The sequence below is a fragment of the Rhamphochromis longiceps genome, linkage group LG6 (genome assembly GCF_057381845.1).
Source record: "Rhamphochromis longiceps isolate RC_006_pf linkage group LG6, R_longiceps_female_GT1.1, whole genome shotgun sequence".
In the NCBI taxonomy this organism is placed as follows: Eukaryota; Metazoa; Chordata; class Actinopteri; order Cichliformes; family Cichlidae; genus Rhamphochromis; species Rhamphochromis longiceps.
The window spans coordinates 42,278,377-42,332,409 of NC_140562.1; the positions used below are offsets into that span (position 1 = coordinate 42,278,377).

Genomic DNA, 54,033 nt, shown 5'->3' on the forward strand with positions numbered 1-54,033 from the left:
CGCTGCCTGCTCCTGCATCACCTGGTCCTGCCTCTGCCAAGCCCCGTACATTGCCCCCAGCACCTGCAAAACTGCCCAACGGTCTGCAGGTCTGGGCCTGCCGCTGCATCCCACGCGGTTGGCATTTGGACCTGCTTTGCCGTCACCGCTGGTTACATGGTCGGCCCCCTGAACTGTCTAGCCTGCATTGTCGATCTCTAGGTCAACCCCCTGAACCTATATTAGACCTGTAGCATGTCTGATTCCTCTGCCCCCGCTTTGTGAAAAAGAGCATCTCTAATCCTTTGAACATATTTCTCAGTAGAAATATGGGGGCGGCTGTTGTAAAGGCTCACCTTTCAGCACATTCACTTCACCAGATGCACCTTGTTTCTTTTCCTCACCTTTGATTGGGTGTGGTGCTTGGCCTTAATTGCACTCACCTGTCACTCGTTATATAAGGACTGCACTCACCTACCCCTCACTCTTTCTTCACTCCCACATGGGGCGGCAGCTGAGGTGAGTTTCTCTTTGAGTCTCCTGAGTTCATGTATCATTTTGAGTTACTTAAATCGTACTTTATGTCCTTTTTAGAGAGCAGTCCATGTGTCTTTCTTTCCTTCCTTCTTTGCCTTATTGATTTGGAGAATAAAAGGAAAACCCTGAGAATAATTAGATGACTGCTTATTCTTATTCTAACCGGATGAGCCCATGATGCTGATTGCTTAAGCCCTGAACCTTCCTTCCTTCAAAACACTTGATAGTAAAAATCATGTTAGTTTGTCCAGTTATCACAGAGCCTCTAAAAATGGGTTTATTGTACAAAAATAGGTCTAATTCCTAAACAGTTAATACCATTTTTAAACCTTTGCACTAAAGCTGAAACTCTGACAGAACAGAAATCAAGAAACATGGTGACCTGGAAACAGCAGTGAACACTTAGACACAAGGAGCACGCACAGCCAGGGAGACAACGACGTGACACAGCTGGATCTGAGTAACAGAACCTTTGACTAACCCGCAAAATAAAACAGGAAGTAACACGCACATCGAGACCCAGAAAAGGACACATAAGCTTGACATTAGGAAAGGGGACTAACAGACATGGAAGCAAGTGACAGACTGGGGAGACGAGGGATGAGACGCGAAGGAAATGGAAACTGGTAAGGCAGACCGAAGACAGACATGACGGAGACACAGAGAGGGGGGGAGTGAGGGACAAAACATGGGGACGAGACAAAGCCATGAAAGAAACCTAATAGCAAAACAAAACACCATGAAGTAAAAAATCTCAGAGACCCTCAAAAGACCAGACTGTACAAAGCTAAAACTCAAATCATCTTCCTAATGCAAAAGAAAGAATAATGAATTTACACAAAACTCAAAACCCCTTTGCTTCAATCTTTATTCACACTATTTGTTTATTTATTATTTGACATGTTTCTATTATATAGCGAGGCGCAATCATAAGCATTTTAAAGAGTTTTATTGGAAAAGAAGTCAAATTTAAACAACACAGTATTTATAGTGTTACACGTGCACTGACCATACGATAAAACATCCTCGTGACTTCATAGATCTGGAAGCAATTTGGTGATGACCAGTGCATGATGGGTCACTGTGTCATAAGTGGTTCAAAGTGATCAAATCACTATTTTGGATTCAACACCAGATCTTAATCTGATGCAGAATCGATGACCAGTGCTTAAGAAGCAGGAGATTTTGACCAATATTAGCACATTACTACATGTTTTGCATGTGATCTGTAAGGTTTCATGGTTTTCCACTGATAGAGTTAATGGAGCCAACAAATGTGCCAGCCAAGACCTGCACCTGGATAAACAGTGAATAAGAACGCTGTCCGGTAACAATGGATATAAATTATGCGCAAAGCAGTTAATATTTTGTGGGCGATTGTGGCTCCAGAGTTGGGAGTTCGTCTTGTAATCGGAAGGTTGCCGGTTCGAGCCCCGGCTTAGACAGCCTCTGTCGTTGCGTCCTTGGGCAAGACACTTCACCCGTTGCCTACTGGTGGTGGTCAGAGGGCCCGGTGGCGCCAGTGTCCGGTAGCCTCGCCTCTGTCTGTGCGCCCCAGGGTGGCTGTGGCTACAATGTAGCTGCCATCACCAGTGTGTGAATGTGTGGATGACTGAATGTGTAAAGCGCTTTGGGGTCCTTAGGGACTAGTAAAGCGCTATACAAATACAGGCCATTTACCAGGCCTTTTTTTTTTTTTTTTTTTTTTTTTGATAAACTGGATTATTAAAATAAATTACTTTTTGTTTTTACTTCAGGAGGAAATATGGCTACAATAGCTTTTGGTTGCTTAGTAAACTGAAAACTGAAACACCATAGGACACCTTTAATTATAGCAACAATCGCACCATCTGACTGTGTATGGTATTCATTGTTGCATTTTGCAAAAGGTAATGGAGGAGCCATTTGAGAAAATCCAGAAGGCTGGATAGATGGCCTCTAAAAAGGCAGGGTAAGGGAACTTGATAGTGTGGAAGGGATACGCCCTCTCTGCCACGCGATAGAACGTAGCGGTGCCGGCCTCACAATCCAACAGCACGCCGACACGCTTTGGATTTGGATTAGCAAGCACGGTCTCGCTGCTGTTATGCCAGACTGACAGGCCGACATCAAGCCACTCGACACACCAGGACTGGACGTTGCGGCCCAGTCGACTGGTGGGGCCTTCGCGGTCGATGCTGCTGTAAGCCAAGCCTATGCCAATGAAGTTAATGTTGGTCAGTCGCACTTCCCAGTAATGGCGTCCCGTAGAGAAACCCTTGGAGGCGAGCACCTGGGAGCAGACAGCAAAGCGTCCGGGGCAGTCGGGGTAGTTTATGTGCTCGTCTGACACGGAGGCCTTAGTGAAGTTCTCGGTCAGCGCGATGCGTTTATGGGCGGTGCTTAGATCGAAAGTGAGTTCTGTGGCGTCTGAAAGGGATAAAAGGAAAGACCATTTTATTTTAAAAAAACAAACAGACACGGCTGCTGTTGCTGCATGAGCGGATGATGCCTGCTACACTTACATTTCAGAAGTTCACCTCTCTTTTCAGCTGTGCTTATGTCTGGGGGAATATCTGGAGCTTCTACAATTAAAGACAAAAAAGTAAATCATTTGTGTTGCCATATTGGAAAATGGACATGGTTACTGTAAAACTGGAATTGTAGCTTGTGCCAAGTTGGGGTGTATTTACATGGTGATAGTGATGATTTTGTTTGCTTTCCACACAGCTGTCAGAGTTGCAATAAGTGAAATAAAGACATAGACCAAGTTTGTCATCAAGCTCAGAGATAACAGAAGATGAATGGCACCTGTTCTAAAGTCTGTTTGTGGTGCTGGGACTACATTAGCAACTCAGCATACAGTGCTCAAATCTGATGTCTGTCTACCTGGTTTCTGATTAGGTTCAGCTGCAGGAGAACAGTCTCTGGGTTCCTCTTTCACTCCATACTCCAGCAGGTTTTCCATTGAACGGGCGTTTTTCTTAATTCCCATAATGCCAGTGGACTCATTAGGCTTTGTTTTGGTTTCTAGAAAGTAGAGAAAGGCAGTGAAGTATTTATAACACTGAATATGCATAAATCAGATCTAAACACTGGCAGGGAAGACCCGACATTCTCCATATTTATTATATAGGTTCATTATTACATCTTCATCAGGACTGTGTGTGGAAAAACAGAGTTCATTACCAGTAAGAATTGACACAGATGTGACACAGGAAAAGATATGGCACTGAAACAATTCTTCACATCGTCACTGAACAGAGTCATAACAGATGTTTGCGCACAATGTTTGGGTTTATGCAGTTTTTATGTCCTGATGACATTAAAATTACAATAATGGATCTCTCCCAGTTTATTTTGTGCAGGGCTTTAAAATAGACTTGCTTCTAGAACCGACCACCACCAAAACGTTTGACTTGGATTCTGTATATGGTGTCATCCTCTATTAGAAGTCCTGGAAACAAACTGTCGAGGGACTGTGTGCTATCTATTGGTTCATTAAAAAAAATAAAAATCACATGTTCCTTACTTCGAGTTCTTTTCTTTTTGGCTGTTTGGGCTTGAGGACTTGGACTGTTGGACTCGCGGAGTCTGGGCTGAGCAGGAGAGCACTCCACTTCTGAAAAAGCATTAAAAAAAGAAAAGAAAAAAAGATTAGAAGCATTTTATTCTTTAATTTTTTTAATTTTTTATTTGTTGCATGTGTTGCATTTAAATGACTTTCTTTCCTGAGAAGAACATACCCAACTCTGGCTGAGCTCCGGTACTTTCAGGTCTTGCTGGTCCTGAGACAGGAGCTGCAGTTTGACCTGTGGAGGGTAAACGGTTGCATTTAAACAGCACTTTACTACTTGTTCGTGGGACTAGTGTACCCTGCCCAGTGTATGGTTACTGGGGCCCCACCTGGGAGGCAGCCCTGAGAGGGAGCTTGACAGAGAGTGGCTGCTGGCTGGGCCATTGGGCCTTTCCAGGTGCAGCCCAAAAAGCTACATGGGCCCACCCTCCTGAACCTGAGTGGTGTTCTGTTATTGGACCTCTTTGCAAATCAGTTTGTCCATAACGAACACCATGTTTGAAAATATGGATGTCCTGAATGGACCATGTTTTGCACCTCCATAGTATTTGGCAAGGATGCCTGTTGGGTGAGGTGTTTTGGGCATGTCCCAGCAGAGGGAGGCCCCGGGGCAGACCCAGGACATGCTGAGGAGATTACATCTCTTGGCTGGCCTGGGAATGTCTGTGTCACCTGGATTAGCTGGAGGAGGTGACTGAGGAGAGGGAGGACTAGATTTCGGATCCTTGAAGAAAAAAAATCATAACCCTTTATCACAAAGTCTTCAATCTTTCCTTTGATTGCCAACATATTAAACATGACACAAACTCACCAAATTGCACCAGTGCTAGTGTTAATTTCTGCAACAAAATTTGAACAAAACCTGCTAATGCATGCCTGCACACAGACCTGCTTTAAATAATAGTAATCTGGCCTCAGTGGGCTGTTTAAGCATCTCCATCAGAGTCTCCCTCAGGGCTGCCGCAAAGCTCTGCATCGCTATCATCTTCTTGGAGTCCAGATTGATTGGAGGCACTTTAGGCTCAATCTTTACAACTTTGGGCAATTCAAATGAAGCCTGTGAGGAACAAGAGACAGGGAACGCTGTTTATTGTGACATGATTTTTAATCCCTAATTATTTATCTAGTACCATAAATGCTCTGTCTTGTTCTTCAGTTTAAGTTTTCCACCCTTTTCTTCTTTCCTGCTTCACATTCCTGTGATAATGTTTGACTCACCTGCAGAAAAGCCATAGACTGGGATTGACTCAGCAGCCTGTTGATATCTTCTCTGGCTTTCCCCATCTTATTACAGTTTTCATCTAGCTTCTTCATGAGATCCCGAAGTTTCATCTGACCGAGCTCCAGCTCACGGTCCACCTCATTTTGGGCCTCACGTTCATCTTGAGTCAAGATGTCCCTCATCTGCTGATAGACAGCTGCGAGCGCCGTCTTTCTTTTGTTTGCTCCATCCTGGAGCAGAATAAATACAGACACAATAAAATATGAAAATAATGAGGTTTTATCAGTGCATTTACACATGTGTCGCTGATTAAATTATATGACAAGTAATCTATGGAAATTACCTTCAGCTTGCTCTGCATGGTATTTATTTGAAACACAACAGTTTCAGTCTTCTCCATTTTCTCATTCAGCAAACCCAACTTGTCTCTGAGGTCAGACTATAAGAACAGACACAGAACAGCTTCAGCGCACAAATTTCATACAGACACTGCTCAGTGGGCCTGCAGAAGATTGCAAGTAACACTTACATACTTGTTAAACTTCATTTACAATGAGATCAGTGTTATCTGTAGAAAGTGACGCCTTGAATAAAGACGTGTGTTTAGATGCTGAGGGGAAAAAAGATCCATTACCCTAAACTAGGAGTGTCAATAATACAACCTGAGGACTGAACTAGGCTTCAAAGAATCTGTTAAAAAGCTCTCCTGTCAGCCCACGCCTTACCTGCATGGGAGGAGCATGATCCCCACAGGGTCCAATAGAAATGATCCAGCAGTCAATCAGTATTCACCTATAGTATGGAGGGTGTTGAGTGCCAAAATAATTTAATTAAATACATCATTAAGTGATTCATTGTTTCATTAACTAATTAATATTGGAAATAAATAATTTAGTAAATATTTTAAATGAAATGAACATTGAATTAATTACGTACATATTTAATTAATTATTTCCTATTTTAATTCATTAATGACACAATTAATTAATTTTGAAATCCATTAGGGGATAATATGCACCTGTCGATCACTGTGTTTAACATTTGCTCTCCTGGACTTAACTCGAAAAACCTGGAAGGACTCTGTTCTCATATATTGCTATGTCCATTCCAAATAAAGATATAATTTTAAAAAAATAATTTTGGTACTTGAGACCCTCCATAATGCTGGTTTGTGTGATAGCATTGCTTCACATGCTACATTTCTATGAATAAGCTGATTGTTGTTATTGTGTAAAGTTAGTGATTGCAAGAAAGTCTTATCTGTTGTAATTTAGTGTGATAACATGTGCACCTGTGCTGACAAGCTTTATGTTTCAGAGCGGCACTTGAGTGAATTCCTGGGTCCACTAGGGCCGTGCTGATCCACAAACAAGAGATTTAATACAAGTTAGCTCTGATTCTGTGTCTATCCTGCTCTTATCTGCTTCTATCCCATGGTTAACATTACATTTTATTGTGGTTTAACTGTAATACTTCATCTGAAAGATGCTGAATTATTGAAAGAGATGTTTATATTATTTCCTACTTGCATCAGTTTCAGAAGCACATTTCTACTCACCAGCAAGGTTGTGTGCTTAATGTGTGGCAGCGATAAATAAAGTTCTGCGATACAGTGACATCATCTCATGTCTCTGATCGGACATTAATACACGGGGACAGGATTGAACCACATTCCAGAGATAGTGGGCTATCGTGTCTGCTGTAACAGGATCCATTCTGACTGGTGGATGGATTTACAAAGTGTAAAAGCTACTGAGAAGTAAAAAAAAAAAAACTTGTTCTTTTTACTGTTTTCTCAGCAGGGAGCCCTTTGCTTATACCATCCCATGTCATAAGAGTCATTGCTTAAACTCTCAATCTTAGCCAGAAGTCTAAATTATGGTCAGTTTTGCAGCTATCTTACTGATAAAGACCCATGGCTTGCAATACTACACTAAGAGAAAACAATAAACCCAAGCAGCCGTGCCAAGATATGCTTGAAGATGCAAGGACAATGAAGATAAGGAGATAATGAAGGTAGATGAGGTTAAATACCTGGGATCAACCATCCAATGCAATAGACCGTGCACAAGTGAGGTGAAGAAGTGAGTGCATGAATGGTGGTTGAAGAGGAGAGTCAGGAGAGAATTTGTGATAAAAGGCAGTGAGACCTGCTATGATGTATTTAGAGAAGGTTTGAACTGACAAGAAGGCAAGAAGGCTGAGCTGGAGGCTGCAGACTTGGAGATAAAGAGTTTTATGTTGTTTTCATATTTTCCTGCATCATTGTTATGCATTTTATTTATTTTAGTGGCATTTTACATTGTTAAGCACTTTGTGCAGCATGGACTGTTGGTAATGTGCTACATGAATAAACTTGACCTTGACCTTGACAAACAGTGCTGCAAGGATGAATTTAGAATTTACTATAATAAGCTTGTCCTAGTTTGAAAACAGTTGCACAGCCAATCACTACAGGCTTGAACCTGTTTAATGTATAAAAACTGCTCTTGTGTGAGGAGCGGTGTGTGAAAGTGACATTTTCTTCTATTATGTCAAATTACAGACAGGTGAAGCACATGACTGAGCACCACCTTAAGCTGACAACCAACAAGAGCAAATGGAAAGAGGAACAGCGCTCTACTCCACTGAACACACAGGGAGGGGTGCTACTGTCATAGAGCCCTGCTCGCACTTTGAACGCGTTGTCTGCTAAAAGCTGACAACGCAGTAGGGTGTGATCAACTGACTTACCCGTGGGGATTATGCAACAACTAAATGATTCATTCTGATTCATATGCAAGATTGTCATATTTTGACCATAAATAATAATAATAATAATAACCGTTTCCCATCATAAATGTGTAAACCAGTATCATTGTAAAGTGTGTCCATTTCACTCTTTGGAGAGCTAATAAAATGTAAAAGGTGGACCGGTATGTCTACTGTACGCTTTGACCTTATATCAGGCGGCTTATATCAGGAAGGATACTAAAACGTCGTACAAGGTAATTTCTGGCATTGGAATGTTGATTAGAGGAGCCATTGATTATGACCTGAGAAGGGGAAAGCTAAAGACAGGCCCCTCCTTTAATATGAAGTACAAGTCTAACCTAAATTTACTGGCTGCTAGCATTTGGACACATTTTAGAATTAACCATTAAGTTCCGATTTTCATTCATTGTGACCACAAACTGTACATAAAACTCTAATATTATCCTGAATATAAGGAACTGCCAGGTGAATACTAACAGACACACCTCTTTCAGGTTCCTCTGCTCCTCCGGACTTATGAAGGAGCATCCTTTGTGGACCTGTTGAAGGCAAAAGCTGCAGATCAGACGGTCATGCTGGCTGCAGAAGAACTCCTTCAGCTTGTGGTGGTCGGAGCAGATGCGCTCCAACAGGTCCCCGACAGGCTCGCTCAGCTGGTGGGGACGGAAAATGGGGTTTTCCCGGTGAGGGCGCAGGTGCTCCTCACAGTAAGACGCCATGCAGGTGAGGCAGGTCTTCGACGCCTCTGTTTCCATGCAGGTATCACAGCGAATGATCTCCTTTTTCTTCACTTGGCTCTCCTCTGCAGTCAGGTTGTCTTCGCTCTTGCTCGATCTCACTTTAAAGGTCTCCACGACGGCGGTGAGGACCGTGTTTTTCTTCAGCTCGGGTCTGGTGGCGAACAGGGTCCGACACTGAGGGCAGCTGTACGACTCCTTCCATGTGGCGAGCAGGCAGTCCTGGCAGAAGTTGTGTCCGCAGGGGATGGTCACCGGACAGTCAAAGGTGCTCAGACAGATGCTGCAGGTCAGCTCATCCTCCAGACTCATGATAGAAAACTGAGACTCGTCCACTTCGGCCATGATGGGACTGACGCGAATGAAGCTGCGAGGCACAAACGAAACTTATCATTACATCAGATAATCAACGAAGGCCAACCCCTCTGGAAGTTAAACAACGGCAAACGCACTCGCACCAAAACTCAGAACTACGGAAGAGGATTAGGGCCACTGGAAAAAAAAAATCTGACTTTTTTCTCAGAATTCTGACTTTTTTCTCAGAATTCAGAGAAAAAAGTCAGAATTTTTTTTTTCCAGTGGCCCTAATCCTCTTCTGTACTACGAGAACAGTCATTTTACTGCAGTAAAGTTCATGACGTTGCACATAAATAACCATAAATAACAATACTTGTTGTATTGTTTACAATGTGTGCAATCCGTGCTTATTGTGCCTTGGGGTTTACCGTAGTGGCAGTGGGGGGCGTGTGTATTACGGAATTATTATGGAAGTGGACGTGTGTCATTATTATGTTTACGGTAACAGGATTTATGACAAAGTCACCACAACATCTGCCTGAATATTTATTTTTTCATAAACACAGATTCAACCTGAACAATGAATAAATGAATAGACAGATATATTAACTTATTTGATATCCTGTTTTAGGGCGCTGTCAAAGAAATCAAGCATTAGGAAAGAAAATGAAAGATCTTTATGTTTAATCATTTTTAACATTTGATTGTTAATTACATTACTTAATTTAATATATAAATGCAAGGAACAGGCTATGAATGCATACAGGGGTGGGGAACTCGAGGCCTCCAGGGCCTGTTTCCTGCAGGTTTTAGTTAACACCCTGGGTCAACACACCTGAATCAAGTGATTAGCTCATTACCAGGCCTCTGGAGAACTTTAAGACACGTTGAGAAGATCATTTAAATCAGCTGTGTTGGATCAAGGACACATCTAAAACCTACAGGACACTGGCCCTGCATCACACGCTGAAAGACAGCCAGCTGAGTTTTAACTGATGACTTCTCCAGCTCTTTTATATCTTTATTTATGCAGTTTTTTTTGCTTACATATTTAAGATCTTCCAGAATACTGCTGTGATAATAACCCCATTAGCTGAAAAAGCTTTAATGTTTAAATGACTAAAGAGATCATTAGTTATATTCATACAATCTTGGAGAAAAACTGGATGGTGGAAGGATGGGAAAACAAATATACTTCAGATGAGTACTTTTTAAAGTACTTTTAGTTGTTAACACACAGAGACTTGAAGCCTGGAGAGGTGGAGGTATGCCCGGGAGTGGAGTGTGATGAAAGTTAGTAGTAGCAATACGGTATACATGTGTGTGAATGAGAGGGAGACAGATGTAACAATGAAGATGCAACGAGTCAAAATAGTGAAGGCGGATGAGTTTAAATACCTGGGGTAAACCATCTACAGCAGCAGATAGGGCATAAGAGGGGTGACGACAGGGTGGAGTGGGAGGAGATGAGTGTCAGGGTGATTTGTATGAATGATAAAAGCTAGAGTGAAAGGGAAGGTTTTAAATATGGTAGTGAGACCTGCAGTGATGGGTCTGGGCTGGAAACAGTGGCACTGACAAAAAAGATAAGCCGAAGGTGGCAGAGGTGAAGATGCTAAGATTTTAAGTTTGCGTGAGCACAACTGAAGGATTAGTAATTAATACATCAGCGAGACAGCTGAGGTTGAGTGTTTTGTAGTCAAAGTTAGAGAGATAAGCGTGTGTGTCAGAGGAAGGATGGTGTATATTGGATAAAGGATGTTGGATATGGAGCTACTAGGCAGGTAAAGAATGTATAACACAGGTTGAGAGTGTTTATAATGAATAACAGGATCAATTAAACAGCAGCTTAAATACATTTGAGAAGTATTCAAGGTGACAATAGACAAATAATAGTGTTTAATAATATTTATAAAGGTTAGTTATGAAAATCATGACAGGAAAGGGAAAGATTGCGTTATGACAAAGTGGATATCCAAACTGAAGATAATTCTCTGTCTAAATGTCTTAAAAATATTATTTAAAATTTGTAAAATTCACATTTATATACATTGTGCAAAAAAAGCAGCTGTTGTCAGAACTTTGCCTTAATCAGCGCCATATAATCCACAGTCTGGCATCCATAACAGGGCAGCATTAATCAGCTGCTCTTCCTGGCAGCCTCAGGTCTAACATCTGAACTAGACATGAGATGTGGGCGGGTGATGTCGATATGTGGCAGCAAAAGAGCAAAATTCTTTGACCTGCATCTTATTTGGCTTAAAGTGTCTTTAAAAGAAACAAAGCCATTTGAGAATCAGAAAAACCCTTTATTAGCAATATTCACTGGTTAACTTGCAATGCAGTTTTTGATTATGCAATATAGCAATTCAAGAGAATACAGCATGAACACCTTAAATATAATGTACTAACAAGCACTTTTTCAAAGACAGTAAGAGCACAAGATGGTTAACCACTGAAGCGTTACAGAAACACACGTACTGCTACACTTCTGTGTGATGCAAAGACTACAGTTAAGCTGACATTCACTAATTTACACAGAACAAATCATCTCAGTCCTGGAGTCTGCTTAAACTCGAAAAGTACTACAGGAAGTTAAAAAAAAAATGTTTTGATTAATTGTATACACCACTATTATGTGATTTCAACGTAAGGTAGTAAGAGTACACAAGTGTCACCACGGTCCAGGAAAGGTATTGATAGTTTCTTAAACCCTTCTATGCTTTCTCCACTGTGATAAGCTGATTGCACCACACAGGATCAGATCCAGTACACCAATATCAGTGTACAACCTAAAATTATACTTAGTTTATGGATTGCACACTGTTTGTGTGAACCTTTCCTCGCTTATCACTCAGTCTGAACAAAAGTGTCTTTTGAACCTTTTAAATATAGTAAAGTTTGTCCAACTTTGTCAAAAAGAACAAAGTTAGGAGCTGTGACTGAACCACAAACTTCACTGTTAAAGCACACCGAAGATGTTCAACACTTAGTCTCATTTCTATAAGATGCACGTCTGACTCTTAAAGTGATCACTATATTAAACACTTTAACACCTGGTGGACTGGAGTATGCCACATCAGGAAGAGAGTCGTTGTTCTTACAGGCCGGAGTAAACTTTGCTACAACAAATAATTTACCCCTTTGAAACCGTACGTTTTGCTACATTTCCTCCACCTTTTTAAAGCCAACAAGGTTTTCTGATGGCTTGTTAGTTTAGTATGCCTACCATAGAAAAACGTGTATAGCATTTTATTTCTATGGGGCATCCCATGCAAGCATGATATCCCAAGATCAAATCCAGGATCTGATCAGCTGCAGATAATCTGTGACTCTTGCCATAAAAACAACCCAAATACAAAAGAGGAGAGAGACTTTCAGAACATGATGAAAACAGAGGAAACATGGCTTCTGTTCCCATCAGTTGAAAGAAGTGAGCATTTGGAGCTGGGTGATACAAGCTACAGCATAGATTCTCTTATGCTGATAAAATTTCCATGACATGTGCGGTGCTTGTGCACATTAAGCAGCCAATCATGTCACAGAAACATATTTTAGAAACTGACAAATGGAAGTCACTCTAGCTTCATATCAATCTTCAGATGTCAGGTATTTACAAATAATTTCTTCGTTTACAGTTTGGACAGATTTGAGCATTTTTGTAACGTAACGCTGAGGCAAATCTTTAAAGTCACCACACATTGTTCATATCATGAAAAACCGCTGCATCACCCAGTCTTAGAACCTCAGTTCCCACACTCTAAAACAAAGTCTCCACATGCAGAATTGATATCGAAACACTACGCAAACATGTGCTTCACAGGTAGACTCCCTGCTTGATCCAGCTGTAGTCACATCTGTTCAACAGTGCACGATACATAACCTGCACAGGACACACTGTATGTGTGTGTTCTGCAAGAACTGCAGAAAAAGCAGGAAATAAATAAACTCTCCGAAAAATAAAAACACCACAAGGAAACCCTGACACCATTGAAAGTGAAATTATTGTATACATTAAAAAACAACAACATACATTTATATGGTTTTTATCTTTTGAGTTTAGGTCTGATGTTTTTTTTCTATCCTGCTTTCTCTCGACACCAAGACATTTCATTTTGACTTGATGCAGTTTTAAAAGCAAACTTTGTTTTTAAATACTTTTCCTAAAGTGACTTGAACACATATTTGCTTCACAGTCACTAGAAAAATACAGGATATAGTGCATTACCTGCGTTTTGAGACAAATTCATTTAAATGAATCAGCTGCTGAATATCACATCCAGCACAGATAATAAAAGTTAATAACATCAGATATGACATGCTATTAACTCTTGATACCCACTTCAGTTGTTTGCGTAACTCTGTCTACTAGTACTGTCAGACAGGACCGAGAAACCGCTGCCATATATTCCTCAGATCTTACAGACGTTATTAGCAGAAAGCACTACTAATCAGGACATTCACATTCTGCGTCTCAAATCGAGCATTTCTGTTCTCCCACTTGCCATTTTGAGATCGGCAAGTACAGCTACACGCATTGCACAGCAAGTATTTGGATGCACACGTGTAGCTGAACGTTTTATTACCCTCAAATACCACCAAGAAATTATCACTCAGTAGCAGGAGAGTGCATTGACAGCACTGATTGCAACAAGAATGCTTTGCTGCCTAACTTAGGCATTAACATTACGTGCTGTGGCAATGTCATCGTTATTGTAAACGGGTGGATGGTCATGGGGCGGTCAGAGGTTCAAAAAAAGTTGGAAACGGCCCCAAGATTTGGCAACTAGAGCAACAGTACATCAGGAATGTCAAACTCATTTCCCACTGTGAGCCACATACAGACCACTTTGATCTTAAGTGGGCTGAACCTGTGAAACTCCCAGTTCTGTCAGTATAAAGATGCAGTTTCAAAAGCACATCTCTTTTTCTACATCATAAGGAAGTCCTGCTGCAGCAAACAACAGAAATCTGTCAGCATGTCTCTGGGCTTAAAATGAAAATTAATAAATGTGTATAATTACAGGAAGGCGCTCATTGCCCAGACTGTAATTATAAAACAGAATATTTTTCATTAATTCACAGAAAATGCATTTTTTTTTATGTGGACCCATTGTAAAAATAATTACATTTCTACTCATGTCTATCAGTTACCCATGTACTTTGATGTAGATGAATCGGCATGGGGAAGGTCTATACCCGCAGCAAAAGCTGTAAAACCTATGAAAATACAGTTAAGAGTCCAAAATATTTGCCCTTCTTCACATTTTCCAAAGTGGGCCAGTTTGGAATCTTTGTTTGGCCAATCCTAGCCCACGGGCCTCATGTTTGACACCCCTGATGTACATGAAAAGCAGTAACAGAAATCTCTATGAGACAGTGATATTTAACCTGATCAAACGTCAATAAAGATGCTAATCAGTTGTGTAAAGACAACATTTTCCTCTTCAACAACAGCTGAACAAATAGTTCCCAGAGAGCAGCTATAATCGGTCCTGATGTGAAAAATATCGTGGTTCAACTTTTTGGTGTTTAAAACATTCAAAAAATTATTGCTAACTAATTACTTTTTCTAATCAATCTTTTTTTGTTCCTCCATTTAAATAATTGTATATAATTTTATGTAGATTAAGTCTGTAATAACGAGCGATTGATTAAAGGTGCCCTGTGGAGCTTCTAACTACTGTCAGCACTGATGCATAGAATTTATGATGCCTCAATTTAGTTTCATGGTTATTTACTGAACCAGTTCATGAATCCAACAAGCCAAAAAATGCAGCGACCAACACCTACACATGCAGTTAAGTAGAAGGCAGCTTGTTAACCATAATAATTAGCTTGTTAATTACATAATGCATTTTAATAAATTAGCTTTGCAAAATTTCTTTCCTGCACTTTTAGACCTAAAAAAATATTTAATGAATATTCTACAGTTACGTATAGTTACATAGTGACAATAAGTGACGTGTTTACAAGAAAACTCCACTGGGCACCTTTAACAAAGAGCCGACTGGCTGACTGCAAACTCATTGCTGCAGCTTGCACAAAGTAATGAAGGAGCCACTCGAGAAAATCCAGAAGGCTGGATAGACAGCCTGAGCGAAGGGGAACATGAAGGAGTGGAAGGGATACGCCCTGTCAGCCACGTTGTAGAATGTAGCAGTGCCAGCCTCGCAATCCAACAGCACGCCTACGCGCTTTGGATTTGGATTAGCAAGCACGGTCTCGCTGCTGTTATGCCAGACTGACAACTTGACATTAAACCACTCGACGCACCAGGACTGGGCGTTGCGGCCCAGTCGACTGGTGGGGCCTTTGCGGTCGATGCTGTTGTAAGCCAAGCCTATGCCAACGAAGTTACTGCTGCTCAGTCGCACTTCCCAGTAATGGCGCCCTGTAGAGAAACCCTTGGAGGCGAGCACCTGGGAGCAGACAGCAAAGCGTTCGGGGCAGTCGGGGTAGTTTATGTGATCGTCTGACACCGAGGCCTTAGTGAAGTTCTCAGTCAGCGCGATGCGTTTATGGGCGGTCCTTTGATTGAAGGTGAGTACTGTGCCATCTGGAACGGACAAAAAGAAAGATCATTTCACAACAGCCACAGCTGCTGTTACCACATGATGGAAAGACACCTGCTACACTTACATTTCAGTAGTTCACTTCTCTTTTCAGCTGTGCTTATGTCTGGGGGAATATCTGTAGTTTCTACAATTAAAGACAAATGCGATTAGATCTCAAACAACAGGAACAGGCTCCCATAAACTAGTCCATTTCTGAGCTTTAAGCAAGGTTTAGCATAAAACGCAAAAATCTGATGTTTACCTGGTTTCTGTTTAGGTTCAGCTGCAGGAGTACGGCCTCTGGGTTTCCCTCCAAACTCCAACAGGTTTTCCATTGAATGGCCAGTATTTTTATCACCCATACCGTCCCCAGTGGTCTGAGGATTTTTTGGTTTGGGTTCTAGAAAAACAAGAGAAGTATTTATAAAATTAAATGTGCATATATCAGATTTAAGAGACAAACTCTTAAACGAAAGAGCGGCATGGACCTCAAATTTGTGGGAGGATTTTGTAACAGCAACGACGGTCTTTTGTCCCCCCTCATTCAAGAGTCAAACCAGGAAGCAAGTGAGCCATTTGTGTAGTTTCACCCATGTAAACAGTGATATCAGGTATATCTGCTTTTTATTGTAATGATATAGGAAAGCATATTTTGCCTCAGCTTTCTGTGTGCTCAGTGGGTGAGTCAGACATCAGCATTCTGAAATGAGCCACTAATGAAGCTGCAGACAGCTGCATGTGCACAGTAGAAAGTACAAATATTAAATTACAAGTATAAATATTTTTAAAGGCTTTTTTTAAATCAGAAATGAATGATGATTCCAAATATGTGGGAGTTTTTTTTTTTTTATCCTGTTGACTAACAAATTTACAGTATGGAACTGCTCCCATTCATTTAGAGAGGAGCTTCAAATTAAGCGCAGTACAAATGTGAAGCAAACATGTAGAACAGTCATTCCCAAAGTCAAGAGTTCTGCAGCCAACTTAAACAAGAAAATCCCATCTCTCCCACTCAATCTAAATTTTCACTGATCAAAATACAAGATAAAGAGATCCATCCATCATTCGCTTATCCTTTACAGCGTTGCTGGAGCCTATCCCAGCTGTCATAGGGCGAGAGGCAGGGTACACCCTGGACAGGTCGCCAGTCTGTCGCAGGGCCAACACACAGAGACAGACAACCAGTCGCGCTCACAATCACTCCGACATTCACACATATGGGCAATTTAGATTAATCAATTAACCCATCCCCGCAAACTGCGTGTCTTTAATGGCGTCCCCGGAGTACCACGCAAACACGGGGAGAACATGCGAACTCTACACAGAAATACCCCAGCCTGACGGTGGAATTTAACTCAGGACCTTCTTGCTGTGCGGCAACAGTGCTAACCACTGTTCCACCGTGCTGCCCCAAGATAAGATAATGCTAAATATAGATAAAGAGATGTATTTACTAAAAAATGCTATTAAAAAAAACCCAATAACCATAAACAACACAGGCTGTTGGCTATAAATTGATAATGCCACGCAGTCATACGCAAAGTGTAAAGGTCAATGTGCAACCCAAGTGCCACTGGGTCACACAATACATTTTCTAATGTAATGGGATTACATTTTCTTGCAGCCCACCAGGGGGTCCCAGCCCACACTCTGGGAATCACTGATGTAGAGGAATACTTCTTTAATGGCTGTTGCCTGACCCATACCAGAAACCCATTTCTGTGCAATAAAAGTGCTTCTTCCTGTCATTGCCTTTCACAATAAGAGACTTTGACAGCCCTCTGTGCTGACTGCAAATCACAGAAGTCAAAACAAATTATAACAGAATTTAGGATTACAATAAAATCTATTTTAGTCTTATTAGATATGAATAACATTTATAGACATTTTGCTGGTTTTTGAGTTGCTGTGCCAATTAAATGGAAGATGACATTTTTCCTTATCAAACACTACAAATCTGGACTGATTTCATGAAGTGAATTAACTAAATTCTTTGAACTATGAGTTAAATTACAAATAATGCATGAATATAAAATGTCTGAATAATTTATCATTATTAATGGTGGTACTGTACAAGTCACATCAGTAAATGCAGAGGCTAAAGTCATTTCCTGTACACCTGTAGTTCATTAAAAAACTGCATGACCATACAACTAAAATAATGAAAAATCTCCACAAACATATGTGCTCAGTATCGACAATATAGTTCAACCACAAGACGGCAACACAAAATGAAAATTAAAGCAGTTTCATACTTGGAGTCTTTTTCTTCTGGGCTGTTTTGGCCTGAGGACCTGGACTGTGAGACCTGGGGAGTTTAAGGTGACCTGGACTGGACTCCACCTCTGAAGAAGCAGTAAATAAAAGAACAGACATTTATGCTTGACCGGTTATAAAAATCTTGTTTTATAAACCTGGTACTGGACAGATGAATTGACTTACCATATTCCAATAAATTTCCGGAGCCCAGTGGAGACCCCACTGTAGACCACAGAGTAGTGTAGGCTGAACCTGGTTTTTCAATGAAAGCATGAACATTGAGTCATTACAGTATTGACTCTTTATCAACACTTAATGTATTCAACCTCGACCACAGAACGCGGTATCAATTTGAGTATTTTCAAAATATACTGTTCAGAAAAAAATTAAGGGAACACTTGAACAATATTAACTGCCTTGATAGTTGGTGTGATTTTTATCCTGCTCTCAGTAAAGATGTTCAACTTGAAATTTTCCTTCAACAAGATCCGATACACGATTTAAGTGTTCCCTTAAATTTTTGAGCAGTTTGATTGGAATCCTGTTTTCATTGGTCCCCACATGAAACAACTCACCAGCTGCCAAAATATCAGGGTTAACTTCTGCAACAAAATTGGACACCATCTTCACTAAACTTCCTCAATGAACCTTAAACTTTAAAACGTCAGACAAAACGGGTCCATGCACTCACCTGGTGTATTTAATGGTAGTCGGCTCTCGACGGGCTGTTTGAAGATCTCTGTCAGATGCTGCTTCAGGGCAGCAGCAAAGGCCTGTGATGCCAAAACCTTCTTGGAGTCCAGGCTGATTTTAGGGGAGTAAGGCTCAAAGTTAATAGCTTGGGGGAGGTTAAATGGTGCCTGAGAAGAGAGGAACACAATGTTGTACGCTCAGTCAAGATAATCATATCCCCTTTTACAAAATGTAATAAACTACTATGTGATGTAATACATTTATAATAAACAAACAGATCTATGTGTACACATGTGGGGTTTTTGTGATGGTTGTGTTAAAATATCCCTCTAACACAACTATCATAAAATCAGAAATCACATCTCTGTTAGAGAACAACAATTGTTTAGAATTAAATTATATTTGACTTATATAGCACCAAATCCAAAATACAGTTGACTCATGGGGCTTTATGTTGCAACATAAAGACCCTACAATAATACAGAGAAACCCACAACAATCAAACGACCCCCTATGAGCAGGTGGTGACAGTGGGAAGGAAAAACTCCCTTTTAACAGGAACCTCCAGCAGAACCAGGCTCAGGTGGGGGCAGCCATCATCCCCAAACAATACTATTTACATGCAATATATTGATTAGACGTTGCTGACAATGCCTAGCAAGCGGAGACTCCTCTGACTTTTAACGAGTTTGGTTCTAAATGCTTTACTGCTGATTGTAGGACCTCATTTGCTAGTTTCGAGTCTCGCTGAATAAAACATATATAGGGAGTGTTTTATTTATATCGCACCAGATCACAAAAACATTTGCTTCAATGTGCTTTATATTGTAAGGTTAGGACACTAAAATAAAGCAGAGAAAACTCCAACAACTCTGTGACTGTGGGAAAGTAAAACTCCCTTTTAACAGGAAGAACCCTACGCCAGAAGCAGGCTCAAGGAGGGGCAACTATGTGCCCTGACTGGTTGGGGCTTTTATCATTTTGGGTGGTTACATTTCTCTGTGAGTATATTAGGTGTATATGGTTGTTTTTGGTTGGAACAGCAGAGAGACGTAAGCCAAATACTCTCCTGTTTACAGTTAGTTGCCCCTCAAGTTTAAATGGTCTGCTGCCGACTCTGAACCTAAGCCCAGTCACCTAGGCTTTGTACCCAAACCTAGCTTACAAAACTCAATTATGTGACCCAATTGTTTAACCTGACCTTCAACAGGTTGGGTTTGGTGTCCAACCCGAACCAACAATGGCATTTAAAGCCAACCCAACAGCTTGACCTAACCCTAACTTCTTGTTTAAAGTGTCTATCCATAACCGATGTTGGGTGTGCTGCCACCCAACATTTAAAACACTACCTCATTTAAAACTGACCTAGCCCCATAAGCCCGACAGATCTGTGGCCTAAAGGTCGTAAGTGCCGTTTAGGGAGCTCAAGGAGCCTGAAATATTCTAACATGTTTAGGAAAAAAAAAAAAAAAAAAACTATCAAAGCTTTTCATAATAAAGGCAATGGTTGGTTCTCCAAAACAGAGGGGAAGTGATTAGAGTTATGATAGCCAAGGAATTCTTCTTTGAATTTTTGCTATTTTTTTGGGGTCATAGGGAAACGGTCAACTTTTTTTAAAATTCCCATTTGATACATTTCACCCATTTTCAAGCAATAAAACTCAAACATCAAGGTCCAAGGTTCTGAAATGTGGTTTGCTTGGCATTTTAGATTCGAGACACACCAACTATGAAATTCTTGGCCAACATCACCATGGACCTTATTCGTTACCCCCTCTGTACCTTGGAAACAAAAGCCATTCGTCATCAAAGTAAGTGGGGTGTTTGAAATTCTTCCAGCAATTTTCCACACAGAACATTTAACTAGTAGAGGGCCAGACCCTGATATCAGTCTACGATTGAATGGGTCAAGTTGGTATTCTTATACTTTGCCAAGCAAAATGAACATGCTGTTCACTTTGTAAATTACGGCTCACACTGCAGGAAGGGGAAGGCAACATGAGGGTGCGGCTGCTTTTATCGTGATTCAGGTCTGTTTTAGAACCATTACTCACTTTTTATCATGTGTTAGTATGTTATCATTACTAGCAGCTGTATGAATTAACAATCACAGACGTCCCACCTGCAGGAAGGCCTGGGTTTGAGAGCGACTCAGCAGGCTGTGGATTTCTTCTTTAGCTTTCGTCATGTTGTCAACGTTGTCACCAAACTTCTTCATAAGAACTCTGAGTTTGGTCTGACCAGTTTCCACCTCTCGGTCCACTGCGTTCAGAGCTTCGCGCTCATCTTGGACCAACATCTCCTTCATCTGCTGATACTCAGCTGTCAAAGCTCTCTTCCTGCTGGTCGCCAAGTCCTGGAGGACAGGAGTGAGAAAACATTCATAACTGGATCAGCAAAGAAATAATTCAAAGTAATACAAAATGTTCCTTTAGCCTCGTCTTTGTTTTTGCTTATGAGAAGTCTTACCTTTAGCTTGTTCTGCATGTCCTTCATTTCAAATATGATGGTCTCATTTTTCACAATCTTCCCATCTAGCAAACCCAAATTGCTCCTCAGGTCAGACTGCAAAGAGGGAAACATGATACAGTCACTTACTTTAGCCCTGTCTCTTTACAAAAAAAAAAAAATAAATTAAAAAAAAAAAAAATTTGTTGGCATAAGTGATAACTTTGGCCGTAACCTTGGCTTTCTGGCTTCACAATGAGGGTAAACTCCTAAATGGATGCTATGGTTATACTCAGGTTATCAAGTCTCTCTTTTCATAATTCAGATATTCTAATGACAGCATAACCAATATCGAAAGATAACAGACGTGCAACCCAAAATTTTAAAGCTGTGAGCAGCTAAAAAGGAATTCCACTCATTCATATTTTAAAGCAGTTCTCAAACTGTGAGACACCTGCCAGTATTAGGCTACGTTCACACTGCAGGCGAAAGCGCATCAAATCTGATTTTTTTGACCCTATGCGACCCATATCCGATAATGGTGTGACAGTGTGAACGGCACAAATACGATATTTTCAAATCCGATCTGGGTCACTTTCGTATGTGGTACTGAATCCGATACATATCCGATGTTTTAGAAAGCGACTGCTGTTTGAACGGTCATTAAATCTGTCTTTTACGTCACCGACACAAGACAGACGCCAATTATTAGCACCAGAGAAGACATCGCGAACGCTTCCTGGCCATCCAGTGAAACTGTTGGGAAGACAACGTAAACATTTTATTTGTACTGTATAATCTGCAGATTCTGACAGAAATCTGCAACTATCCTTTGAAGCACCACTCCTCTAAAACAGCAATAAGGATCATTATTAGGTTATTTACATTATTATGTAAATAACAAAATAACTTAAAGCAAAAATTGGGAAACGTAAAGTCCGAAGTCTTTATATTAAGGGCCATCAGTCAAACAATATTGTTTGGTCTGGGTCTAAACAGAGCGCGTTGTGTGTGAAGTCTTCTTTTGCGCATGCGGGCCGCTTTGAGCGTTCACACTAGAGAGCGTTTGCTGTCGCATTTTATTTGTAGTGTGAACAAGCAGACAAAAAAATAAAAAAAATAAAAAATAAATCGGATTTGATCAAAAAAAAATCGGAATTGAGCATCAAGACCTGCAGTGTGAACGTAGCCTTAGTTTCTGCATCTGCAGTTGTGCAAGGACTACTAAGGTTCATCAATTTTGTCTCTTAGGTAAACGTAAGGCTCTGTGCAAACACCTGTGTTTCTGTGAAATGCCACACTATGATGTAGCAATTATGTATGGATCCTTCTGAGCCTCCAAACGGACATTCAAAACGTAGGAATGACTACTCGACCTCATCAGGTTGTAGTGTGCGGTTTGTAGGCCCTATACTATTTGAGGATCTGCGTGGGTGAATGCAAAGATCTGTTCTGAGTTGTCCACAAGGCACTGCTACAACTGAGTTAAAAGATGGACGTAGCTTCCATGTCTGAAAAGTAAAGGCCATGTCTAATATCTCTTTTCCATTAGAACCTACTCGCCTCGACTCAACTTTACTCTACTTGATTTCAGTCGTTTTCCATTACAACTGAGTACCAAGCTGAAGCTTACTTCAGCTCAGTACACATTTTACTGGTCACTGGTCTAAATTGCTAGTTTGAGCTCTTAATGAATAAAATATGATGCTCATTTTGTGAATTATGGTCCTATTTGCTGTCAGAAAGGAGGATGAATCAGGCTAGGCATATGTTATTCAATAATCATCCGTGTTTCAGTTTCTTATCTAGATCTGTGACATCTGGAAAACTACACAGCTTGAGGCTTTGCAGGACTCTTATAAATAGTGGGAGATGTCATGATAGCTACAGCCATAGACTGTATCCAGGTACTGGACAAAAGTCCAGTCTATTGCAGCTCCTAGACTGTGGAACAACCTCCCGATTGCCATTCGCTCTTCTGAGACTGTTCAGTCTTTTAAATCTCATTTAAAGACCCATCTTTTTACTCTGGCTCTGACGTAAAATAGTTTGATTATCATTTGGTTGGTTTCTATGTTTGTCTCGTCTTGTATTGTTTGGTAATTTTGTCTTATTTTATTTATTTCCTAACTTTTGACGCATTTTGATCAAAACTGTTGTTTTTAAATGTGCTATATAAATAAATTTTGATTGATGGATTGAAAAGTGGAACTGGAACAACTACTCATCCATGGCATCTACCACTTTTCTCAAGTACGTGAAACTCAGGCTAGCCATCCTGATGAAAATACAGAAACTAAGACATAATTATGTTTTAACAGGAAAAATAAACCCATCTTTGTTTAGATGTGGCTCTTTAAACTTCTCAGGTGAATACTGACAAACACACACCTCTTTCCGGCTCCTTTGTTCATCAGGGGTTGTGAAGGAACATCCTTTGTGGACCTGCTGGAGGCAGAAGCTGCAGATTGGCCGATCATGCTGGGTGCAGAAGAGCTCCATCAGCTTGTGGTGGTCGGGGCAGATGCGCTCCAACAGGTCCCCGACAGGCTCGCTCAAGCTGTGCAGACGGAAAATAGGATTTTCCCGGTGAGGGCGCAGGTGCTCCTCACAGTAAGACGCCATGCAGGTGAGGCAGGTCTTCGACGCCTCTGCTTCCATGCAGGTATCACAGCGGAGGATCTCCTTTTTCTTCACTTGGCTCTCCTCTGCAGTCAGGTTGGGTTCGTTCTTGCTCGATCTCACTTTAAAGGTCTCCACGACGGCGGTGAGGACCGTGTTTTTCTTCAGCTCGGGTCTGGTGGCGAACAGGGTCCGACACTGAGGGCAGCTGTACGACTCCTTCCATGTGGCGAGCAGGCAGTCCTGGCAGAAGTTGTGTCCGCAGGGGATGGTCACCGGACAGTCAAAGGTGCTCAGACAGATGCTGCAGGTCAGCTCATCCTCCAGACTCATGATAGAAAACTGAGACTCGTCCACTTCGGCCATGATGGGACTGACGTGAGTGAGCCTGTGAGGCAGAAACGAAACTGACTTGAGGAGGCGGAAAACGAAAGTAAATTTTTTCGCGTTATTTCCTTGAACCTAATATTCGATACATTCGGTAAATTTTGTTTTTAAAAGAATAAAAATCCGCTAATGTAACATATAAACCACCCTGCTATAATATATTTGAATATAAAGCGCGACACGTTTTTACATAAATCACAAAATTAAAGTCGCTTAAATATATTCGGACTATCCGTCATTACCTGGATTCGTTTGGGTGTGCAGCACGCAGTCCAAATGGATAAACAACTTCGGACTTTACGCTGCCGTGTTGTACGCAGTTCACAGCTCCTGCGGAAGTCACTCCTCCCACCCTGTACGTGTGACTCAAAAGCGCACTTGCGCACACGCAGTGGACCACAGGCAGAAACCAGTTACATACATAATCTCTCTACCTGAAACCAAACTAACACACACGAGGGAAGTGCGTGACAGGTCACACGCAAACAGGGATAATGACAAAAGAACGGAAGGAGGAAAGCTTCTCCCTGTTTTTGTGTGCAGTCATCATTGTTTAGACTTTTAGTAGCATTCGCTGTGTCAGCACCATCAGTGATCCGGTTTATCCACAAAGTCATTTTGTGCAAAAATGAATTCAATATTTTACCTGAAGCTAAGTTGATCATATGAATTGAATAACTGCTACACATTAAATAGAATTTCTGTGTTTTATTTATTAGCGCTGTTTAAAGAAATCGTTCTGATTTGACTCATATGACAAGGATGCCATCAGGGCTGGACTGAGACAAAAAATTAAAAAATAAAAATCGGCCGTGGCATTTTTGGTCCAGGCGGCCAAATAACTAGTATTGAAACAGGTTTAAATCAGGTTGGTACAGTTGTTGTTGGGTTAGTCATGCAGCACGTGACAATAATTAAAAGCTACACTTAGCTTTTCACCAAAGTAGCCATTCATTTTGCCTGAATCCTGTTAATCTCTCCCTCCATCTAATTTCTCACCACGTTCATTTCAGCTTCCTCAGTCGCTTCCTTATTTCTCCGCAGCTGATGCAGCAGTCCTTAATTTTACACATTTGCTGTATTTATTTTTGGTTTTTTATATTGTTTTCTCTCAGCCTACTACTCCACCTTTTGGCCACTTTCGTGCTTAACTTTTTCTACACGGCGCACACTAGCGGACAGCGAAGGGAGGGGAGAGACCCCTCACAACACTTGAGGGGCTTTTAAGAGGTTTGATTGGGCAATCTAGTGTCAGTAATGAAAACGAATGAATGGGCCACTGTCAGCGTGTAAGGTGCGCAGAGGCACTTCAGGCCAGTCCCATCGGCCACAAAGTGCGTCGGACCACCGACGTGGCCAGTGGTATACCAGGTTACCATCCAGGTGGAGGGCAGCAACCCCTCCTCCCTCCCTGACGACCTCAACGCGTTCTACACCAGGTTTGAGACGGACAACATGGCCCAGCTTAAAGAGTTCAGATCCTCACTCAAACCTGGCAGCTCTGCACTCACCTTCAGGACTGAAGATGTGGTGAGAGCCCTCAGGAGGACCAGGGAGAAGAGCTCACCCGGCCCTGACAACATTAGCAGTCGAGTTCTGAGGCACTGTGCAGGGCAACTAGGAAGTGTGTTCTGGATTCTATTTCAACACTCAATTGACAGTCACACCGTCCCCCAGCTGTGGAAACACTCCACAGTCATCCCCATCCCCAAAAGAAACAACCCAAAGTCTCTGAATGATCTCCGTCCTGTGGCCCTCACCTCCCTGATGATGAAGGCCATGGAGAAGATCATAAAACAGCACATCGTAAGAGCAATTGACCCCCTGATGGACCCACTCCAGTTTGCTTACTGTGCATGCAGAGGTGTCAATGATGCCAAAATCTTCATCTTGGACTCCATCCACAAACATCTGGAGCTCCCTGACTCCTCTGCCAGACTTCGGTTTGCAGATTTCTCATCAGCGTTCAACACTCTGCAGCCTCATATCCTGGCCACTAAACTTTCCACCTGATTTCACCTGGATGATCAGCTAATCCTGTGGATTTTGGACTTTTTGACCAACAGGACTCAGAAAGTTCAGGTCAACAAGTCTCTTTCTGGTCTCTGTTCCACCTGCACTGGCTCCCCCCAGGGCTGTGAGCTCTCCCCCCTGCTCTTCATCCTCTACACCGATGACTGCAGATCCACACAGCCCAACTGTCACCTGGTGAAATATGCTGACGACACAGTTCTCCTGTCACTGCTGTCAGGCCCCTCACGACACCACGGGCCCGCTCTGCAGGAGTTTGTATAGTGGTGTGACAGCTCTAAACTTGAATTGAACGTGAGCAAAACCAAAGAGATGGTGGTGACCTTCTCCAGTAGGCACAGGGATCTGGCTGCTTCAGTCACCACCACCATCCATGGGAAGCCAGTGGAGGTAGTTGAGGAGTACAAATACCTGGGAAGCATCTTTGACAACCTCCTGAAATTCTCTGCCAACACAGAGGAGATTCTCAGGAGGTGCCACCAACAGCTATACCTTCTTAGGAAACTCAACTCCTTTGGAGTCAGCACACCCATCATGACTTTCTACTATGCCTTCCTGGAAAGCATCATGACCTTGTCCATCACCTGCTGTTTCCACTCCCTCAGCCTCCAGAACAGGAACAGACTGCAGCACACTGCATCAGTGTGCTCTAAAATCATTGGCCTGCCTGTCAGAACTCTGGCACAGGTTTTCAGACAGGCAGCCAAAATCATCAACAACCCCACTCACATTCTTCACCCCACATTTCAATGGCTCCCCTCTGGACGACGCCTCCGCTGCATTTCCTGCAGGACTGAGAGGAGGAGAGCCACCTTTGTCCCCAAAACCACTCTGCTTTTTAACTCCAGCCGATAAGAACATTTCCCGCACCCATAAACTACACTCTTCTTACACTGCTGACACTTTATTCACTTTTAGTCACTTGCAGTTATTTAGTCACCTTCAGTCACTTTAATTTTAAAACTGTCGGGCAGCAGGGGCGCATCCAGATTTTTTTTCATAGGGGTGGCCATAGGGGTAGGGTGACCAACCATCCTATTTTTTGCACTTGTAGACATTAGCCTTTTTACTCTTCAATGCGCCATATAGCGGCTGCAGCAGGTGTGCCACTCTGTGGAGAAAATGGTTGTAAAAATTTCCCATCCCCCAAAATTCCTGCAGTGCTTTAATAGATGTCGGAAGCGGAAAGTCTTGAACAGCCCAAATTTCTTTGGCAATGGAACCGCACTCTCAGCGGAAATACAGTGTCCCAGGAAGTCTAGAATTGGCAACCCAAACTGGCATTTAGACGGGTTAATGATTAGGCCACATGCAGCCAAGCGCTGAAAAACCTGACGCAGATGGGACGTGTGCTGTCTCTTCGAACTGCTGGCCGCCGGGATATCATCTAGATATACAAAAACGAAACACAGCCCGCGCAAGACCAAGACCATCAAACGTTTGGGTGGCATCTTTCAGGCTGAAAGGCAAGCGCAAAAACTCAAAAAGGCCAAACGGAGTAATTATGGCGGCTTTGGGGACATCCTCAGCACGCATGGGAACCTGGTAATACCCATGTACTAAATCAATCTTACAAAAAAAATCAAGGTCCCGTGAAGATGGACGGAAAAATCCCGGATGTGGGGAATGGGATAGCGATTGTTTGCTGTGACGTTATTAAGACGGCGAAAATTCTCATAAGGCCGCCTCCCACCGTCAGATTTGGCCACCATTTGTAACGGGGAAGCCCAGGCACTGCACAATGCCCAGGCGCTCCATAGTCGCAAGTGGTAATCCTTCGCAGCCAGCAGCAGGGAGTTGGCAAGGCCAGGTCGCACTGGAGCTGGCAGAGGAAGAGGTAGGTGAAGAGGAATCCTCCGTCATTTGTTCCTAGCAAGGACAGCATGCTCTCCAAGAGCGGTACCATCACCCAGGCGCGAGAGAGAGGAGTTTCTCAGCCTGCTCTTCATCAGAGAGGGAGTAGCACCTCAGAAGCAGTGCCCTTGAGAGCGGTGTATTTCCCTTGGGCGGGGGCAATCCTGTAGGAGGGTCATCACACACTGGGTGGACAGTGGATCCAGCAACGCCATCACATGATGGCATTTTGTGTCATTGGAATGAAATGCCACGAAGAGCAAACTGAACTTCGACGTGCATGAACCATGAAGGGGGGTTGTGAAGCCAAAAATCCAAAAGTGGTAGAACTTATTTACCTCTTGTTCCTTAAACATCTTGATAATTTATCCCATGTTATTTCACAGTTGGCCGTAACGCTTTATTTTAGATATTGCTGGTGTAACTTTACTCTAAATACTATCCCGGGTTTGTTTGTGGTAGCATTATATTACATGCACGCATATTCTTTTAAAGCAAATACTACTTAACCATCAGGTGATTTGACTCTTCTTCTGTTGACAGGTAAATTTCTGGTAAATTATGTTTGCTTATGTTGCTTTGGCTATACTTACCTTTGTCTGTCCCTTTGTTCTGGTCATATATCCAAAGCAGGTGTGTGGGAGGGGCCAACCCAGCACTTCCTGTTTATATAAGGTCATGAGGTCAGTGATTGATTCACTGGGCACAACCAAATGAAGGGTTTTTTCCTTTTGATAGTATTGTTTATTTTCTTTAAAGTAATGTTTGAGTTGTACTATATGCAGTGTTTTACTTTTCAAATCATTTAGCTGTGTAAACGAGTCTGTCAATTGGATGAATAATTTTATTCCTGTTTATTTGTTTCGATTATCTTGTTTGGTCTAACCTATTTCTAAGGTAGAGAATAATGACATTGAGATGTGTGTAAAAGTCTATATAAAACAAGTGAGATTTTGACAACCGGGGTTGTTTTAAAATGGTAGAATGGACATGCAAGGAAATATAGTACACTTAAAAGAAATTTGACCCGTCTGCTGATGCTGTCCTTTCCTTGTCACTTGCTCTACACTACCACCCACTGCTAAATTCAATATGTATACTGTAGTCTTTACCAGGCTACATTTTGTCATTCTATCTGACAGCAAAGTTGACTAATGCAGCTTTCTGGGGGCAGGAGGTTCTTGCACATTAAAATTTTTACAAACCTATTTTAAAGTGTTTTTCTTCATTTGTTTTTTTCTTTTTTAATTTTTATTTTCTGTTAGAATTGTATTACTTTTCTGTTTGATTGTTTGGCTTTGTGGTGGATTTTTCCCATACAGTTTTAATACACTGAGATGGTGACAGAGAAAACACTCTTCACTAACCAATGGGTAACATCATAGTGGCTCTCCTTTTTTTTTTATACAGTCTATGACTACAGGCAAGAAAAACTATAGATTTTGGGGTTACCTGTCCCTGCAAATCCATAATCATAATCAAGTTACAGTGATTATTCTTGATTAAAATAGACACAAAATAGACCACTTACCATGACAAATGCAAAATAGACTCCTTAAATAGAAAAACATTAGGCAGCAGCTTTTTTTATTTAAAAAAAAGGGTTTACAAGCAGAGATACAGTGAAAGAGGAAATGCGAACAAATCCTTCAGCCTTCATATTCACCTTAACTGGAGTTCATTATGGGTATCTTTATAAAATAAACTTATATCTAACCAGGAATTCATGATTGTGGCATCAGGCTGTGTGTGTGTGTATGTGTATAAAAACTATGAAGCCCAAAGCGTAACCCTTTTTCTCAGGGTTCAGGTGGTGTTGAGTGGTTTTTCAGGATGCTGTGTGTTGTTTTGGCTGCTCTTGTACGCCTCGCTGAGCTGTTGAAGGTCACTTAGCAGACCTGCAAACTGCTCCTCCTGTGTGAGCACATTAAAAACAGCTGTTAATATGCTGAAATCAACCACTGTCGCTAAACTTTAAATATCCAGTACCTTAAAGGGAACATATTTGGTTAAGAAATACAAATTAGCTTGTTTAAAGGGCATCAAATACACTTAAACCACTCTCAGATCATTTCTTATAAAACTTAATCAGCATAGTTGCATTTAACTGCTTTTTAAATATTCAGTTTTTATGGGTCTACAGCATATGAAACTGTAATCTTTTAGCCTACTGATAACAATAGAGGCAGTGTTTGAAATATGCAGAGGATGTTTATCTATCAGCAGTGATCCGGGCTTTTTCCTGTATAAGGTTTTGGCCTCCCCCTAAAGTAAAGTCACCGGCATTCTGTTAAATATTTTGAGGGTTTAATTTAATCAGGCATAAAATACACTGTTGTTTATGAAACAATCACAAATCTCAGAGAATTCAGTGACTGCTGATGATTAAGGTAATACAGGTAGCTTCTACTATTTGAGGCAGACTGTGTTTGCCTGCATAGTAAACATAACCTGCACCCTCTGTTATTAAATAGCAGATTCCATCACAGTTTTTAAGAGACTAATGAATATATTTCTGCCTTTTAGTTTGCTACGTTTTAATTTAAGGACCCCCTAGGGCTGGACTGAGATGCTCTGAGCCAGTTCTGGCTGTCTTCACTCCTCCACTGAATGGGCTTGCAAAGAGAGGTGACCACCTCTACTGGTAGCATGACTCAAAGTGTCATTTATAAATATCATGCAGTTATATTGCTCATAAATTAAATTAAATTTCATATAGAGCGTAAAAAAGTAGGTATTCCTAGGCTAAATTCCAAAGCCTGCGGTAGCTGCACATGTTAGAATAGTCTAACTAGGTCAGAACAGAACAGAAAATAAAACCATTAAATTTATAATTATATAAAAAAGTACTAAATGTTACTACTTAATAATTTAAGTGAACTGTTTTATGTTAGCGTTCTCTCTATGGACATAAATTCTTTTACCAGAAAGTTTTTGATTTCTGAAAATTTTAAAAATCAGTGGTTTGGTTCTATTTTTCTATCTCAATTTAAAATGCGAAAATCTTTTGCATCCCACTGGACCCTTAAACCTCATCTCTGATCAACTCATTAGGCTAAGAATAAGGACTTCCTTCATGATGACTGACAAAATACCGGATACTCTCTAGATCAGGGGTGTCAAACTCCAGGCCTCGAGGGCCCGTGTCCTGCAGGTTTTAGATCTCACCCAGGGTCAACACACCTGAATCAAATGATTAGTTCATTAACAGGCTTCTGGAGAACTTCAAGACATGTTGAGGAGGTCATTTAGCCATTTAAATCAGCTGTCTTGGATCAAGGACACATCTAAAACCTGCAGGACACCGGCCCTCGAGGCCTGGAGTTCGACACCTGTGCTCTAGATCAAATCAAGGCAGATAAATGAGGAATAACAAATGCAGGTGACCTGCAGTACCATCATAGCCCACCAGGGAGCACCAGCGCACACTGCTCTGTGGGGTTCAGGAGAATAAAATGTGGATCTTGAAGTGAACTATTTACAAGCACTGTTCTTTGACAGTGGACTTTCTTCATCTCACTTACCAGCACATTCACTCTCTCGGCTGCTGCAATGGCAACACTCAGCTTCCTCTCATCTTCCTCCCTTTCCTCTTCAATCACACCCAGCCTGCAAAACACACAGATAAGAAGACATGCTGTTAAGAGAGAAACACTGAGGTTGCAGATTGAACAGGATAAAGCACAAACAAAATGCATGCTTTAAAAACAGAATATATGAGGTGTGATCAAAACATTCTGAGAACTGGTCGATAAAAAACTCAAATCTAAAAACTCTTTCCTGATTTCAATTTGGCTGTTTCTTCTGCGTGTGGTCACCTCAGATCTTGACCTTTCTAGAGACCAAATGTGTGTGCTCAACACTGATCGGTTCATTGTGGGATCAAATTTTAGGTAGCTATAGAATTTAGGTGCAGTACTTTAGGGAAGACAGGATGATGCCTTGGTGCCAGTGCTCTGGAGCAGCTGAAGCGGTGCATGAGCGTGATTTACAAGTGTGCAGCTTTTTGTGTAGTGTGAGAAAGAGGATTCAGAGGTCAGAAGATTTCGACACATGGAGGGAGATCCCACTGCACGAGTGCAAGCTGATCGAACATGACTGTCACTGAGAGATCTAAAATAGTAGGTGCTCTCAACACTGTCCAGAGATGCACGACCTTCTGGTTTTAAGTATGAGATCCTCCAAATTTAAACTGGATAAAGATTTTTTCAATTTCTTTAGTCACACCTTGTGTTTACTTTCAAATGGAACACACACACACACGTTAATGCACAGACTAACCTGAAGGTGGCGCTGGCAAGCTGCTCCTCACGCATAGCCAGCACATTCCTGAGCTCGTTGACCTCTTCCTGCAGTATTGCATTCTGGTCCTGACTTTGGATGATGAAGTCCTCCAGGCGCTTAGCCATGTCCAGCTCGCGCTCCGTCACCTGCTCTATGCCCAGGCGAAGCTCTGACAGCTCCTGAGCATGCTGTCATTACACGTAGACATCATATAAACTGTAGCATTGAAAGCAAACACTTTACACTGTCACTATAATATGTAGGAGGCTTGCCATACCTTATCCAGTAAGCTGAATTGCTCATTCTCAGTCTTGATCTCGCTCGGTTGCCGGGTGTGGCTGCCTGGTGGGTTGGGGTCCCCGGGTTTAATCCAGGGAACCGGTGCAGGTGCACGCTTGACAGAGACGCTCTGGGAAAACATGAGCAGAAACTCCCTGCGTTATTCCTCTCAGTGAAACTTGAAAAAATATGTGTGCACTTACAGAAGCGTGACTCAGAGGTGCTACTTAAGACCCCTGATCTGTGTTTATGTATGCTGTTGTGATATTCCTAGACATAAAAATGTTTCCTATGATGATTTTTTTTATCCACTACTCATAAAACTTGGACCTGGCCGATAAGTGTGGCAAGTAGGGCTGGGCCATATTATACCGTTCACGGTAATACCGGTATAATGTTAGGCAACGATAGGAAAATGAAATATCGCGATAGAATGGGAGTAAAACGCGCATGCGCAGTGCCTTTGTTTTCATACGCACATGGCCGATTGTTGAGTGAAACAGATGAACCAGAATTGGTTTGTAAAAATGGTGCAACTTCCGTGATGTGGAACTGGTTTGGTGTTTGTCCGTCAGATACACGACAAAGCACATTTTTTTGCAGAACATGCAAGCGGCCGTTGTTATTGTCATATTTGTCGGACTAAGATGCTCTTAAATCTGGGAGTAATCTGGGTCCTAAACTCCGTATGCTTCAGGTCAAACAACACTGCAGCATCACAGAGTTAAAAACTGTCTAAATTCTTTCATCTTTAATAAAACGATCAGCATTGCTGCTTTACCAGGTGTAACTATGAAGTTTAACTTCCAGGCATCCATGAAAACTAAAGTTATTACATTTAACGGAGTTAGACGTTAGCAGGAAGCTAGCGGAAGTTAGCTCGCTAGTTTCGCTAGTTACCTAAGCATGATATAGCATGTTCTGACTGAGAGATTTCTGAAAAAAATCAAACGTACAGTTCTGCTATCACTTCCAACATAAATGAAGACAGGAAACTAAACAGCAGTGACGTTTGTAGGGTTACTGAAGTTGGGCTAGCTGGTATATAATGATGTGCTACGTGATCGCTAGCGACACAGCTATGTTAGCATAACATAAACAGTGAAGCTGGAGGACGAACACTAACACTTTTCCACTTATAAAAGTTAACGTGAAGGTTCCTCATGGTTAGAGACAAATGCAATCGCATGGCAGGATGTTGTAAACGGACCAAACTTCAGTCAGGAGAACAACTGAGATAATCCATCCACAATACGAGGTTAGTCATTAATATACTGCAACAACATGGGAATAGAGCAGCTGCCAGAGAATTCAACATTAATGAATCAATGGTACAGAAGTGGAGGAAGCAAGAAGAATGAGTTTAATAAAGTTTGATTTATCTGACTGCTTTGTTTCGCTTAATGTGCCTTATAATCCCGTGCACCTTATGATCCGAAAAATACATACTGCACACTGCAGTTTAATGTTGCAAAGCACCTCTTTTTAACTTCAGTGGATATTATACATGGTTATGCTCAGGATATGTCAGCCCATTTCTACTGGAAATGCCTTTTGGTTAAACTTTCAGCAAGGAATTTGCATTTGCACTGTTACATTTTTATAAAGCTTTAATGTACATAAAAACCAGCTTCTTGTTTAAGTGAAAATAAATGGAAGGTTGTCTTTTTGCGCTAGTAATGTTGTGGAGTTGTATTTTGTCTCGCATCAATTATATCGTCGGTTATATCGTTATCGCAAATTTTCAAATATATATCGTGATAAATATTTTTGGCCATATCGCCCTGCTCTAGTGGCAAGTATAAGTGTTTGTCCACTTCCAATCAATGCAATGTACTGCAATAATGTACGGCTCTCAGGAATTCCATTAATCTGAATATTTTGAGTGTTTCTGCATAAAATATTCAAATATTACAAATCTAGAAACAATCTGATCCAGATTTAACTTGAGCAAAAGAAAGGAAGTAACAACAGATAAAAAAAAAAAAACAGCCTGACTGTGATAACAACCGTACTTTGTTGTTGATTAGAATATTACAGAGTCACAAATTTATCTGTATTTTGCTGTTACACTGATATATGACGTATGCAAACTGTAATATATAAACTGACTCAGATGTAACTTTATTAATTTTTTTCTACTTTTATTACAATAAAGTAAAGTTGTTTTGCAAGACTTAAGAAGATAAATGTAATTATGTTTTGTAATTTGTGTCTTTAAACATTTAATGTTGTAATTATATTACAACATTTCTTTCACAGACAAAAGATACAGTAGAGATGTGATAAACAAAAACAGATTCATATTATTTCTGTAAAAAATCTAGTCATGCTTGGTCATTAAAAATGGCCAAGGCTGTTTATTGTTTAAAGGCTTTAGAGTATGAACTATAGCCTCCTCTGTGAAAAGCTGAAGTCCTTTTTGCATAAACACGAGAACATGAGCTGCGCAGCTCAGTTGCTATTACAGGCAGTTCACAGTTCCTGTTTATACTCACAGTATTTGGTGGTGAGATAAGTGGTTGGTTGGGCTCCGCCTCCTGTTCCTGGTCAGATGTCGGCAGAGCCTCGGAGCTCGTTTGCCTCTTCATCTCACGTTTTACTTGTGCCGGACGTCTGTGTGGGGCACTCTGAGTTCTGGCGATCGGTTTCCTCCTTTGACTCCTGACATCCACGGTGAATAAACGGATCAGTGTTAATTATTTAAATGCCAATGAACACATTATACAATGTTTAAAATGCACAGACAAAGGATCCTAAATGGAATAAAAAAATCAAATCTATCTGACCCAAACTGAATTTGTAATTGAATAGCTTGAGAGAGTCCTTCCTCCACACTGACATTGGGAGGAGCTGCGTCTGACCTCCACTGTGCCCCTTTGAAACTGACCTGTTGTCACGTGTGCTTTTGGATTCCTGAGGAATATGCTGGAGAGACGACTGGAGAGGGCTGTACTTGCTCAAGTCCTTAGGTGGAATATACGCTGGCTTGATGTGTCCTGTTTGGCTACAGGAATACCACTGTTTTAGTAACATGCAACAGAACTAATATGATGGACAAATCACACAAATCAACATACCTGTTAATATCTATCCGAGGTGCTTCAGGGCCTAGTGACTCTGTTATTTGGTTCAGAATTGAAGGCAGAGGGTGCAGCTTGTCAACTGTTTGCTGAGGGAGAAACAAGTAGCATGTTAACCTTCACTTATACACAAAGCATGAAATAAGTATATTTATATAGTGAATGGATACATAATTGCTTCTGGTAAACTTGAGAGAAAAACTACATCTATGACCACACAACACAGCGATACACACCACACACACCACATTTTTTCTACAAGGCCTTTTAATCCCTTAACCTACCAGTGTTAGAATTAGGATTCTGTTTACAAATCTTTATATGGGATAAAGGGGTAGCTGTGAATCTCTTACATCTGTGTAACTAGATAACAAAAATCAAACCCTATCTTTAATCAGAGCTCTGATCACAAGAATAAGATTATTTCCTTCTGTGTCTGTAGTTCACTATCAATAGTTTTACTTAGGTCACCTGACAGATTAAAAAAATGGGGGGGGGGGGGGGGGGGGGGGGTGTCAGAAAAATAAAAAATTATATCTTCTAATAATATCCAGCTATTTATGTCATTCTTGTGACTTTATCTGCAGTACCCCCATAGTCCACTTGGGGGCCACAGCAAAAGCTTTTTGTCCTGTACAGCCTCCATCTTGTCAACACAATCTTAAAGGGTAGAATTAGTGCGTGAGTACACCATGTATAACTGAAGTGATCTATATGTGGGTGTCAGTCAGTCCAGCTTGTACAGAATGCTGCAGCTCTCCTTTTGACTCGTGTGAAGAACATATTACTCCGGTGCTTGCTTCCCTTCATTGGCTTCCAGTGCGTTTTAGAATTAAATTCAAAATCTTACTTTTGACTTATAAAGTGCTAAATGGCCAGGCACTGGACTATTTGTCTGACCTTTTGCAGCTTTATACGCCCTCTAGAGCCCTTCGATCAAGTGATCACCTGCTCCTTACCTTACATAAGTCTAGGATGGTTCATAGAGGAGATCAGGCATTTGCGGTTTTGGCACCGAAAATGTGGAATGATCTACCTCTCCACATTAGAAAGGCCCCAACTGTTACTCTTTTTAAATCGCATCTTAAAACATATTTTTTTACTCTGGCTTTCGAAACTGTATGAGAGTTACCAATTCTTTTATCCTAAAAAACTCCTTTGTCCCACACACCATCAAACTGTTTAACTCCTCTCTGGAGGGGAGAGGGAGGGGAAACAGGAGGACAAAGGAGGGGGGAACAACTAAGCTGTAGTGCCTCTTCACCTCACTGTACAATACCTCGTGCAATACTTTTTGTAAATAGTCAACAGTGCAATAGACTCAATACTTGAAATGTGCAATTCACTTGTATTTTTATTTTTTATTCCTATTTATTCTATTTATCCCCTTTGTATATTTTATTTATATTTGTCTCTGTATTTATATATGTGTGTGTGTGTGTGTGTGTGTGTATATATATATATATATATATATATATATATATAACAATTCTGTAACTGTAACTTCGGTCGTTGCTGTGCTTTTTGGAAGTCGAATTTCCCAGAGGAACCCACCCGAGGGATTAATAAAGTTCTATCTTATCTTATCTTATCTTATCTAATTTTCTTTTAATTTTCTTACCTGTTGTTGTTGTTAATGTCATTGTTTAATTGTTATTTTGTACAGCACTTTGGTCAACTCCCTGTTGTTATTAAATGTGCTTTATAAATAAATAAATAAATAAATGAAATGAAATCTTCATATAAACTCTATAATTATAAGTATCCCCCTGATAGCTGCTTATAAATTGTCTTCCACTGTGGTTAAGCTAGCTAGTGGAGCCATGCAATACAAAAGTCACACAATTCCTTTAAAACTAACTACCAAACTGGACTAATGTTTGCCTGCCTACCTGGTCCTTCTGGTAGATGATGTCCACCAGCAGTCCATGGAGCACAGCCAAACGCAGAGGCAAATCCACATAGCCATCAAAGGATGTCATTGCAATCTCAGTGTCTCCACTCGACACCGTTTGTAGGAAGCCTCTCATTCCATCCCAGTGCTGCTCCAGGAATTCATTCATGAAGAGCATGTACTCCTCCTTTTCCCCGAACCTAAGTAAGAACAACAAATTTAATTTACTTTAGGTATTTATTTCAGGCCCTTTATTGTTATTGTACATGTGCAACAAAAAAATATCTTTATCCATATTCCCAGATTATGTCTTTCAGTGTGCCAAAACAAACAAACAAACAAAAGCAAACAATCTGCTCAGGAACAAATGCACAAACGTGACATAAACTACTGACAAGGTGAAGTTGGCCAGATTCTGGATGACTTTGGCTGTCAGCGTAAGGGTACGCAGGGTGTTTGGCTCCGGGTACGGTTGCGTCAGACCAAAAAGGGAAGGACTGAGGATAGCAGGACACAAGAAACGAAGGAAGAGGGAAGCAGAGATGAGCCGATGGCCAATCTCCGGTTTGCCCTGGTCTTCACACACCTCCACCCAGCTGGAGAAGATCCTGTTTAACTCTTCAGGAAAAGGCCTAGTGGAAAGAAGCATGTCAAGTATGAGATCTCTGAATGTGAGAGATGCCCAAATCATTTATTGTATGTTAAGCTGATTTCTCTCACCCATGGAGCTCAATGATCTTCTGCACCACCTCCTCACAGGTTTCCCTCAAGTGCTTCTGGTTGCTTGACAGTTCAGCCGCAGGACATTTACGAGGGTCAACTTCACAGTTCTCAGTCGATGCATATAGACGGTTGATAAATTCTCCTGCATTGAAAAGAAAGCATAGAGTTCAGGAAAACCCAGTACGATTGAATACAAGCAACCACCTTTACGACTGATCTGCCCTACCTAGTGTGTCGATGAGGTACTTCTGACCAACCAGCTTCATATATTCATCTATAGCTTTAGTGGCCAGTGTGTTCTCTCTGAAGATCATTGCTTCTTTTTCTCCAAGACGCTCCACCTCATCGTTGCCCAAATCAATGAGGAATTCCTAAGGAATAAAAACTTACTTCTGAATATGCTTCTGGTTGTATTTTTGATACATATTGTGAAAAAATAACGTTTGATTCATAAATTGCATTAAAAAATTTTTAAATTTAATCTCATTCTTTACCTTGGCCTTGCCGATGCTCTGGAGTACGTGGACCAGAGCTCCTGCCAGCTCTTCCTTCTCCTTCACATTCAGAAGTGGCTCCAAGTTTCTGCACATTTCTACGTAATCCACAGTCACATACTCGGCAAACTCTTTATATTTCTCCATTGGCAGAACTTGCAAGTTCTGGAAACGGGCCTTTATGCGAAGTGAAGCCTGCGGCCCCAGAGCTTCTTTGTTCCCTGCTGAGCCTGACGCCTTATATGGAGTGATGGGGTACCACTTCTCCTGATAGGTCCTCCCTCGAATGTCAGCTAGAGGTATGGTCACGCTTCCCAGAGGGTGTAGACTGGAGTCGTCTCGGGAATGCCGCTTTTTCTTGGGGTCTTCTTCCCGGAAGAGGTGCAGGCTGATTTGGGAGATACAAGGCAGGTTGTCGAGCTCAAAGAATTCTCCCCAGAACAGTTGGCACCCTCCAGTCGCACCTCCACTGGCCCCCAGGCCTCCCGAAGATCCAGCGGAGCCATCTGCTGCCAGGCTGGAACGGTTTGGGAGCTTGCCAACAGCTCTGCTGGTTGTGCGGGCGAACAAGGTGCCATCCAGGTGTACCTCACAGTAATAACGCTTTTTGGGTGGCAGATCCTTGGCTTCATTAACCCACAGACTCAGCGAGTTCTCTGTGCGCTCGATGTTGTCCTGTGAATATAATGAATGTTATTAGTAGCACAACACAATTTGAATATTGCGTGACCGGTGGGACCGGCGGCTGAAAGCTCACCTTGTTGGGCTGTGCAGCTCGTCTCAGATCTTCAATCCAGCGGTCACGTTCAGCAGCCGAGGAGCAGCCGAAGCAGTGGGTGTTCTCAGAGTTTATCACCTATAGCACATTGAAACTAACAGTTAGTGGTACTGGAATACTTTACGGTACTCGTTAATGAATCTATGGGAGTGCCCTTTAAAGTCTACCTCAAAGCAGTACTTCTCCCCCAGAATGGAGCTGTGGACCGGTCTGATGACGGTGCTGGTGTCTGCACTCAGATCTAGTGTCCCCACTGGACTGACTGGAATTGACACAGACTCTCGGGATTCATAGAGCCTTAAAATTAAACACAGTGGAAGAATTCAGTCACAAAAAGGAGATGGAGATTTGTCAAAGGTACTCACAATGTACACTTTCACTACCTGCAGGTTGTTTTACCATCGACACATTACATTAACACTGTGGTTGTTTTTAAAAAGAACATCTTGCAAAGTTTTATTTGCAACATGTTTGAATTATTCTTTAGTGAGGTTTTATGTGTGTGTAGGTTCTCTCTCAACCAGGTCAACCAGGTCATGCTGAACTCTTAAGTTTCCAAAACTTAAAGACGTCCAGTTGCTTTCTTTGCAAGCTTCTTGGACCTTTAGTGAGGTTTACTATGAAACTGATCGGTTAGTTTATTGTTGAAGAAGTGATTAAGAACACGATAGATGAATTATAGGCAGGGTTTTTTGAAGATAAGAGTTTGGCCTTAAATTATGAAAGACAATGAGAGAAGTTACTTTAGACCAAAGGTGGATATGGAGTGCAGTATATCTGCTTTGAGAAACACAGCAGTGCACTTTACCTGCGTCCTTTGTTAAGTCCCTGTTGGTTTAGCTGGGTGTTGCTATTCCTCTTGGCTTTGTTCTCAAGACGTCGCTTGATCAGTCCCTACGGGTGAAGAATGCAAACACAGTGCATTTGGGCAATTATGTGTTGTATCAACAGGAAAAGGAAAACTAGCGCAAAGATTGTCTCTGGCGCATACTGCACTCACCCTCACACCGCCATCTTGAGCCTTTGGTCGAGGACCAAGCTGGCCCCCATGGTCGGGGCTGCATTCTAGGGATTGGGATGAAAATGGAATTCTCTGTCAGTTTTTCATTAGTGTTGGCAGGACAAGTTGGCTTAACTAAATGAAATTATAGGCAGTACTCATTGTTTCCATTTAGAGTTTGTGGTCAGTACTTCTACATATTTCTTCCTTTTTGTGAGTCAGTTGTTTCCAGGCGTCAAATCAAATGGTTGCCAGGCTAACTTTAGAGCAGATATTGTGTGCTGGTGAAGCAGGAATAGCACGAATATTAATACAATTAAAATTGGCTAAGTTCCATTACGGTAAGTGACTTCCAGGTCATATGAGAGCACCTGGGGTTAAATAACCTGTGATTTTTTGCTGATATGAAAACAAAGCAGTAAAATAAGTAGTTATGCACACCATCTTATGACTAATTTTCAAGCAGTTAGATGAGTGTTTTTTCACTCATCTAACACAAATAACTTCTACTGAAGACTCTCAAAAACATCAAGCAAAAAGTTTTAATATTTCCAGATGGGTTCAGATGAGCCATTTCAGGATGTGGTTTAAAGCTGTAATCCGATAGCTAGACCTATCTCAGTAAAGTTAACTAATTGCACATATGTCACTAAATAACACATAGTGTACTGCAGCTTTACATAGAACAAACGTAAATGTTCCCATTTTGATTTTTCCTGTTTTGTGTGAACATTTTAACCTTTTAGTCAGAAAATTGATATCTCTAATATCCTCTTTTGCTTATTTATACTCAGCGATATTGATGTGTTTAATTACAAGATTACACAGGTGTCCGATTTCCTTTTCGCTGCTTACCCAAATTCCCACCACAAACAATCCAGCGTTTAAATCCTATCATTTAGTCCAGAGGTGTGTGCAAAAGCCCTGTTACTTCAGTCTCTGTGTCTTTATCATTTCCTTTCTGTCGTCTTCAAAAGAGCCGATTGAGTCACTCAGCCAGTCGGTGCAGAATCGAACACCTCCACAGTGCAGCACCTCCACTCTTCTAAGCAAAATATATAAACTGCATGGATGGAAGATACCGACTATATCATCTCGCTCTGTCTTTCTGCGAATTTTCATTGGACTGCTAAAACCCTGTCTTGATGCTATCTTCCCCAGAGGGAAAAAAAAACACAGAGGAAGCGATCTTACAGACATTGCCACGAACAAACATTTAGCTATTTCCTCTGTGTCTTCTGCGGAAATAGTGCAATAGTCATCGCTGATGTCAGTAACAGTTAAGCTGGGGGGTGTTTGATGATTTTTCTTCATTGCATTTTAATCTGCACATCATTTTGTTTGCTTTGCGTGTGTATACGGACCTGTGTCAATGTCTACAAGGTTCTGCATGCTGAGGTTGGACAAGCAGCTGCTGACACGGTTTCGAGTCCACATTGTTGGCTAAGACGGACACACAAAAACGGGCATTTTTTACTCTCCGTGGTTATGACAACATGATTTGAAATCAGTGTAAATAACATGCTGTTATCTGTGGGTACCTCTTCCTCTGGGGAAATGAGAATCTGCCCATCTTCCAGGCAACAGTTGCTGATGTCCCATAAGGGGACCTCCTGAGGCGGGACCCATTGCAGTCTTGAGAGTTCGCAGGGTCCGGCTGGTGTCGGCACAACCTCATTCAAACCTGCAATTCAAGTAAACGTTGCACAGACAAACACATTTTGATACTGATCAATCATGTAAGGTCAGTATACACATGTAATCACGTGCTAAATATGTGCTGATTTCTCTCACTTTGAAGAACTGACAGTAAATTGTTTATGATGTACAGATACTGTTTAACTGGAGGCGTATGCTGCCGGGCTGGTTTGTTTTTGATTTTTGGTAATGACACTTATCTCACACAGCGATTGGCCACTCCCATTTGAGGTGTTGCCTTGGCCACTGACGCTATTGGTCTCTCTTTTTTATTACACGCCATGAAGGCCTGCGCACATCCTGTGGGCTGTCGTTAGGTTTTTTGTGTCTTTTTTTTTTTTTACTCGATGTCAACATCCATTGTGCTTTTATGTCGTCTTAATGTTTACATTATCTTACTATCAAGTATATGCTGTTCTTGAAACGCCAGCAGAACATAAAGATAATATTGCATCACTAAAACATGCATAAAAGCCCAGGAGAGCAGAAGGTGGCAGGAAAGTAATGCTTGTTTTTAAAGCAATTATATTTTCTTCTTGTTCTTTTTAATAATAAAATATGGTATCTTCTTCATGCAGCCATGCCTCATTTGGCTCACACCTGCATGATCTGTCTGTGTGTGTTGCAGATGTTTCTCTCACTTCCTGTCAGCTGAGATGAAAGACGTCTAGAGAACTTCTGTATAGGTACAACTATTTGAATCTGTCCTGAGGTGGATTGAGGTTTCTGATGTCATTAGACAAATGTTCAGACATCATTTGTATTAGCTGTCTGAGGGCACTCCTTTTTAGTTTCTGCACAAGTACAGGAGTGCGTGCAAATCTGACTAGAGTTCATATTTTGTATCTGAACAGCAGGTAGGCTTCTGGTTGGATTTGCCTACCATTTTCATATAAGGGGCACAGAAACGTCTGTGTCACAACAACACATTATGTTGCTGTACATTTTTAGCCATGTACCTCTTAGTATGCATTTGTTTCTCAGCGCTGGGGAAGTTGGTTAGTGAATCTAGTTAAGTGTGGGTGCTGGTTTGCAGTTCTTCAGTTACTTTGAATTTCTGGGTCATTTCTCTGCTGTTTTGGCGGTTTTGGTCTCGCAATGATTCATGTCTGAAATGAGATAATGACGATTGTCTGGGTTCTGCTTTTTAGAAGGAGAGAAATCTGTTACCTACAAGGAGAGAGCCCTTAAACATAGACTTGAAGGGCGCAGGGCTTAGATTTTAAGCTTGTCCAATGACTCCACACTTGCCTCACAGATTTACTACTACTACCACTACTGCTGCTACTACTAATGTTTTAATCTCGGCCTATACTTACTGTTTGTTTAGAAAATATTCCAACAGTTACAGACTTTCCTTTTGTCTTTGTACTGATCATTTTTTACTGTTTATTTGAGGATGTAAATGTTGCATCTACAAATCTTCTAAAAGAGCTTTCTTGAGGTTAGGGGACTTTAAATAGCCATCAATAGACATCAGATTTGTCACATTATCCGAGATCACACTATCGTTTAGCTTACTGGGTAATGGCTCAAATATCTTTACAACATTTTGTTTAAATTGTTTGCTGATGTTTAAGATATTTTTGGAAGTGTCAAAGTCATTCACTGGTGTTTGGCTGTATTTAACTCTTTCATCACTTTCATAACCTGTAACATTTCTGAGATCCACTCTTTTACTTGTGATTTATAAATGATTTATATTTATAATGTATTTTCACATAATGTAAGCCTATTTAAATTCTCAGCTTCTCTCTTTAATTATTTCTACGTGTTTAATACTGAGCCAGATGCTAAAATAGTCTTAATAGTATCATTGCAGATGAAATTTCCAGATGCACTTTTGACAGAGGTCACCCATACCACTCATACTGCTGAGTGTTATTAAATGGTCCTACCTACTTAACAAGAAATCACAAATCGTGTGATCGCAAATAGGAAATAGGAAACATTTTCTGATATTTCACATAATATTTGGATTGAGTAATGACCTTAATGCGCAGGGCTTTGTGTGTACGCTGTACTTTTGTTGTAGTAGTCTTACCTGCAAGGGATGGCGTGCTGTTGCGGGGCTGTAGCTTTGGCTTCTTGAGCTTCTGGGACACACTCCGAAGATATTTTTTAAAAAGTGCCCCTCCGCCCCCTTTCTGTGAGGGGTCACTGGAGGCAGCCCCCGAGGCTTCTGTGCCAGCAGAAGTGGCTGCAGCAGAGGATGAACCTGCGTGAGCCGAATTGGCAGTAGAGAGGGCTGCAAACAGCGACCCAGGAGGCTCGGACAGAGCCCTCCTGAAGGGGTTCTTTCTTGTTCCTCCGGAGGCTTTTTCAGGCTTGGCTGCATCGCTGCTTTTCCCATTGGATGAATTCTTTTCTCCGGGGTCCTCGCTCAAGGCCTTGCGCCAGTTTTGCATCTTGCTCCACTTGTTGCTAGAGGCCTTCTGAATTTTTTCCATGGTGGATGTGGAGGATGCCGGCGTTCCTTCTCCTTCTTCTTTCTGCTCATTGAGGGTTCCCTTGGAGCCAGTATGCCACTTGTATGTGTTGAGAGGGTCGCTGGTCTCAGATGTTTGTGGAGGCTCATTTTCCTTCTCAGGTGATCCCTGCTCCTTTGATGCTGGCTGAGCTGCAGGCTCTGGATCTTTCTCCTCAGTGCCCATTTCACACTTTTAGGGTGTAACTAAAATTCTCTCTGTTTTTTAAGGTCGCATCAAAAACCTTCACAAGAGAATTCACCTGTCTCCCTCCTAATTTACCGCCGCTTTGGAGATTGCTGCGTGTGCAAAAGGAAGACAGCGTAGTCTGTATCTCCTCTAACTGTCTGTTTCTCATTTCCTGTCTTGCAAAAACGTTGATCAACAACACGCGACTTAGCTGCTCTGCCTGTGGTTGCTGTGCTGCTGCACTACTCCCATCTCTCTGGGCTGTTGGCTTCCTCATGAAATGACACAGAGAAGTTCAGTGTTTTCATTTAATACTTCCTGTCATCCGTTCTTCCTGTTCTGTCAAAAAAAATAAAACAAATCTGCATTCAATTTGTGTGAAACTCAAAGAAATGTCCACAGATGTTATAATAAAATGTGTGTTTTAGGTTGTCCACCTTGACCTCAAAGGAAGCCTACTTGTCAGATTCAGTCTGTCACATTATGAGCAAGGGAAATGTGGTTTTGCATGTTACAAAGTAGTAGAAATCCATCGTGAGACAATATTAGGCAAGATGTGTAATATGAAGATATTTAATGAATCTAATAAATCACCAGTCCCTATACAGTTAATAAGATTCATTTTCTTGGTAACTTGAATGAAATAAACCACCAAGGACAACATCTTTTTTGTCAAATATACGTGAAAAATATTGTATGGAAGACTCTGGACCCAGTCTTACTTTTTTAGTAAGACCACTAAACTGATATCTGTGAGAAAGAAACATAAGTATCCATGTGGTATCAGCTACCTGAGAGTTTACAAGCTGTTGACAGTTAAGAGTCAGTTTCCTGTCAAAGCTACAGGAAACTGACTATAAAAACCACTTCCTGCTCTCATGCTGCTCTTTTCTCGTACACACCTGCAGGGTATTTCTGTGTACCAGTGGGGTGAACTGCCAGCAATATAGTCAGATGTTGTCTTTCTAATTGTGGGAAGTAATGGTGGAGTACAGCAGGACCTTTAGATTTTTCATTGGGAACATTCCTCTAGTTCACTTCTCCAGTTCTTTAAGCTATAAAATACCTGGGAAGTGGTTTTATAGGAATCACATTCACACAGTAACATTAATACAGTATCAACATGCTTATATCTGTGTTTCTATAATAATAATAATAATGGATTGGATTTATATAGCGCTTTTCAAGGCACCCAAAGTGCTTTACAATGCCACTATTCATTCACTCTCGCATTCACACACTGGTGGAGGCAAGCTACGGTTGTAGCCACAGCTGTCCTATAAAGAGCTGAGTGTGTGAAAACACTGAAAGTTACATTTTTGTCTTGTTTCGTCCAGGCCCTCTAGTGGCCGGGGGCATTTGGTATTGAAAATATGCTTTGACTGTATGCGGTTAAATGTGAAACGTAATCAATGAAAACTGACTGCCTCAACATAAAAAAAAATAATTAAAATTAAATGTAAAATTTAAAAGAAAAACTGTAACTGAAGTTTGAGAGTGTTTATAATGTGTGTGCTGTCTTTTAGAACTATAATCAACCTTTAACCTGACACTAGTTTAAAAGTAAAAGGGGTCCATTTAATTTTTAGCCTTTATTTAAAAGGCTATTTACATTATGTGATAAGAGGCAGTAATCTCAGGTTTATCACTGTGCAGTTGCAAGAACACTTTTTTTAATTAACATTTGAACAACAAGGGCACTGATCTGGACTCAGTGACAACAGAGAGTCTCAGTCAAGGTTGCTCTGTATACGTTAACACCGTTCTTGGCCATAAAAACCCTGAAAACCACGAATACTGATCACAACAGGATTTGAAGTTAAACATTAACAGTAAAATTAATCTTTGCTGGTGCTGAAGTATTCTTAAAGCACAACAAAAGAAGTATTTCACAAAGCAGCATGTCTGTACAACTCCTCAAAATGTTGGCAAAAATGATGAGTGCTGCAGGAAGTGCTTGTTCTGTTTACAACTCGAGCCAAAAACAGCTATAACATTTGCAAATAATAAAGATAAACGGGTAAATGTGTAAATACTGTATACTTAAGTATACAATAAGTTATTAATATTTAAGATGAATTTACAGTCACAAAATCAGAAAGTATTTAGATTCATCTGTGGAAGTCACAGTGTTTGTCTTCATCTGGTGGTCGATTGATTTACTGCAGAACAGTTTACCTTTTACCTTAACAAGAAACATGTGGTACAGACAGCAGCGGTTTTTGATATGGACATTGGCCAGCGCTGCGTCGTGGTGGGTCGCATCATGGGCATCGGCAAAAAAAAGTTGCTCGCACCCATGCTGCCCGACATCATGCCAGCACATTTTGGGGATTGCATGGGCACCGATCGGAGCGGGGCGGCCGGGGGTTCTCTGGCTGGCTGAACAGGTGTTGTGCCAAAAAGTGATTGTCTGCCAAAAACTGATTTCCGGTATTTGCCAAAAACTGACTGCTTGTATTTAAACTGCTATAAATAACTTGTTGGTCTATAATATGTGAAACATATGTCAAATGTATCCCTCGTGAATGATATCACGTCATCTTCAAATCAAATCAATTTATTTATATAGCACTTTTCACAGGATAAAAACCACAAAGTGCTTCACAGTCATATAAAACAGAAATACATAAAATACATTACAATTCAAAGCTTTAAAAGTCAGTACCAAGATTTTAAAATGAATTCTAAAATGTACTGGAAGCCAGTGTAATGAGCGTAACACTGGTGTAATGTGCTCTCTTTTTCATGTCTTAGTTAAAAGCCTTGCAGTAGCATTCTGGACTAACTGGAGACGGTCAAGATTCCTTTTGCTCAAACAAAGAAAAAGACTGTTAAAATAATCTAAGCGAGATGAAATAAAAGCATGAATAACCATTTCTAACTCAGATTTAGACAGCAAAGTTCGCAGTTTGGAGGTGTTTCTTAGCTGAAAAAGGCAATTCCTAATCAACTGGCGAGAGGGTTGTTCTAGGGACATGGCAGAATCAAAGATCACACCAAGGTACCTGAGGCTCAGGTGAACAGATGAGCCAAGAGAACCAAGATGCTGCTTGATTAGAGATATCTGGTTGTCGGGGGCAATAATTAATGTTTCTGACTTCTCAGAGTTCAACTGTAAGTAGTTGTCACCAAGCCACTGTTCAACGGAAGCTAAACATTTAATTAAAGAGGACAGTTTATGGACTTCCATTGGCTTAAAAGAGCAATAGAGCTGAATATAATCAGCATAGAAATGATAACACACCTCAGGGAACTGCCTATATAAGTCCTAGAGGTAACATGTACAAAAGAAAAAAGAATAGGACCCAGAACTGAACCCTGCGGTACCCCACATGTCAGATCCTTAGAATGTGACATAAACCGATTTGCAAAAACACTAAAAGATCTGTTGGAGAGGTACGACCGAAACCACTCCAGAGCCAGACCGGACACACCGACTATGTCCCGGAGCCTGTTAATCAGGATGGTATGGTCAATGGTGTCAAAGGCAGATGTCAAGTCCAACAAAACCATGACCGAGGATGTTCCAGAGTCAGCTCACTAGAGACTTTAAGTAACGCGGTTTCTGTTGAGTGACTTTTACGGAAACCTGACTGAAATTTGTCATAAATTTCGTGTTTTTGTTTTTTTTTTAAGTGGTAAATTGATCTGCAACTACTTTTTCCAGAATTTTCGATAATAATGGAAGGTTTGAGATAGGCCTATAATTCTTAAACTGAGTTGGATCCAAACTGCTCTTTTTTAATATCGGCTCAACAACAGCATGCTTACAGAACCTAGGGACCACACCTGTTAAAAGAGAGGCATTGCATATCTCTACTACAGAGGGGCAATCTTGAGCAACTGACAACATTCCTGTAACAAGGTAGAAGCCGCAATCAGTTTTTGGCAGTGACTTTTATGTATCCTTTAATTATGCAGTTAAAAAAAAATATTTTTGACTTTAAAAATGTATCTTTTAAGAGTAATCTAGCCAAGAGGACAGCTGAAATTGCAACAAATGCAAAAATAGTTGTGTAAACATAAATTAAATGGACAAAAGGGAGCTGATTGATTATAATGTAAGTACAATAACACAGTCACAAAGATACTTGAGAAACAGGTAATTTTTTAAATTTTATATATCACCCCTTTGTAATACCTGTTCACCAAAGTCTGTTTAGCATCATACGTAACGATATTACACATAAAAAACACACGGAAACATTGGAAATCAGTTTTTGGCAGGCAATCAGTTTTTGGCACAACACTGGCATCTAATAACCAGCTCGCAAAATAAAACTAAATAAAAACAAACCAACAAACAAGGGCTGTCAACTTTAAAGCCGTCATCACATTTAATGCGATTAGAAATTTTTAATGCAATTAATCCATTTTGAGCGCAGAATGACTAAAAATCCCTTAAATGTCTCCGTCAACGCATTTTAGGCAGTTTTTCCATTACGCATTAATGTGACAGCTCGACAACAAACACAAAAACTGAAGTTATCATGATATAGACTTATCATTTGCACCGATGTGTTTTCTAAATTCTATCACACACATATGCCCTCGGTGCGCCTGCTTGCATGCTGAAGCCTCACAACCTGTCTAAAGTGGAGGGGCCGAGCTGCTTTCAAATAGTGCACATTTCCTTCATAATATTGTCAATCCAAGCCCATTATTTATTATTTTCCTGAGTTACGTGAAAAAAAAACTTTATACAAGGTGTAGTTGTATTAGTCTATGTTGTGGGGTTGTGTTTAGTGGTTGAGAGGAGGCGGTAAAGAATACATGTTCACATTGGCACTGTGTGACTGTTACAGTGTTGATACTGGAGTGCAAAATTACTGATGGAAGATGAACAAGAAAAGGTCAAAGCCATCAGCCATCAATAGATGAAGTGTGTTCGCGCGCACTCATCTAATGTCAGCTTTATTATCTAGAACCCGAGAATTCAAACTGTAGACAGACTTTCGTCGTGAAGAAGTTTCAGCGGTTAATCAATACTTGGAAATAATTTGAAAAACGTGCAGTTTGCAATTGTGCTAAACGGTAAAGACATGACAGAATTTAGTGAAGTGAACAGAAGGAAATCTGTGGAAATCATTTCGTTGCTCCAACCGGATAAGGTAAAAAAAAAACAAAAAGCGAAGGAAACAAAACAAAGTTGAGCATTTAGCACTTTTGGATAAATGACTTTTATTCCTGATCAAATAAGCTTCAGTACATTGCTATATAAAATGTCAAATTGTTAATATACTGTATATCAGTATACACTGGATACAGGATACTGGATACAGGATAACCACTGCTCATCTACCATCACAATGAACACCGGTGTACCACAAGGCTGTGTGATGAGCCCTTTCCTCTACTCCCTCTTCACCCACGACTGCAGACCTGCTGATGGTTCCAACACCATCATTAAGTTTGCAGATGACACCACGGTGATTGGCCTCATCAGTGACAACGATGAGGCCGCCTACAGGGAGGAGGTGGATCGTCTGGCTGAGTGGTGCGACACAAACAACCTGCTGCTTAACACCGAGAAGACCAAGGAGCTCATCGTGGACTACAGGAGGAATGCTGACCCACATCCACCCATCCACATTAAGGGGACGGCTGTGGAGCGTGTGAGCAGCTTCAAGTTCCTGGGAGTCCACATCTCCGAGGATCTCACCTGGACGACCAACTGCTCCAAGCTGGTCAAGAAGGCTCACCAGCGCCTCTTCTTCTTGAGGACTCTGAGGAAGAACCACCTGTCCTCAGACATCCTGGTGAACTTCTATCGCTGCACCATCGAGAGCATCCTGACCAACTGTATAACAGTCTGGTACGGGAACTGCTCTGCCTCGGACCGGAAGGCGTTGCAGAGGGTCGTGAAAACTGCCCAGCGCATCGCCGGAGCACCACTTCCTGCCATAAAAGATATCTACAGGAAGCGGTGTCTGAAAAGGGCTGGGAAAATCATCAAAGACCCCAGTCACCCATCACATGGACTCTTCACCCTCCTGCCCTCTGGGAGGCGCCACAGGAGCCTCCGGACTAAGACCACCAGGTACCGGAACAGCTTCTTCCCCACAGCTGTCAGACTCCTGAACTCTGCCTCCTGACATCTGACCCACGTTAACACATGGACTGAACATACACACACCCACAATGGACAACTGTACCCTCAAACACACAATAATAACATGGACTGAACCACCACTCACAACCACTAGCACTTTATATAGCCTCTGTAGAAACTATCTACACCCTCACTTATCTTAACTGCACTACTGTATAGCTCTGTGTAAATAATCATTCTGTACATTCAATAATCTTTAATCCTACAACTGTTTACAACTTGCATAGTTCCCATTTCTGTATAGCTGTATATCTCAGATTTCTGTAAAGTTATTTATTTCATATTCTGTATAGTTTTTCATATTTATATCCTGTTCATAGCCTGCACATAGCTTGTACTCACTACAGCCTGTACATACTTAGTTATAGAATATTCACAACATACTTCATACCGTGTACATTATAACATACCATAATAGACCCATTTCTGTAATATACTTACATATCTATACTATTGCTAATATATATTGTAATATACCTATATCACTAAAGCACTTCTGGATGGATGCAAACTGCATTTCGTTGCCCTGTACCTGTGCATGTGCAATGACAATAAAGTTGAATTCTATTCTATTCTATTCTATATTGTTAGTGTGACATATCACACATATATTTTTGTCTTATCAGTTGTTGGATTTCATTAGTGAACTGCAGTGCAAAGCATTTAACAGTGACGATTTTAAAATCCCATTGCAGAACATTTTGTTATTGTGTCAAAGATTCCTAAAAACCTGACTGCCTTTTCTTTCTAGATGTTGGAATTGGATTGCAGGCATTTGAAATTGCCTCTTCTGACGCTGGAAAATCTTGGAAAAATCATCACCCCCTATGTGAAAGATGTTTCAGAGGAGTAAGTCACACATTTAAAGCCATCAAGCTTACAAGCAGCAAAAATGATCACTAATACACACATATACTCTGGTTAAATGTTTGTTTTCTCAACTATTTATCTTTTTTTCATCTTTTAGTCAGTGGGCGTCCTTAGCCGATGGTGACCCTGGATCAAAAGCTGTCATTCTGTTGTCCAACATGTGCCATGCGATTATAGAAGAAATTAGCGCCTTGGTCCTGGAGGTTGTAGAACCTCAGGTTCTTGCCAAGGGGCACAATCATGCATGTGGAGATAAGGTAAGTTTGCAGGATGGGTGCAGCTGCTGCAGAGTAACAGAAAATAATATTCAAGCCAGCTTCAGAAACACCCTTCATCACTGTTTTGGTGAAGCCCTGTCCACGGCACAAGGTAAGTCCCACAACTCGGATATATTAGTAAAGCTGTTTCAGCAGAAATTACTAAAAGAGTCAACACGTCGCTGGCTCGTATCACAGGGCCAGCTCCTACCCCACAAACCCATGACTCAGTGACAGGTATGAGCATTATACAAATGGTGTATAATGTGACTGAGAGTTTTAAATGCATCTTGAATGTCAGCAGAAAAATCACAGACAAGGCATCTGACAGCATGACATGCTCAGACTCTAACTGTAAGCAGACCTGCTGTCTAGATGTGGAGGAGGAGGAAGATGCAGAAATCCCACAAATAAGTGACTGTTCCTTAGAGAATTCATTGTGCACGGATAATCTGAGTCCTCCTCCAACTCCAGAGCTCCCTAAGTATTCAGAAACATTTGTCCCTTCAGCATTGATTTTAGCCTACCAGGAGAATTCTTCACCAAGTCTGGATGCTGTTAATTTCACAATTATTCTGTTTGTTGTTAATTAAAAAAGTAAATAATAATCTAACAGTTATAGCAGTATTGTGCAAAAGTCTTGAACTACCCCATTTTTTTAATAGAAACATAAACACACATACATAGTTACAATGCTATTATGATACATTGTGAGACACCATTGTGATCTGACATTCCATCCTATACTATGACGTTGTCTTTGGTGCTCAGCTGAACTGTCAATAGTACACGATTGAGGAATTTATATAAAAATATTTGCATATAACTCATAAATGTTGGCACTCACAGTGGCCTAGGCATTGTTTAGTTAAAGTTTCATCTAGATTGGGTCACTTGTCTTGGAGGAAATAGGGAACATACAAACATATAAGGCTAAAATATGTTTTGAGACTACAGACAGAATTTTTGGGTCGAGAATTGCTTTAAAAGCTTTTTTAATAGTAAAAGACGACATGGTTTAGTCAAACAGTTTTGTAAGGATTATAACTAAACACTAGATGGAGACAAACACAAACTGAACTTCATGCCAGACACTGGTTTTATTAAAGTAAATAAAATTTAATACCGCGAAACTTCACATTTATTTGTTAACTAAAACACGGTTTAATTAGTGTCTAAACAACCTTAAAGTTTTGCAATGAGTTTTGGAAAAGAAGACAGCAAGATGAACATTATGAACAATTTTTATGCTAATAAGATATAATGTACTTTATGTAACTGCCACTGAAGGATGTCAGAGAGGAATACCTCAGGATCTTCCAAACTCCAGGGATGCATGCCAAAGCTCTGATGAAGATGATGGTATGACAGAGTTCAGACAGCAGTTCTGATAATAAGAATGTCTAATACACCTCTTCCTGCAGACAATGTTCCCTCTCACTTTTCATGTGTCTGAGCAAACACAAAAACTCCCTGAGCGGTTGATGGACCTGATGGGCCTGGGTCAGGGCTCATGCATTGTTCTTGGGTTTAATGAATATTATAATTTCTATCTGACTATGTGGATTGTTTATTGTTGTTGTTGGTGTGATCTGCTCCTGGTCCCTTGTTTCCCTGTCTCTGTGTTTGGGTGTGTGTGTTGCGGTGTGTGAGTTTTGCTGCCATACCAGGCCTGGAGAGTCTTCAGCCTTTGAGCCAGACACACCTGGTGCAATCAGCCACCTGTTGCCGATCGTCAAGGAAACACTACTCAAGAGAGGATCGGAGAGGCAGCCAGCGCGGGATTGTTAAACTAGGAACATAGTCAGTGCTCCTGCTCACAGTTACTGTGGTCGCTGAACTTCTCCTGTTGGAATGGTTAAAGTGTTTTTGTCGGCCGGTGGATGGGACGGTACTCACTGTGGACTCTCTCGTTTCCAGGTGGATTGTGGAAACGTTCTGACTTGTATTATGAGTATGAGCCAGTGT

At 41.1% G+C, this 54,033-nt stretch overlaps 3 protein-coding genes across 6 annotated transcripts; all 3 read right to left on the reverse strand.

Annotated features, from left to right (window-relative positions):
* Window positions 1-1,372: 1,372 nt before the first annotated feature.
* LOC146668793 (E3 ubiquitin/ISG15 ligase TRIM25-like) lies at window positions 1,373-9,258 on the reverse strand. 3 transcript variants are annotated; one of them, XM_085410804.1, is made up of 9 exons: window positions 8,534-9,258; window positions 5,638-5,733; window positions 5,291-5,524; window positions 4,961-5,129; window positions 4,242-4,307; window positions 4,028-4,117; window positions 3,385-3,525; window positions 3,036-3,080; window positions 1,373-2,925 (listed from the first exon to the last, which is right to left on the reverse strand). In XM_085410804.1, the coding sequence occupies exons 1-9, from the start codon at window positions 9,128-9,130 to the stop codon at window positions 2,384-2,386; spliced, it is 1,980 nt and encodes a 659-aa protein (XP_085266930.1). In that variant the 5' UTR covers window positions 9,131-9,258; the 3' UTR covers window positions 1,373-2,383. The 3 variants fall into 3 exon arrangements, with proteins under 3 accessions (XP_085266930.1, XP_085266929.1, XP_085266932.1); XM_085410803.1 differs by having other exon boundaries at window positions 3,021-3,080; XM_085410806.1 differs by lacking the exon at window positions 3,036-3,080.
* A 2,112-nt stretch (window positions 9,259-11,370) lies between these two features.
* On the reverse strand, window positions 11,371-24,429 carry LOC146668794 (E3 ubiquitin/ISG15 ligase TRIM25-like). 2 transcript variants are annotated; one of them, XM_085410807.1, is made up of 11 exons: window positions 24,291-24,429; window positions 23,431-24,049; window positions 21,061-21,156; window positions 20,714-20,947; window positions 18,590-18,758; window positions 18,474-18,500; window positions 18,082-18,150; window positions 17,895-17,984; window positions 15,902-16,039; window positions 15,725-15,784; window positions 11,371-15,641 (listed from the first exon to the last, which is right to left on the reverse strand). In XM_085410807.1, the coding sequence occupies exons 2-11, from the start codon at window positions 24,025-24,027 to the stop codon at window positions 15,109-15,111; spliced, it is 2,013 nt and encodes a 670-aa protein (XP_085266933.1). In that variant the 5' UTR covers window positions 24,028-24,049; window positions 24,291-24,429; the 3' UTR covers window positions 11,371-15,108. The 2 variants fall into 2 exon arrangements, with proteins under 2 accessions (XP_085266933.1, XP_085266934.1); XM_085410808.1 differs by lacking the exon at window positions 18,474-18,500.
* A 5,082-nt stretch (window positions 24,430-29,511) lies between these two features.
* On the reverse strand, window positions 29,512-45,133 carry rasal3 (RAS protein activator like 3). The gene is made up of 19 exons (XM_085410809.1): window positions 44,211-45,133; window positions 42,010-42,152; window positions 41,833-41,911; window positions 40,469-40,533; window positions 40,277-40,362; window positions 39,636-39,765; window positions 39,448-39,546; window positions 38,691-39,365; window positions 38,423-38,567; window positions 38,194-38,338; window positions 37,869-38,105; window positions 37,472-37,673; window positions 35,577-35,668; window positions 35,387-35,503; window positions 34,995-35,160; window positions 32,495-32,626; window positions 32,215-32,405; window positions 31,458-31,542; window positions 29,512-29,847 (listed from the first exon to the last, which is right to left on the reverse strand). The coding sequence occupies exons 1-19, from the start codon at window positions 44,818-44,820 to the stop codon at window positions 29,740-29,742; spliced, it is 3,507 nt and encodes a 1,168-aa protein (XP_085266935.1). The 5' UTR covers window positions 44,821-45,133; the 3' UTR covers window positions 29,512-29,739.
* Between the last annotated feature and the right edge of the window lie 8,900 nt (window positions 45,134-54,033).

What these genes read in the sequence shown, in the direction of transcription:
- rasal3 (XM_085410809.1), bottom strand. Translation starts at nt 44,820, where the DNA reads ATGGGCACTGAGGAGAAAGATCCAGAGCCTGCAGCTCAGCCAGCATCA. An exon ending in CAGCACGCCATCCCTTGCAG is followed by an intron (nt 42,153 to 44,210) that starts GTAAGACTACTA and finishes CTTGAATTGCAG; the next exon opens with GTTTGAATGAGGTTGTGCCG. An exon ending in AAAAGCACACGTGACAACAG is followed by an intron (nt 35,161 to 35,386) that starts GTCAGTTTCAAA and finishes CGTGGATGTCAG; the next exon opens with GAGTCAAAGGAGGAAACCGA.
- LOC146668793 (XM_085410803.1), bottom strand. Translation starts at nt 9,130, where the DNA reads ATGGCCGAAGTGGACGAGTCTCAGTTTTCTATCATGAGTCTGGAGGAT. An exon ending in AGTCTATGGCTTTTCTGCAG is followed by an intron (nt 5,130 to 5,290) that starts GTGAGTCAAACA and finishes TGTTCCTCACAG; the next exon opens with GCTTCATTTGAATTGCCCAA. An exon ending in ATTACTATTATTTAAAGCAG is followed by an intron (nt 4,308 to 4,960) that starts GTCTGTGTGCAG and finishes TACCCTCCACAG; the next exon opens with GTCAAACTGCAGCTCCTGTC.
- LOC146668794 (XM_085410807.1), bottom strand. Translation starts at nt 24,027, where the DNA reads ATGGCCGAAGTGGACGAGTCTCAGTTTTCTATCATGAGTCTGGAGGAT. An exon ending in CCCTGATATTTTGGCAGCTG is followed by an intron (nt 18,151 to 18,473) that starts GTGAGTTGTTTC and finishes TTGAAAAACCAG; the next exon opens with GTTCAGCCTACACTACTCTG. An exon ending in CGGAAATTTATTGGAATATG is followed by an intron (nt 17,985 to 18,081) that starts GTAAGTCAATTC and finishes CTGCTTCTTCAG; the next exon opens with AGGTGGAGTCCAGTCCAGGT.